The 72,089-nt window shown below is 41.8% G+C and overlaps 3 protein-coding genes across 6 annotated transcripts; all 3 read right to left on the reverse strand.

The window, feature by feature from the left end:
• Window positions 1-4,750: 4,750 nt before the first annotated feature.
• On the reverse strand, window positions 4,751-15,042 carry morf4l1 (mortality factor 4 like 1). The gene is made up of 12 exons (XM_079501602.1): window positions 14,840-15,042; window positions 13,338-13,384; window positions 12,732-12,799; window positions 12,527-12,613; window positions 11,135-11,212; window positions 10,983-11,008; window positions 10,526-10,617; window positions 9,373-9,474; window positions 9,182-9,270; window positions 8,509-8,681; window positions 5,500-5,584; window positions 4,751-5,399 (listed from the first exon to the last, which is right to left on the reverse strand). Exons 1-12 carry the CDS (start codon window positions 14,877-14,879, stop codon window positions 5,315-5,317), a joined length of 972 nt encoding a protein of 323 aa, XP_079357728.1. The 5' UTR covers window positions 14,880-15,042; the 3' UTR covers window positions 4,751-5,314.
• Window positions 15,043-16,583: 1,541 nt separating this feature from the next.
• On the reverse strand, window positions 16,584-31,739 carry pias1b (protein inhibitor of activated STAT, 1b). 4 transcript variants are annotated; one of them, XM_079501589.1, is made up of 15 exons: window positions 31,549-31,739; window positions 27,013-27,445; window positions 26,835-26,919; window positions 26,588-26,635; window positions 24,972-25,062; window positions 24,746-24,880; window positions 24,492-24,597; window positions 21,658-21,731; window positions 21,021-21,181; window positions 20,589-20,719; window positions 20,310-20,496; window positions 19,821-19,960; window positions 19,658-19,695; window positions 19,319-19,363; window positions 16,584-18,493 (listed from the first exon to the last, which is right to left on the reverse strand). In XM_079501589.1, exons 1-15 carry the CDS (start codon window positions 31,570-31,572, stop codon window positions 18,137-18,139), a joined length of 2,055 nt encoding a protein of 684 aa, XP_079357715.1. In that variant the 5' UTR covers window positions 31,573-31,739; the 3' UTR covers window positions 16,584-18,136. The 4 variants fall into 4 exon arrangements, with proteins under 4 accessions (XP_079357715.1, XP_079357714.1, XP_079357717.1 ...); XM_079501588.1 differs by having other exon boundaries at window positions 19,821-19,984; window positions 31,549-31,736; XM_079501591.1 differs by lacking the exon at window positions 19,319-19,363.
• Window positions 31,740-35,576: 3,837 nt separating this feature from the next.
• skor1b (SKI family transcriptional corepressor 1b) lies at window positions 35,577-46,034 on the reverse strand (the record flags this gene model as incomplete). The annotated part of the gene is made up of 8 exons (XM_079502323.1): window positions 35,577-35,581; window positions 39,742-39,819; window positions 40,984-41,058; window positions 43,017-43,091; window positions 43,670-43,729; window positions 43,827-43,928; window positions 44,015-44,108; window positions 44,310-46,034. 8 exons carry the CDS (start codon window positions 46,032-46,034, stop codon window positions 35,577-35,579), a joined length of 2,214 nt encoding a protein of 737 aa, XP_079358449.1.
• Between the last annotated feature and the right edge of the window lie 26,055 nt (window positions 46,035-72,089).

The following is a 72,089-nucleotide window of genomic DNA, read 5'->3' on the forward strand; positions in this document are numbered from 1 at the left end:
AGCTCTCAACATGTCATGCTGCAATGTGCTGTGGGCTTGTAGATCACCAATTTTGATAAACTAGAACGGTGCCCGTAGGGCCTCTACAGCCCATTGGGCACTGACCTACTTGGAACGATGCAAGTTGGAAATTAATGCCCCACCCAGATATTATGTCTGTCTCCCTTTTATGCCCATATATGGAGTTCTTTGTAAGGCATGCCCAAATAGGGAGTATATGCAGCCAGCTTGTGGAGTTCTGTCTTCTGTGTCAGGCATGCCCAAATATGGAGTGCTGTGAGGTCAGAACAGGCCAGCTCCATATATGGACGCTGGGAATGGGCCCGGTCCAGAGCCCGGGCAGAGGCCATTTTGGGGCGGTTCTGGACAATTACACACACACACATTTTTATGTTTGAAGCCTGTGCCTGCACTGCATACACCACTATGTTCCATATGCTGCTACAGTACATGTTTGCACTTGAATTAAAAAAAAGCTGCATTTGATGGAGGGGGGACGTGTTACTGAAACGATGTTGGTGCTTCTTGCACTTCCTTTTTATAAGCGATAAATATTCTACAATCATGTATTTAAAGGAATTCTTGTGTTTAATATCGGCTCATAATTTATCGGCTTTTTGATTGTCCACTAATCGGTGATCGGATATATCGGCCAAAAACCATATCGGTCGACCGACCCCAACTCCCCCAATAACTACCGGCCCATCTCAAAACCATTTCTGTAAAAACAAATCTGGAATGAGTTGTCGCAACCCAAATCACTGCATACATGATACATACCTGGAAATGAATGACCTCTATGAACAGTTTCAATCCGGCTTCCGTACCAAACACAGAGACTGCCCTCATCAGTCACAAATTACCTCCTGGCTGCTATCCTGACACCGGCTCACTCAACATCCTCATCCTCATTGACCTCAGTGCTGCCTTTGATACCATACACCACTCCATACTCATCTCGCCTCAAATCCACCCTTGGAATCACTGACTCCGCCCTCTCCTGGTTCAAATCATACCTAACTGACAGACATTTCATTTCCATTAACAAACACGACATCCCCCAAGGCTCAGTACATGGTCCCCTCCTACATGCTTCCCCTTGGTCACATACGGCCTCCGCTCCGTTTCCACCGGTTGACACACAACCTCCCCTCCACAACAACAATCATTACATCACCCACTCCACCCTCACCTCTTGCCTGACCGACGTCAAAACATGGATGCAAACTACATTTCTAAAACTCAACTGCAATAAATCCGAAATCCTCATCATTGGCCCAGACTCGCTCACAACTCTCCACTATCACCCCTCCACCCAAGTGGACCCCACCCTTTCCTTCCAGTCCCATGTCAACCAGATCACTAAAACTGCCTTCTTTCACCTCCGTAACATTGCCTGACTGCGGCTTCGTCCCAGCCTATCACAGTGCGTTTTAACAGCCAACATCCAACTCATCCCATCTCCTCCCGCTCCAGATTCCTCACCACACTCAATATCAATGCAATATCACAAAAGTCTGAGTAGACGTAAAATGGCCGCAAACATGTTTGAAAGGATACCGGAGAACTCACCGGTTTACAAACTCGCCGCAGCGAAGATTCTTCATCAATGTCTTACTTTTGATTGATTGATTGATTGACAGTTTGCAGAATTACAGTACATTTCAAGTACAACTCAATACAAAAACTGTTAATTGTGAGTGGACGACACCATAAAGCATTACACTTGTTTACAATAGGGCCCACCATTTTCAATTCATCCAAATATTTAGAGACGTACGAATAGATGTAGCCAGGCAAAGTTGAGCCTCAAGGGCCACCGTAGACTGGCTGCCCTGTCACTTCCTGTCAATCAATGTGGAGTATATAAAGGCCCTGCAGTCTAACAAACAGGTTGCTTGGTGTTGGCTGTGGGTCCTGAGACCTGGGTCTCCTGTTTTAATTGTTTTATCTTTTCCCTACTTTTGGTGAGTAACACAGTGAATTGATGTAATGTAGATCATTGTACTAAATAAGTATTTTAATTAATTTTGTTACTACCCTAACCAGGATGAGTTCATGTGCCTGGGAGTGATGAGCTCATGTGCCAGAGGGGAGAAAGATATGAATGAACACAAACACTCTAGGTATAAAACATCATATCAAATTGTTCTTGCAATGATTTCTTTGTTTATAGTGTACTAAATGTCTGTCGTTTCAACTTCCGTAGATGTCACCACTGCTGTTTTGTTTGATTGATTTTAGCATTTGATTTTATTATTTGAGCCATTTCTTTTGTATGTTTTTGTTTGGTTTGTTTTAGAAATTAATTCCATTGCATCTACATTAATATATATTAATAATAAATGAATGTGCTATTGCAACATTGTTCTGAGCTAACTTAAATAAACGTTTATATGCTTGGGGGGAAACTCATGTCTCAATCTCATTGGCGAACCAATTTACAGAGTCATTGTATTTCCTTGATATAAATATCAAGGTGGTGTAGTCATTTGGAATCAGTAGGAGTAAATTCCTCGCCACACCAGGTTACAATAGCCTATATACTTCTCATAGAGGAGGTAAAAAGGGAAAGGAAACATATACAGTGAGGGGGGAAAGGAGGTGGGTGGGGGATTCAGATTTTACAGGGGCCAGTTTCGAATTGCAGCCGTCCGTATGTGCCCTTTGAGAGCAGTTTTGAAGGAGTCAATGGATTAGCATGTCTTAATGACGTTCCACATGTTGGTGGCATAGGAGCGAAATTAATTTAGTCCCTTGTTTGTGCCGAATCTGGGTTGCACATGGTTTGTTTAACTGTGGGTGTGGACTTCGTTGACATTAAGGAAGTATCTACATGGTTATCTTGGTAGTGTAGCGAATCTTGTGGACCAGACCCATTGCAAGATGCTGTAGCCTACTCTGTCGTCAACCCTAAAGCCATTTATTTCAGCCTGTCAAAGTAGGGGACAGGGGACTCGGGTTCGGGGAGTGAGCCCAGTAGCCTGACCACTGTTATATATGCTAACATGCTGTCTTCAACATGTACTGTAGTAGGCTATGTCAAATCTTTCCAAAATTATCAAATTATTTTGTGCAATTAAATGGTCAGCTAGATGATGATAAAAAGGTGAGTAGGCCTATCTAGTGTAAACTAAACTCTAAACAACTATCATCTCTCTCTCTCTCTCAATTCAATGCAATTTAAATGAAGGTGAATTAAAACTAAAATGCACTAAACCGCAGCGAGAGAGAAATATCCCTTAAGATTTTTCTAAATGCAGTATGACCTGCACCAATAGATGGTGCTGCAGCTTCTTATGCTGCTAAAATAGCATTTTAATAACATTGTGGCATTCTCATACCTTCTTTGACAGTTACTTACTTTCAGGGTTTTTGTGAAAGTAACACTAGTGATTTAATGGTTATTGGTTAAAGGGACATTTCACTGCTGGAAGAAACTGCAGTCACATGTTAATAGTATTTCTAGTAGATAACAGTAGCACAATTTTATGTCCAGAAAAATAATGAAGTCTGTTTGACTGGATTGCTGAATTCCTACAATGACCATAATGCCTTGGTGCACTGCCCCTCCTTGTGGAGAGGGGGGAACTATGTGCGGAGGTGTGACCTTATAACTACAGTATAGCCAAATTCCACTACCCAAAATATTGGCCACTCGCTCACTCACACTTGGGTCACTCCAGCATGGCAAATTATGGTGAAATTGGTGACCTGCCGAAATATGTTACCATCATGTGGACTCCATACAACTTAGGCTACATGGTCTTTAAATGTGGCCTGAATACCGCTATTTTAACTCTGCTAATGAACAAACTGCAACGATTTACATTCAGACACTGACATGTGATTGTCTACACACGATTGTCACATATATTTCAGCAGGTCACCAATTTCACCATAACACCGCCATGCTGGAGTGACCGTGTGAGTGAGCGAGTGGCTGAGATTTTGGGTATTGGAATTTGGCTTATAGGTGTGACCCTATGGGTGTGACTTGTAGTCTAGAAAGTGGGACCACATATTCATGACAAAATTTGGCTAAAATATCTAAAAACACACATTACACACGTAAAAATCCCAGGTTGTATGCTTGCGTCCTAAACATCCTTCAAATAAGATCTGGTTGCAAATGGGGTGAAGTGACCCTTTAATGCTTACTTGGCACAGAAAGTAATGAAAATAAGAAAAAATATAAATAAAAGAATGATCCATGCACTCAAAACTTTGGAAGTAATTGCATTACTGAAATCATGGCTCAACATCTTTCCAACAGAATAACATTAGGCTACTTCTTAAAGAGCAACTTCCATGACAGATATCAAAAATAATGTGAGCTTAATTTACCATAATCGCAGTAATCCTAGTCATATTCAAGGGCTTTTTGAGAGAAATTAGACTCCAGTAACTTTACTGCAGAGGCGTGTTTGTCCACCTGATGCTTGTTTACGCTCGTTAATGCATCGAGGAAGGCAATTACCATATATTTCTGCAACTGTCAAATAGGTCTTCTACATCTATTTTATGATGAATTAAAAAAAAAAAACGTGACCCTCACTGCACTTCACCCTAGGCAAAATTTGACCCATGGAGAAAACTAATAGGGGAACCATGCCCTAGCTTGAGACTCAGCCTGAATTTCCACTTCATCGCAATTCAGGGTCTGGAACCAGGCAAAGTTTGCCCCTAAAAGTATATCAAATGTGGTTTGAATCCTCTTCATAACAGCACTACTGTATACACAGTAAACTGAGAATGAAAAACTTTTATTATAAAATGACAACAGCCAACAAGACTAACTTAGCCAGCGTTAGAACAGAAACAAAACATGATGATTTTTTCTTTTTTGAAAGATCTCAGTAAACACCAGAAGAGAACAAGCATCATAATTAGAAACTAAAAAGTGGTACTCAAGAACATACCAAAAACACACACGTTCTCAGCAGCTTTCCACATGAATTGAAAGTAATGAGTTTTAGTCCAGGGAGAAGTCTGAAGTCTTGGGACTGTTTTTTATAAACTCTCAACAACAATCAATAAAGATCTCAAGCGATCTGTTCTGAAAACTCTCTTGTGACATCTTTTCCCAAAAAGGTGGCAAGAACATTGTCTGCCATTCAACTGACAAGACCTCACATGGTAACCGTATCAACATTAAGCCTACTTTATGATTTGGTGACAAAGTGTTGTCGCTTGACATGTCGCTCGACATGTTTTCAAGAGATAAAAGAGAATGCATAAACACTTTCAGTTAAAAACAAGTTGTTTCTTCAAGCAACACATCGCACAACACTCGTCGACGCAAGTCAGGGTTTTAAACTGCTTTGCGGTGGTACTCTGGAGGGGCCACTTCATAGTCACTTGCATTGAAGAGGGATGCAGAATTCTTAACCAGGTACCTGGAAAAAGAGACGAAACAGTTACTTGCATACTGTACTACAGACTGAAAACGATATTACCTGGAGTGATTTTTTGTAAAACCTGGAATAGGCTACTCACTTGAGGAAATCCTGCAAATAACTGAGCAGCAGTGCAAGGCTCTTCTCATCCAGGGGTGTGTAAGCCAGCATGGCTCCAATTCTTACTGTCAGAACCAAGAGTGGGTTGGGGGTTATAAATCATAACATTTTCTTCAATACATTAAACCATAATGAATTGCATTTTTATAGCGCTTTTCCAAGTGCTCAAATCGCTTTACAATGGTTCATTCATTCATACATTGGGAGGTGAGAACAGTCGACGCCAGCGTCCTCACTTCCCACATTCACACACCAATGGTGGCGAGCTCACACCGGCCAACTCATTGGAGGCAATGTAGGGTTCAGGTCTTGCCCAAGGCCACTTCGACATGTGGACAGGAGCCGGGATTCGAACCGCCGACCCAGGGATCATTGGACGACCTGCTCTACCTCCTGAGCCACAGCCACCCTAAATCACCCTCACTGTTTGATAACCATTTTGTTATCCATAGTTAACCATCCAGGCTATGCGATCTGGTATAGATCACATTTTAAACTGGTAGTTTAAAATCATTACAAGTAAACTACAAAAAAAAACACTATGATTAACTAATTACAAAGGTTACATTTAGAAAGTAGTAAGTAAGGTTAAAAGTTGAACTACCGTTAAGTTGGAAACATTGGAAAGGTATGTGCAATGGTTCACTCTTTGCATATTCCAATTTGATTCTTTTTGACCCAAATCAAATGCTTTATGATTTTTATCATAGTTGAATGGCTTGTAAATGTATGGTACATTCTACCGAATACTTTTGTGAGAAAGCCTCAGATATGCAAGAAAGGTTTGTGCAACGTGGCTACCCGACCACTTGGGTGGATCAAGCTTATAATGCAGCGCTCCACAAGCCTCGTTCCGAATTACTAACTACCAGCAATAAGACCGAAAAGAAATTCTCAGTGACCTGTATCACAACATATTCGCCCCACTCGCAAGCCATTAAATCTGTTTTTAAAAAACACTGGCACATTCTACAGTCAGACCCTGAACTAACCACTGCCTTTCGTGATCCTCCTCTGTTTGTTTTTAAAACGTGACCGCAATCTGTGCAGTGTAATAACACTGCTAAATTGACGCACTTTAGGCACCCACACACACAGGGAAAAAGTTTCCCATACAAAGAGTCATCACCTGTGATAGCACTCATGTTATCTATTTAATTACATGCCCCTGCGGACTGGCATATGTCGGTAAAACCACCCGAAAATTAAAAGAACGCATGCGTGAGCACAAGAGCTCAATCCGCAGGAACAACAGAGAATATCCTGTCGCTGTTCATTTGAATGACTTAAAGCATGACATATCCTCTTTTAGATTTCAGGGGATAGAACAAGTCCAAATGCCACCCAGAGGTGGCGACCTTGACCTCATGCTTAAAAGAAGAGAAACATTCTGGATCTTTACATTGCAAACCCTGGCCCCTAAGGGTCTTAATGATGAATTCACACTTTATGCTGTGATTTATCATGCGTTGATTGGATGGACTGCCTTTATATATTTGTGCTTTTATCCTTTTGTACTTTTGTGGCTTCGCTATAATATTGTATTCTCACTGTGTTTTTAAACTTTTGGGTCCACTAATATGACTTTCCTTGTCTTTTAGATATTGAAGACCTGGATGACTTACACTGTCATATGATCCTTTGTTCTTTAGTGATGCCCTGACCTTGATAAATTGTTGTATTTTGTTTTGTGGGATTGCATACACCTTTTCTATATAAGGGTGGGTCTAATATGGTTTTGAAGGGAGTGTCTTAAGGGTTCTGGTTATCTGTGCAGCCAATGACCTGCATCTCCATGACCTTCTCACTGGGGGTGTGGCTATAAATGTTTGGTGGTTATTGTGCCCTGTATTGTCTGTCCTGATGAAGGTCGAATAGACCGAAACGTTGAATAAAGAGCAATTTTGTTTTCTGACAGTGTGCGGGACCCTTCTTTGTTTTTCAAAGTACCCTTTTTTGTAAATGTATGGTAAATTTACTTCAGGAAACAGCTGCTCAAAAAGTGGGATGGCAGTTATTCTCTATGGGATGTGATTTCAGCTTGGGCAACTCATCACAGATGTTGGGTTGAATTTGGCCCGCATTCCCCTCCAGAAGGCTCATCACTTAATTCCGGCAGAAACATTTGGACTTTGTTTGATTTACATAAACCAACAAATATTCCCACAGCCTTCATATTTACATTTAGTAAAGAAAGAATGCAATCTATCCACCAAGAAAAACAAAAATGTGGCAAACAGAGAAATAGATTAACACCAGTGTGTAAATAACTGAGCTTCTGGTGATAGGCAGACTGTGGCTGAAATAAATTAATGATGGGCATCTGCGCAGGATTCAAATTGGTTTAACCCACAATTCTGAGAGACATTTGAAGAAGTTTGATTGATTTAAGAACATACTAATGTTAGTTCTAGATAGATACCACTAGCATGGTCAAATGAACAGCACTGGAGAGCTTGTAACCTTTGAGTTTGATGGCAATTGTTTGGCAATTCTTGCCCAAACTATATTTATAATTTGTCATGAATATGCCTTCTTCATTAAATATTTGGGGTATTTTATGTATTATTTATTTTATTATTGTTGTTGTTTGACCCTTACATCAGTGGTTTTCAATAGTGGTCCTTGAGGGGGTTCCAGGTGGTCCCCAGCTAAATTTTGGAGTTTGGAGTAATCAAATGGACCCTTATAGAAGATTGTTAACTCTGGAGTGTAAAATGCAACAAAATGGACCCTTACTGGTCCATTTTATGCTCTCAAGAGTTACTTAATTTACAAGAAGTCTACAAAATGATAGAATGTAGAAGAATTGTACCGCATCAAACATCAATAGAATTGGACAAAATCGTAAGGAAGCTAAATCTCATGAAATGATGGTCTGTGGCTCAAATGCTGAATAAATAATGGACCTTGATGTGAAAAAGATTTAAAACTACTGCTTAACATAATAAAATCCCATCCCTGGCCTGTAATAACCAAGTAGACTAACCAAATAGTCTGAGTAAATGCGGAGCCCCGTAGATCTGAGACATAGCTGTATCTGGGTGGTTGGCAAGGATGTCTGCATACTGTGGCCTCTCAAATTTGTACAGAAGTTGTGTTCCCAGCATGACGTTGAAATACTCCCGTACACCAGCAACAACCTCATTCACAGCAAATTCCCTGCGCAATAAACAGATGAGTTATTGTCAGAGGGTATATCGAATTATTATTAGGACAAATGTTATTGTACTACAAGGTAAACCAACAAGAATGTCTCACAATATAGATGGAGCTGGGAAATATGTCTATATCAAATGGAAATCGTGATACGAGACTAGCTATCGTCTGAGATTTTGGAGTCTGTCTTTGTGTTTGTCTTTTCATGGTTTTAATTAATCATTTAAAATAAATCAAAATAAACAAAAATAGCCCAACTACAAATGTACAACGCAATATATCAGGACACGTTGTGAGCCTGTAGACCAACTATTTTTGCTATCTTTGAAATGTATTGAATTCTTTCAAAAAAGAAAATTACATTATCGTCACAATACAATATTATCACCACAATATCAATATATGTATTTCGTTTTTTTTTAATAGTTTGATTTTGTCCATATCGCCCAACCCAGCTATATAGGCAACAAGATCAAAACATAAATGTTAAGTGTGTTTATTACTTGCTGTCAGAGTTTCCTCTAGATTTCTTGTAGCTTGCATAATCTTCAAGAACAGAATCCACACTCTTTTTGGCAGGTAGGTGGAAAAGCTGAAGAAGATGAAGAAAGATCTTTAATGATTTGACAGAAGGCAGTTACTGGGGTGATGCGAGGGGAAGATATGCTGTGTAATTCTGATTCTGGTCATGAACCTGCTTCTGCCGCGTGATCAGATCCCAGTCATCCACAAGCCAGGGTTTTAACTCCTCTGGAATCTTTACTTTAACCTCCACTCGATTTATGAAGGTCTCCTCCTAAACACGCACAGGAACAATGAATGCAATTGAATTGAATGCACAACACAGGACCACAATGGAAATAAGGGATTTTTGTGCTATCCTTTTAGCACCATTGTATAATCGTACCACTATACTATTTGCAAACTGTTAAAAGTATTCAATCAATCAGTAACTACTAGATCAATACAGTATGCACCTCAGTGACAGAACACATAGCTTCTATTGTGTAGTTAAAAAACACATGGCACTTTGTTTTTGCACAATAGAGGTCCCCCTGTCAGTGCTCTTTTAGTACACTAGAGGTTCGGGACGATATGCGGAGATATTTGGAGATCTCTGTATATGCGAGTCCTTGTCCCATTTATGCCCATATGTGAAACTCCCTGATGTACAGTATATGCCCATACACTGTATGAGAATTCCCCCTTTTGTGCCCATATGGAGCTGACCGATTTGTTTATCTGGTTATGGTGTCATAGCCATATGAATGGGTCATGTTGACAAGAGCATGACGTCAGAGGACCACCAGCATAGAGTGGTGTAGACTAGGAGAGTGGCGTCATTGAGGGGGCAGAAAACAGCGCAGTGTCTTCAGTGTTCATGCAGCCCTGTGTGACAAGCTGGAGTTTTAAATACTGTTAAATACTAATATTGTTTTCAACGAGGGGCAGAGGGCGGCGCAAATATCAGTAATTTTAGGCATGTGTGCAACATGCCACCTGTTTTAAAGTATTGTACAGTAACAACTAAAGTCTCTGTAATGTTTATGTTGTAGTATTACTAAAAAAACCGATTTAAAATAAAGGGATTTAAGATCGTTACATACAATTATTTTCTTTTTCGGCTTTTTTTTATTATAGAGGGACAGATAGTACGCTGGGATTTAAGATCATTAAAGCCGGGCTGTTGCCTGAGTCCAGTGCATTGTTAACTTAAGGCTCCAGGACTTTGTCACTCTTGGCCATGCTCTTCGCCAATAGAAGTCTATGTAGAAGAGCCGCCATTGGACTGGCCCCATGAAGTGAACGGAGTTGTCACAACTCTCTCATGCGTTCCATGTACGTACACTTTCAACAGTCGGGTCAACACGTGCCCTCTTCTTCCGTGGTGGGTGGGCCGGGTCTCCCCCTGAACTAGTGCCCTCTCCTGCCCCTGGAGCTGGATGGACACAAGGGACACAGATCCGCACAAACACAATAAAACTAAAGACATTCATGATTATTGTGGTTCATCTTGACTGTGCATTTAAAACACACAGGACCCTTGATACTACCAATTTGAGTACTATGAACTTGAGAATTGTATGTTAATTTATTTTGGATTCGGAAAATTATTATTTTGAGTAGATGCCATTATATAATATATTTACCACCTACAGTTATAGGTCATATTCATATAAAAACGGCATCACTGTCTTTCATACTTAAAGAAATATACACTACATTGTTTGAATATTTCATGTGTCAATGATGTACAGTATAGTGTTTGTGAGGGAGATAATACACAGACATTATAATACTTACGCTTCTGTTTGTTCTTTTTGGTTTTCCTGAAAAGGGTAAAACAATAGAGATTTTAAAATTCCAGAAGGCAAAATCAATGAAGGTATCTAAAAGGATTTAACTCACTGGCTGTAGAAATAGAAGGTACATAAAACGTAACCATCTGTACTCACACATCATTTTTCTGCGGCACGGCAGGTATCTTCTTGTTCGGTGCTACACCCCTCATCCTTCCCTCAACATAATGGTCTCTGTAAAAATAAATATATAGTTAACTTGTGATTTATAATTATTGCTTAATGTGGCAATAGAAATAGCATTCATATAAAATAAATACAGTATTATACTAAGAACCTCATTTCAGAGATGAGCCTGCTTGCTCTCTGAGATTTTGATAATATAAAGCTTGAATAGTAGATTCTAGAAGAAAAGGGGAGTCCCACACAGTCTTCACTTACAAAAATGTATTGGTAAAGATGCAACGTTCCAGTCGCTTGGACCTTCACCAGGCATTAAAAGGCACCTGGCAACTCTCATAAAAAGGCGAGGGCCAATCAAAGCCCCCAGCTCATTTCTAACTTACATCAATATTTTCCTTGGTACTAATAACTAAAGATTTGACAGGTTGGCCATGCCTTTATTAAGTTTAAGACTAAAACAATAGTTACTATTGCTGCCCTCTAGTGGTCGAAAATAGCTTGTACTGCTTGTCTCCACGATGTGATGAATTTGTGATAGTTGAAAGAAATGTTTTAAACAATAAACCTTTGTACATATAAATGAGTTATGTGGGGCAGCAGTGGCTCAGGTCAGGTGGTAGAGCGTTCAGTTGGGAATTGGAAGTGTCAAAGTGTCCTTGAGCAAAGTCTAGCATGGCGAGACTGTTGCCTCTCGCAAATTTCAAAAGCTTCCGTCATACAGTCTGGAGAAATGCAAGCTCTGATCGTGTGTAAATACTTCTGTTTCGTCTTTACAGTCGTGCAAATTTATCCTAATATACAGTAAGTAGAAATCATCTAAACATAATATAGCTTGCTGCTTAGCAGAAATGTAAATAAAAAAAGATTTTAAAATATGTTTTTGTGAACGGAAATGACAAACAGATTACTCTGACTTCAGGAGGTCTAGTTCCAGACTCTATATACTAGCATTCAGAGATTGTGGAATAGTTGTCTGGCTACGAAAGACTACCTTGAGCAAGAGACTGAACGCCTAACTGCTCCCGTTGAGCAGGTTGGTGGCTAGCTGGCTCTGCCGTCAGTGTGCTTATGTGCATGAATGGGTGAATGTAATGCACAGTAAGGTGCTTTGGATAAAAGGCACAATATAAATGCACCATTTACCATTTGTCGCTAAACTACTGTAATGTATACTGACAAAATGCAACCCAATATTAATTTCAGTGCACATGCTTAAAGCAACTCCTGAAAGAAAGACAGTTTGAGGAGTAACTCTATGCTGCTGTCAGGGCTGAGGTCTACTGTACATCATAATAACAGGTCTATTTTCACTTTCGAAACACATGAAGAAAAGTCGGGCTAAAACATTTGAGAAGACCAACTCACTGATTAGCCCTCTGAAGCTCTTTTTGTTTCTGCAGGTTACTGTCCACATACTTAAGCACTCTGCTTTCAGGAACCCATTCGTCCCAGCTGGAAAAAAGAAAAACAACAGGAGGGGGTGAAAACAAATCAAGAAGCACCTGTACAATCTTTTACTGCTTTACGATATCATCATATCAAACATTTGAATTTTGACAGAAAAACTTACTTTTTATTCCATCCACTGTAATGAATGAAGTATTTGATTTGCTTTTCCTTGATATTTGTCTTAACACACTGTGAAGAGAGAATAGGACTGTCAAAACTATGAACTGGGTCATCGAGTCATAGATAAGATAATATGTAAATCAGTGGTTTTCAACCAGTGGTCCTTGACCTCTCAAGTTCCAGGTAGTCTCCAGTTAAATGATGTACAGTAAAGTAGGTAACCAAATGGACCCTTATAGATCTTTAAATCTTGAGTGTTAAATGAAACCAAATGGACCCAGAGTTAAATTATTGTTAAACATCTGCATTACTTCAATTGTTATTTTGATCAATGTGTGCCTGTTATCTCTCCGAATGGTAATTTTGTCCACAATTCCATGCTACGTTGATGTTGGTCAACACAGCATGGAATTGTGGACAAAATCTTATCCAACGATAACAACAATATTCTTTAGTTTTGGGTCTGAGAGGCTAAATGTCATCAAATGGTGGTCCGTGGCTCAATGCTGAATGAATAATGGGCCTTGATATGAAAAGGGTTGAAATTGAAAACCACTGATGTAAATGGTCACAGGAGATACACTGGGCAAACCGCCTAAAGGCCTACCTTAGCTTCGTAGAGCAATGGCCCATGAAAACACAGAACTCGTTCACCTAAATAAAGAACAGGTAAAACATGCAATGAGAACAGGGTAAAGGAAGACCTTTGCTGTGGCCCGCAGGGTAATTTCTTTGCACGTACTGTAGATAATGAGGATCATAAATCATGCTAATTTAAGTTTATGGTTTAGAATCACATCTCTCTCTTTCTTCATTAGAAATCTTGCATAAAAATATGAAGCCTGCAGTGCACTCAGATGTGGGTGTGAATTGATTGATTGAAAATTTGCCACAACTCTTAGATCCTATTTTTTATATTTGGAATCTATAGTTGCGATACCAACCCCTGACAGCCCATACATCCAAACAGAAAAGTCCTATCGGATTGTATTAAAACAACGTTAAACTCACCAACATTGTTAGAAATAACTCAAAGGTCCCGTTTCTAAATTGCACATAATGCAGGAGGCAGCAAGATGTATTGTGTGTGTGTGTGTGTGTGTGTGTGTGTATATATATATATTGTATATTGAAAACGATCGCTTCCTGCATGGAATTTGACAGAGTAACCCGTAACGTGTCTACGGTGGACTTTTATTAAACAAAAACTTGCATTTAGAAAGAGAATAATTCAGGCTTTCCGTACATCTGCAATGTTGGTGAGTTGGAATTGGAACTCAGTGCACAAAATTAACATAAACATATTACCGGATATAAAACACATCACCATAACAAGATAACATTGTACCTGAAATAATATACAGGGTATAACCATATATAGTACTTACATGACAGATGATTACACAACATATTATAGCCTTGGATCAAGACTCTCATAGATATATTTGATCGAGTCTGACATTTGCTCATCATAAATGTCAGACTTGATAGAAGAAATCTATGACAGTCTTGATCCAAGCCAAGGCTAATATAGATTAAGTATAGTAAACCCCTATTATGATAGGAAGGAATGATAACTATAATGTTAACTAACGTTCTGTAAACATGCTCAACGTGTTGAATGTAAACATTTAGCTGTATATTGGCTGTCAGTGTTTTTATCGACCATGATATAGCTCTTAAGTATTGTTCACGACCACTGCCGTTGCTATTGTAGTTGTGGAGGTACACATACTTTTAGTTATAGACAGTTGTGTGTGTAGACGGCCCTTAAAGATACAGACAAAGACGCACTTTGATCGGCACCGTCCTAGCTTGCCAGTGTATAATTTCGACACCTCCTATTCCCATTACCATTAATGCAACACAAGTGGGATAGCATGCATGTATAATTGTAAGTGTAGGCCAATTAAACCATTATATTGATTAGAATACAAATGCGAACTTGGTCAATCATTGTGATCCAGAGCCAAAGCAGGAAGATAACATTAACAGGAGCATTAGCTAGTGAGCTGCGGGTATGGTATGATGCTAACCATCATCGTCTCATCTCATCAACCATACGCCTTACCAAGCTACACTTCAGATATGCGATGAACAATTCCATACCTTCTTGAAATTTAGGCTTCGGGTCCTGTTTCGGCGCCATTCACAGATTAAACGATCAAAATATCTGAAAATCAAATCCAGGCATCGCCAGCTCCCATTCCATTCAGAAACGGCGCCGCTCTATTACGTATTCCTCACCCGTGACGTATAAACCGTGCGACCAGCCAGCCTGCGTTCTGCCCGTGTGAACAATTGTTTTTGTTGCGTTCACACAGGCAGATGAAACGACGATGCAGTCCACCATTCATTCATTGTCAATGGAAGCCAGCGACATGACGTTGCAATGATACATGTAGCTGCTCCAAATCAACTCACTCACAAAGTCACAACGGGTCTTTTCTTTGCGTCGCCCCTGCGCTTAATTATTTGGAGCAGCAAGCATGCATCACGACGCCTTTGCATCGTAATGTCGCTGGCTTCTATTGACAATGAATGGTAGACTGCATCTTTTACATCTGCCCGTGTAAACGCACCATTACTTTTTTTTCACCATTGCTGATTTTGTGATTTGGAAGTCGAAGAATCTCTCGGAAGACTAGAGACAGTGAGACACCCGTCAAACTGCTTCAATAACGTTAAAGACACAACACCAGACCAGAGGACTGGGCAGAGGAAGCAGCAATTTGCAACACCCTCCATTGACAGCGCATTCATCCAAATAGAAAAGTCAGATCATCTGCTTGTATTAAACGACTTAAACTCACCAACATTGCAGCTGTAAGGCAAGCTTGAATTATCCTCTCTCTTTCAATCTGCAAAGCGTTTGTTTCATAAAAATCCACCGTAGAAATGTTATGAGCTACTTTCTGTCAATAAATTCCGTGCAGGTGATAATTTGTGTTGGAGTTTGGTTTGGAAGCACTCGTCGGAAGTCACTCAATGGACCCGTACGAACTGTTTCGTATTTCCACATAATGCAGTAAGCAGCAGCACGTTAGGTTATTAAAAACGAGTGCTTCCAAACTCCAACACTTGGAAAAATGATACATAGGGGCTGGGCACACAGGACCACAATGGAAACAACCCCAGTACTTTTTGTGTTATCTCTTTAGCACAGTTGTATAATCGTACCACTCTATTGCAAACTGTTCAAGTATTCAATCAATCGAGTTGCACTAAGAGCTAAGACACCATCAACCAGTCTACTGTACAAGGTTCTTTTGTGGAAGTGGAACAATTAACCTCCAAAGAATTGATACAAAATTAAATATAGACTAACAGCTTCCCCAAGACCCCAAATCCAATATTAATATGCTGGCCTGCCTGGCCACAAGCTATTTTTGGACCTGCCACAGCAGGCTTACTGTCACTGTCCCCTGCATTAGCCCTGATTCAGTCCCCAAGGCAATATATATTTTGCTTTTTATTAAGAATTATCAATTGGAACCAATGGTTATCTTACTGGTTACAGCTAGGCCAAGTGAATTTGGTTATGGCTACTACATTGGAGTTCACAAAATTCAAAGTGGTTGTTAATTTGTGGTTATCTAATATTTCTGAAAGGAGCTATAGACCATGGTGTATTTATTAAGAACACATTTTAGTACATTAAAAAACATGGGGAGCTGCATCAGGACTAATCTGAGACCAACTACAAATATGTGCTTTCTTATATTTGTTTTAATTCATACAAATATCAAACTGAACAGTAGACCTTGGAGCCAGTCAAAACTATCAATCCATTGTGTTACTGACATCTCATAGTACGGACAGAGGGACATTGGAGAAAAAAAGTTACAATGCATGTCAAGCAACAGTATCTTTAAATAGCATTAATTATATAATTACAAAAGAAATATCACATACAATGACAGCAATGTATATCCACAGATCAAAATGCAAAAAAAGAAAAAAAAGAAATACATAATAAATAATCCTAATTATATGCACAAGTCAGGAGAAAAAGCAAAGGGAGCAACCGAGCAAAGTAACTTGAATGATTCTTTTCTCAACCATCACAAGATGAAATTTCAGTATTCGGCTGCAGCAAATTCACTGAACAGAGTAGGCTGTGCCTGTTATGGTTTCACGAAGTAATCATAGGAGAGTCCAACAAATTAACTTCCAGGTGTTTTGCAGAGAGTACATCAGGCATGCAAAGCCGGGAACTATGCCATAACTGTATTCTATAATTGTGAACCCTTCACTGGTCAAAATTGCCTTCATGTAAAAAGCAAGTACTAAAAATCTGACTGCACTCGACTATGCGTCGTTTTAAATAAAATAAAGAACTGAGTGGACCAGAGGCTAGCCTTGTCGCAGATTTTGAAGTCAGGTTTGGAGATAACGCCAACATCAAGTACCAGTGGTACTTTATTAATATAAGTGTAAAAGTCAATATCACATAGTGGTCTCATGTTTTTGTGAAAAAACAACTTGTCCTCATCCCTTATTTTACATTTAAATAGTCCAAATTAATAATTTGGTGACAAAAGCAGGCAGAAGCACAGACTCTTTGCTAAACAATACACTTCCTTCCCACAAATTAAAATGCCTGGTCCAACAATATTGACCAATTTCCAATTAATATGTATACATATTAATCACACTCCGACTATAAAACAATCATGTTATTTCACTATAGAAGAGCACGGATAAATTGAGCAAGCAAATACGAGTGCAGACTTATGACAACAGAAGGATCTAGTAGCATCTGTTTTTGCATTTCTAGTGGCAACAATTCCTAAAGGCGTTGGGAATGCTCTTAAAACACATATCCAACATAACTTACATCATAAATAATTAATGAAAAACAACAAAACAATAACAACCACAGCTTGAATGTCTGAAAGAAAAATAAACAAAAGAAAATCTACCGTTGTGGTAAAAATAAATCAGACCTTTCTGCTGTCGAAAAATCTATGAGTACGCAATTTAGAAAATGAAAACAATATTATGCATTCTGCATTTTCTATATATCCTAAGTATTATGTTCCATACGTTGTCACCTTGTACAGGTGTGTGTGCACTTTACATTATAATAGATAATGCCATTGACATGGAATAGTGAAACAAATAAAACGTAAAAACCAAGTACAAAAGGTACAATCTAATCAAAGGACCACGTGAAGAGGTGTGAAAAAGTCTTCAGTATTCACAGAAAAATATCAACTGAAGTTAACTCACTGGACAGGAAGCGTCCTAAGTCTTTATACATACGATAAGTAAAATTGAAAATAGATTTTTCTCTCTGTACATAGCATTGTATTCTTTCATCTTTTCCACTTCTTCTGTATTTACAAAAAGGAACTCCTGTTCTCAAGTTCTCCCACCAGTTGGTTCTCAGTTTGTGTGTGTCTAATCGAGCGAGATAACATCAGATATGGAGCCGTACATGGCCGCTGCCGCTGCAGCCATGGCTGCCGCCTCCGCCGAAGACCTCGACACGGCTGAGATGCCGTGGCTGTCCCTGTCTCTATCCCTCTCCCGATCCTTGTCACGGTCCCGCAGACTGCTGGAGGATACCAGGCTGCTGGTGCTGCCACTGTTGCTTCCCCCATTGGCAGCGGTCAGAGTGCTGCCACCGGGCGTGCCAGGCTGCTCCAGGAACATCTGGGATGAGCCGTAGGGCAGGAAGCGGTTGAGGAGCAAGTCGTGGTCCTCCGAGGCAGAGGCGGACGCGGCTGCTGCTGCCGCCATCACCATGTTGTAATGCTGAGGGATCAGACAAAGACACAAAGAAAAGAGTGAGGATAATGACATCGGCAGATACATTTATGTCGTCGTTCAATGGTGTGTACTAGTGATGTCAACAGTTACATGTTCTGCATTTCTATACTCTGTGTCCGGGCAGCTTAGTTGGTACAGCCTTTGTCTTTGAACCGCAAGTTTCTGGGTTCGATACTGCGCACAGCTCAATTTATCAGCGTATGTGTAACATAGCATGGCTTAAGAAACTAAGATGTGCAGTAAAATACTGGAAGCTGACAGCAGGGGTGACACTCTACCTCAGCAATCCCTGATCTAGCGCCTTACAAGGGGGATAGATTCCATTGTTGATCGACTGATAGACAATTAGCTATTTTACTTACTTATTTCTATAGCACCTTTATCGAAAGCAATTTGCAAGTGTGTTAAATTCACACAATGTCTTGCTCAAGGACACAAAATATATGCTTAACAGCGTATTGTTTCATTTTCATAATACATGATAACTAGAAAGATGCAATTCTTGAAAAATTGCAAAACATTCTGGAAGGTCTATATACTCTGCCAGCTGATCAGACAAAGTGAGATTGCACCTAGAGCGAACCAAAAAAGAATAGTCAAAGTGCGGCTCAATTTAGGATCATTTGAGGAAAGACGATGACAAAGTTGAGTGTAAAGTTCTGATCGCATTCACTCCAGTCCTCTGTCTTTTTTTCTCAGACTCAAACCCAATCCCTTTCTCAGTCTCTCTCGGTCAACAGATTATGCACTAAATTGACACCAGAACACATTGAGGCGTAAATTGTCCTTAAAAAAAATATGTAGGCCAACCTCAAGCAGCCAGTAGCCTGGGTCGGTGTTGATCTGTTGACTCCACTGGAAATGTGATTTTGTTTAGTTAGTGTCAATGTCGTATTTCTTTGCCCTGATATCCAGCAATTTAGGCAATTATTATGCCTAAAAAAAATTATTGTCATGTTTAAGGTTTCATTTTGAATAAATTAATACCATTTATCATACCATGATAAACATTAATTCTATGTACACATTATGTGTGGGTCATAACTGTATTTAAACCTTATTAACCTTTAAACTACATAATGATGTTGGCTAAATGTTTGTAAAACAATTTGTATTTGTTAATCTCATGCCTAGTTCAAGTATGTTTACCTGATTATCGCCTTGGAGGAAGGAGAAGAAATTAAGATCTGCAAGAAATGAAAGAAGGTGCGTTTAGTCCATTTGCGGCTTGGTCCATTCTTTGTTAACATGTATTAGGCGTGTTTACAAGATAGTGCCCGGATAATTAACATCTGTTAAGTGCTGCTCTAACCTGGCAGGTCGCTGGGTGTGTGATAGTAGTGGCGGTAGTCCTGGATGAGAGGTGGAGGCGGTGGAATGTAACCTGTATCCACAGGAGGCATACTGGGAGCTCTGCTCACAGGGGAGGACTGACCATGTAGATTCAACACCCTATGTGGAGAAAATTTCACATCACTACAGTAACACAGAAAGAAGAGGGGAGGGGGGAGAGACAAACAAACAATCAGCTGTGGTTGTATAACACAGTATTAAACCCAAGAATATAACGCCTAGAAAACGTAGACTACGGTTCTGGCGGGCTGCTAGACTAAAGTTAATCTACGGTTACTACGTTTCTGGCGGGCTTCGTGTTAATGCTTTGGTGACATCATTGACATGCAGAGTGCAAGAAACTATTAGAAGTGCTGGTATAGATCAATGGCATGACATCAGACAAAGGCTTAGTGATTTTAGATGTGGGCTAAAATCATGTTTCTTAACAGCTGTTTGGGAGACTCACCCCTTGTTTACAGGTGGAGAGGAGGGTGACATGGAATTGGAGAGACAGGCGCGTTTAGGAGGAGGCTCGTCATCATCCACCTCCTCGTCCGAGGAGCTGTCCAGTGTGAGGTCGATGACGGCCACATTCTTGCCGTTGTCATTTGACGAGCTGTATTTCTGCTCATATCCCATCGTCCGACATGAATCTACAAAAATGAAAGTAAATATATATATGATCACTATGGAACAGACTCGGGGCACATTAAGGGTGTGAAAGATTTGCTGGCCCGCTACTTACCGGAGTCTACGCCATTGTACGAAGACACATCCTGCACTTCCTTCTTTGACCTCATAGGTGACCAGTTCCCATCCTCTTTGAACTGGATCTCATCTGAATCTGTACAGCTGTTCAAGATCTCCATGAACAACCTGAAAAAAACAAACAAAAAAACTAATCTAATTTATTTGGGCAACCTGAAGTACACAGGTATTTTTCTGCCTTCTTTTTCAAAGATTCCGGTCTACACAAGCACATCTATAAACAAATCTCAGCCCATACAGCTCGGTCGGTGCTTTTTAGATACCTCAAATTATACAATGTGCACATCAAAAAACGAGATCTTACGAGGTACGAGATGACGTCACAAGCAAAATACAGCGGCGCATGTGGCAGCAGAAAACGGTTTTCTGCTGATCCATGCCTGTGAAGCACGATGTAATATTAGCTCACCCGTCAATGATGAGGTGTTCATAGGGTGCCTTCTTGTCACACACCGGACAAACCCAGGTTGGCTTCTTCTCATTCATTTGGAGGTAAAGTGTGGCGTCAAAGCACTGAAGGTGCGAGCACGTCATTGCTCTACTGGGGATTGTCAGTCTCATCTTCCCAAGCTGAAAAAAACACAAATAAAATAAACTCAAAAGTAGTTAATGACAGCATGTTATAGAACTAGTCCTCATGATTGATATGGTTTTATTGCTGTAGGGTTAGGGTTATAAGATAAGACAAGATACATCTTTCAGGTATCATAACAGCATATGAATCATAGGAGAGGTTTATACAGTATATATAAGATATATATAGGGTTATATTATTTACTGGCACTGCTGGGTGAACAGGCACTTTTATGTAATGTAATTACCCTTCTGTAATCTTATTACTACTAACTTTGCTAATGTAGTGTAGTTATACTGTATGTATTGTTGAGACCCATATCTAACTTGCATTGCCCTGGCCTAGAAGACAAATCGTTGCCCAAAAGTAGTTTGAGGCATACAAGTCCAACTTTGACCACATACACTAAACACAAGTACTGTATATCTATCTATTCTAGATAGTTAACTTGAGTTCAGTGAGCAGTACTTACTGGACAAAGGAGAGAGACTCGTAGACTGGTTGTGGCGATCTCACTCTCTGGATCAGCTGTTAGCTTCTCTTTGACTGTGAGATTAAACACAAGGAAAACAGACATATTAGTATGTACAAGAAATCAAATATTTTCTATATTACATGGCTATGTCATTTTTGAGGGGCGATAGCCCCTATGTCCAGCTTTTGGTGTGTGTAACCCACATTTTGTCAACACAAACATTAAATGCCATTGACAATTTGAGTGTTTGTGTAAACACTAAACACAAACATTGCTTAACACACAAACATTGATGACGAAGGTGAGGCCACAAATTGTGATTGGCCGGAATGAGATGATGTATGATGATGTACGATGATAAGAGCGCACCTCACTTCACACAGGTGTGATTTTTATTTAGACATTTTATCACGTCTCTTCTGCTACATAAATAGTTTGATTTGAATATATGTCAAAACCCACGTGTGTGGGGAGGAAGGGGAGAATGTTTAGGCCTGCCGCAAAATTATATTATATACAACAGGTCGTATTGAGGAAGCAATCTGTTTGTTTGAAACAGCTTTCTAGCTGTGCTTAAACCACAATATTTCAACGGCAAATCAAAACAAACAATTCAGCCGTGCATTTCTCTCAGAGCGCAGCAGACTTGGTCGATAGGCTAGCTAGTTTCTTGGGACATTTGTGGTCATAGTGACTACATCTGTCATTGAACTTTTTTTATTTTCAGCGATTCTCTTAGTTTTAAGGGTAACTATTGAATAATTGCAATATTACACTCGAGTGTTCTTTATCGTCATTAATGCACTTCTGCAATACCTTTCGGAACTTGCCCTGCGGGCGAGTTCCTACGGCACCACAGGCGTGCATTAATGACGATAAAGAACACCCTCTCGTGTAATATTGCTTAATTATACCATATATCTGATATACCTTTTTACCACTTAAATGGTATAAAAGATCGAGTCATTTGAAGTGAAAATTGTCCAATCACCGATCGGTGGCAGGTCGACCGGAGCACTTCTGCAATCTGAATATTTTATGAACATGCCTCGTGTCGTTTAATTACATTCACAAGTTATCGGGTTGGAACCATCTACAAACACACCGGCACCAATTCAAGTAGTTCCGATGATCTGATTTATTATACTCAATACTGGCAGAGACAGCGCTATTTTGAATTCACTGTTGTTAGTAGGGATGTCACGATTCGCCTAATCCACGATTCGATTCAACTTTCGATGTTAAGGTCACGATTCGATACGATTTTCGACACGATTCGATACGATTTTCGATACAATGGATATTTTTTTAAAACCTCTTATTTTCAGCACAGAGCGCTGTATGATCATTCATTTAGGCTAATGTTTTGATTTGTAAAGAAAAACACTTGTTTCTCTGCAATAAGTCACTTTTATTTGACTAATAACAACTGAGAATGAGAATAGCATCAACAATATAAACTTTGGGTTTTATGTCCTAACATCATTTTGAGATGTTTCTTTAACCCATTTTGGGGCAGGAACCCCTTTTGGTGTTTTAAACATTGTTATAATTTAGCTATTGAAAAATAGCAGATCTACAAGCTCATAGTACGGCACGCTACGAGCTTGTAGGCCTGCTATTCTTCAAAAGTTGTGAAAATGTGGTGCAAATTTGGAATATATATTATTTCAGAACGAATGTTTTTAACTCAAATCTTTGCTTCTGGGGGGTTCCTGGAACAACATATTTTCAGATGGGGTCTGAAATTACATATCATTTTTGGGGTCCTTGACATGAAATATTGAGCACCACTGATACAGAAACATGAGGTATTTCAGAAAACCGTGAGATAGATGACAACATTATTATTAAGCTCTACTCTAAGTAACTAAATACAATAAAAATAATAATAATAGGGCTGGGACTCGATTAAAAATGTTAATCTAATTAATTAGAGGCCTTATAATGAATTAATCTCAATTAATCACATATCAATATTCAATATAACAGTGAGAAACATTTTTTTCAAAGGTATGCCAGTGAATCAATGAATAGTGACTACAAAAGATTAAGCAATTGTTTTTGCCTCTAGTTGTTTTTGAGGGGTGCTAGCTGGTAACTCCTATACTAGCCATGGTTCACATGGCTTGTTCACAGTCATGTTTCAGGGCTACTCCTATACTTGGAGTCGGAACTCGGGACTAACATTAGCCCCACTAAAGGAGCTCACTCCGGCGCTCTAATGTAGCAGCTTCAGGGAGAGGTTCCATGGGCTGGACTGGCGTCAACCTTTCACTCCGCTAATGTACACAACCATACTATATAAACAGCGATATAAACGGCTTCTTCTTTTGGGTGAATTTGGGTGTGTTGTTGTCTGCTCTGATGACGGCACCGCAATGAGCTACAGGCTGGGTTGTGCACCGGCATATAAAGGTCCGACAGGCTGAAACTCATCCTGTGAGAAACGTTCCGGGGTGAAGAAACGGACGGCCGTGCGCATACAATGAAATATCGCGAGTCGGCTGGTGATTTCGATACACTGTATCGAACGTCAATTTCGATTTGATTTCAATACGAATCGAGAATCGTGACAGCCTTATAGTTGTTAGTGCCCGTTAGTGGCAGGAAATAGCTGTTTTTGATGTCTCTGCAACTACAATATATCACCATGTGGACAATCCGTGGTGCCTTCGATTTTATGCCTTTGCAATAAGGGACTTAATGTGAATTAAAATGAAAATGAACTTGAAAAGAAGGAAATACAGTATGTGAATGTGAGACTGTGCAAGCAATGCTATGACATCATCAGCTGGATGGTATTACATAAAAATCAAGTAACCACATACTCAGAGCCCTGGAGTGGTCAGGGTTCCGAATTCCTTTGGCCCGTAGCCTTTGCAGCAACACTGTAGATGACTGCTGTCTGACCAGATACACAGCCATGGAAAAACTCTGACAAAAGACCAAAAAGGAAAACAATGAGGTCAGTGGTTACGGTCATGCTTAATTAAGCATTTATGACACTTCACAACCTTACATTATCCTTCAAAGTGGATTAATAGAGACTAGAATACAAACACAGTGGCATGCATCTCTTTACCCTGCCAATCTCTGAGGTCCACGACACCACAATCGTGTTGGGTACTGTGGTGGATAACCGCACCAGAGAGGTTATGTTGATGGGGCGACTTGGCCTTTTTGGTTCAACTCCATTTTTGGTTGGAGGAAGATATCCCTGCGGGGGTAAAGGCATAAATTGCTGATTAGTGCCAATCATTTGCAATTGGGACGCAAAATTGGACGCAAAACACGCTGTGAGAACTCACCGGTAGGTTACAGGGTTTGCCGTTCACCTTAACACACAGATTTGGGGGGAAATGATCCTCCTGGGGACAGCTGGTCTCTGATAAACAAAATCTGGAACAAAAGAACAGTGACTGTGAGAGAAATCAACTCAGATAGCTGTGAGAAACATTTCTATGTGTGGATAATCTCACTATAACACTGGACTTTCTATTTTTTTATTTTCTCCCAATCCCAGTTATGACAATTCCTGACACTGCCCCGCACCCCCCCCCCCCCCCCCCCCCTTTTACTTTCTTGCCGTTAACCCAACAGTTGTGGAAGGGTGTAGATGAGCATGTGTCGAGATATCTACATGTTTGCGACCGGTATCTTACTTAGGATTATTTCAGCTAGTGCCACAAGTTCCTGCAGGACTAAGTATAAACAAAAAAGTAACAAAATTCCAAAATCTGGAACTCGTGCCTGTCAATTGGATGAGCAGTTCTTGAGATATGCAAGGCATACAGACAGAGATTCCTGGCATTTATAGATGGATGCCTTGAGAAATCCAGCCTCTCTGGAGACTGCCATGCTGCTGCTGCACTTGGATGCATTGGAAGTGTGATTTTCATACGATACTGAGAAAATAATGGCCATTAATTTGGCTTTTAACACTCCTTACAACTGTGATCATAGACCACCCATCGACACAATATCAATACAATTCATCAACATCATGATACAGCGCTAACAATTCATTGTGGGATCTTGTGTAAAAAATGCTAAAATAAATATATATATAGCATAAACTCCTTTGAATTCTACGGACCAGAGCTACAGTACACTGAAAATACACTTGCATGTTTGTTTTGCAACAACTACACGCTCATTACACTTGCAACACACTCCACCTTTCCGTTCTCCGCGCGTCATTTGAACAGGAGGGTACGAGGTATCCTTAACCGTGTGCACCCATACATTATGTAGAATTTGAATCCCTTGCCTGCTGCAAATTACATCAATGGAGTGCATGGTTGGGTCATGAACAATAAATCAAACTCACTTTTACATATATACACGCACACACACACACCAGAAGTAAGGATGTTGTTGGAATACAACTGCATCTTATATGAAATCAATAATTGAATATCATCTTATACAGTGCTTATACGGTCTTTTTTTTTTATGGTAAATCTTTTGGTGTACCAGTCATTTTGGTTAATCACACACTCGGCATGTAATTCATCAATTAAGAATTGATTCAACATAATCGAGAATTAAGTTGGTATATACTATAATTCATTTATAGTATATACCAACTTAATTCTCGATTATGTTTTATATTTTATATATTATATGTACAATGTTAGTGAAGCCATTTCCTTTACACCGATCATGAGGATATTTTTACATCTGTGTATAATTACATGTATCTGACACATTGGAGAATTGAATATACGCAATGAACAAAGTGGAAAGAACTGCCCCAAAATCAGTGGGTAGAAAGGCAGTACACTGCTGAGGTGCCATGTTTGGAGAGGTACTACTACTAATATAATCCAGGGATACATGAATGAGCAGTGTGAGCACTTCCATCACCACAAGAAAACCATTTCTGGAGATCAGCATAAGAATAAGAACATGTTTATCTTACCTTAACTGTACTTGAACAGCAAAGTCACATTTGGTCCCAGAAATGTCCCTATAGGATCAACATAAACGTCAGATGAATGTGATTATTATGTGTGTATGTGACCAAGTGTTGATGTTCAAACATCTAAGCAACATCTCTGAAGAATACTAAAAATATATTTTTTGTGGTACCTATTTTGTGGTACCTATTAACAGCTCTTTGCTTCACGTAATAAATCCTGATCATGATTATGCAATTCCACACTTACATTGAACTGCTGATCTGTTGAACTTGCTGTGGTGTTAATGCAAAAGCATAACATGTTTCCTGGAACCGTTGACTGTTGTCTGAGGCTACAAATGACAGAAAGAAGATTTAAAAAAAACAATAACAATTTTCCCATTATCAATATTGCTGAACAAGTAGTGGTGGTAGTCTGGACTCACCCAGGCTGGTGGGCTTGATGAGCTCATCTAGCATGTCATAGAAGGGCAATCTCTGGAGCTTGACGTCTGGGTGTACAGGATGCAGGGCGGAGGGGAGGTGAGGCAAACCCAACTCATGCTTAACACCAAGTAAAGACACAGGCAGCAGGGGTGAGGCGGCACCGTGGCTGTCGAAGCCCAACTGAGTAAGTCCTGCAGGTAGGCTGGAGGTGGAATGGACGTTGGGCAGCGCTAGGTCCACCGGAGACACCATCTTGGTGGGAAAGCGCCGTCTATATAGTTCCTTGATCTTCATCTGCACGGCAGGGCTGCAGCCAGCCTTCAACAGGTGTAGTGCTTTGGTCAAAAGTTCGTGTTTCCGTCCGTGCTTGTTGCGGCCTGCGTATCCCAGCAAAACTTGGAGTTCCGAAACTCGAAGGCTCATAACCATTTGCTAGAAAATATTAAAAAAAGAACAAAGTAAACATCCTATAACAATACCATGGAAGTTTAGTTTCCCTTGTTGACATGTGTTGAAAAACGCAGCCTAGTTCCTTCCTTTATTATGTGGATGGAAGGAACAAGGCTGTGTTCTTTGACTTCTGTCTTTTCGACGTCAGCAAGGGACGCAACAGGTTCAAATGGGTTCAGATCTGAGCAAAGTCTCCTGACTCCTGAGGAGGCGCGACTGAAACCTGTCCTGTCCTAGGCTTTAACATTTTAGTTAGTTTGGTTGTTTAAAGCCGCAGTGGAAAACTAGGGCTGCAACTATCGATTTGATTACCATTTTGATTAATCGAATAATCAAGAAGCATGTTTTATATCAAATTATATATTTTTTGACATATCAATTAACCACTTCAGCCCTTTTTTATACTTCGCTACACAAAACAAACTCAACTAGTAAATGAACTGTTGCAAAATATGATTATAAAATATTACTCAAGCTATTGCTGGTTATCTGGGTTAGAGCCCGCCGCAGTGGTGTCCGATGAGAACCGGGATGCGACAATCTCTGCACAATAATATCTGGGTTGCAAAGCTAGAGTATTCTGGAATCTGGAGCTGTTGTAGTTCTTAGTAAGAAGCGTAATAATTACTTCTGCACACATGCTCTCTGTAAGGCCACTGCTTTATACTATTCGACTATGCGTGTCACGATGACTAGGCCAATTGTATATATCCATATATGGGTTTGCTACATCAATCTGATGTCTGCACTAAATGTCTCTGTCGTTCCATATATGAGGATGACAGAGACAACTCTATCGTTTGCAGCTAGCCAGCTACAGTCTACAATGTCTTTGAAACAAGTGTTATCAAGTAGTATGATAACAGTGTTTGGCTAATCACATTTTTGTGTCTTGAATTCTTTTAGCCAAGGTGACATGATATGCAAACCATTCAGCTTTCTTTGCACTGGACCCTTAGTAGGCTTTAGGCAATATGGTAAAGCAAGTTATATCAATACCAAGGATGGAAACATGTTAGAGTATGTTGAACTCTCGTCTTTATACAGTGGAAAGCATAGAAATAACCCACTCCTTTTTAAATACATTTTGTAATAACATAATTGATTTGACTTGTAATTGAAATGAAAATTCCACATCTAATAACCACTTGTTATGGCAACATAGTTTTAATTCTCTAATATCATCCCAATGATATTGCAAATTTGCCATCGATAGTGAAAATAATGTAATTTTCAAAATGGTATTATTGCACACATCCCAAATCCCAAGCTGGTGGTGAGCTGAACAGTGCCTCTCAATTATACTGACAATGTAATGTATATTCCAAAGATGGGGCTCATTAAGAGACAATTACATATCACTACACTGACAGTACACAGTATACACCACACTCCCACACTCCCAGAGGTTACGAGGTGTGGTTGGTTGGTGCATGTTTATATAATCAGAAAAATACCTCTGTTATCAAGTTTCTAGACTAAGGAAGATGCAGACAGCATCAAAAGTTGTGTTTTCACACCAGAAAGACTAATACTCCAGTGGAGCTTTCCCTGTCCTGCTGCACCTGTCCTGCTCCTGAGAGGAACTGGACTGTCAGATATATAGAAGACAGGTGTGGAAATGCAACAGGTTACATTTGTCACACAATCATTGATCATTCTCATAGCAGATAGCACTAGTTGAAATGTAGTTGTATTCATAAAAGATAAGAATCATTGAAAATACATCATTGGATGATTATTGGCCAATCAACTTGATCCTTTCAGTAGCCGCGATTTGCAACACTATATGATGTGATAAGATAAGATGATAAGAGCGCCCCTCATTTCACATTTTCGAGTGGCGCTAGCCCCTCCTATGTCCAGCTTTCAGAGGGTATGTGTAAATACAAACATTGAAGACTGCAAAAGTGAGGACGCAAATTGTGATTGGCCAGAATTAGATGATGTTTGATGACATATGATGATTGGAGCGCCCCTCGCTTCACATGGGTGTGATTTTTTCAAAAGCCAAATTCCAATACAATACCCCAAATCTCGGCCACTCGCTCATTCACACTCGGTCACTTCAGCATGGTGGTGTTACGGTGAAATTGGTGACATGCTGAAATATGTGACAATCGTGTAGACATCACATGTGTCTGGATGTAAATCGTTGCATTTTGTTTCTTAGCAGAGTTCAACCTAGCGGTATTTAGGCCACGTATTTAAAGACCTCCATGTAAGTTGTGTGAAGTCCACAATGATGGTCACATATTTCGGTAGGTCACCAATTTCACCATAATGCTGGAGTGATCGAGTGTGAGTGAGTGAGTGGCCGAGATTTGGGGTATTGGAATTTGGCTCAAGTGTTGGAGTTTGGAAGCACTTGTTTTCATTAACACATTCAGACCGTACGACGTGTGGAAACTGGAAACGTCAAAGCTACGTTTCCAGAGAGGAACCTTCCCTGGTGATTGCGACTACTAGCGCTTTTTCATTGATATCAAACGAAAAATATATATTCGGATTTTTCTCTTTTTTTTTTACTCCTTGCTTTTCGCGCATGCGCGCTGCCATTCACTTCCCTGTTTAGCGCTCAGAAAGAAAGGCTCGCCACACGTAATCTAGGGAGCTCTCCGTGGTTTTGACCAGATGGCTATTCTTCTGTCTTCATTTCTGACTTCAACATGCCTCTCGCCAGGAATATTAACGCTTCTAGAGAGACTCGATTGTAATCAATAGCGAGGTAAGCAAGCAACATTATGCCTCCCGTTTTTTGTACGGAACGGAAGCCCCCAGCTTTCAGAGTAAAAGCTGCCATATCTGCCCGGCACTCCGAGTCCGAGCTTCTATTTTGAAAGAAATCCCGGTGCTGATTGTGTTAACGCACCTTGCTGCTGCTTCCTGCAGCATTATGTGCAAATTCGAAACAGGTGGTACCGTCAACCGTGGTACGCAACCACGCAGGGCCGTTCAGTGACTTCCGACGAGCACTTCCAAAAAAATCATCATTATTTTTATGAAACAAAGCTTTGCAGATTGAAAGATTTATCGTCGTTTAATACAAGCAGATCGGAAATTTCTATTTGGAACAATGGGCTGTCAATGGAGGGTATTGCAACTCTAGATTTAACCAATTATAAAAAAACACTTGTGTGAAGTGAGGGGTGCTCTTATCATCATACATCACATTCCGTGTTCAGCCAATCAAATAATCACTATGTGGCGACATCACATCACAATGTTTTGATCATATTGACCATGTAAATCCCAAACAAAACAGAACTATAACTATGAAGTGCAGGAGCTGAGAGAAACAAGAGTGTGACAGGTGTGAGTTTATGACAGGTGTTCCTGAGATCAGAATAAATAAATAAAAATACTTCATTAGCATTACCCACTTATCAAGACTTACAAAACCGTTTGTTCTAAATTTGGTTCAGACTCTAAACCAAATTCAGCACAGTTCAGATGATGGGGGAGGGGCAATCTGGAATTGAATGAATTAACTGACTGGTGCTGTTATACATCTTACATACTAAATGAAAGATTAGCACAAATCTGCAATTTTAACTCAATCGTCATAACAATGTTGATCACCTCTATGAATCGCATTAAACAGGAATGAACAGTAACGTTTTGATTATATTCAGTGGACTCCGACTACTACGAGCTAATGTAGCTAATGTTCATAAACTGCGTTGATTTACCAGGGAATAGACAGATCCCGTTATAGCATACATGGCAGCACAGCTTACAATGTCATACTTAGGTTTATAGGCTGATTTTGCTAATAACCGAAGTGGGACGGACAACAATAATGTAACTTTTATCTCGTTAAATGCAGGCTTGTCTGTGAGGCCTTGTCTGCAGGAGACCTTCCCTTACCTAACGGAACCTCGGCAACAATAACAAAGCTAATGCTAACTAGGCAGATAGATAGCTAACAGTCCAGGTAATCTGCGATTATTGCTGTGTTGCCGTGAACTGTAGAACAACGTGTGTACTGTGTATAACCAATAAAACGTGTTTATGTGATCGGTAACACACGTTTTGAGCGTGAACCGTTGATTTGTAAAATGTAATGCTGGGTTTCGCTTTACCTTCAGTTCCGCACTCTCCGCCATCTTGTTACTCTGGGTGCGCACGCGCAATATCCATCCTCGGGGGACAGGGAGGACAGAGCAGAGAGGGGGTCTCGGTCCTGTCGTTGGATGTCATGACCACTGCATTTTTCATTTTCCCCTTTCTTTTGAAAGGAAAACACAGATTGTATCTGAACTACCTTTGATTGTAGTTTTAACTACTTTTAAAACGATTGTGCTAGTGGAAATTGCTGGCAAAAACACCACAACTGCAATGAGGGGAGCTAGGCCACAGCAAAGGAGAAACACATCTACAATCATTTCAGGATCAGGACTCTGTCTGTTCTTGATTTTATTTTATTTTATTTTGGTCAAAGAAATACAAGTAATAACAATATAACTTAAACCCAGTATGTAAAGCGTATGAAACACATATTCCCAATGTGGTCCACAGTCCTGCGGGCCTAGTAGGCCTACAGATGTATAGGCTTTATGTCCAAATATGGAAATACTTGGGCATAAGATATACCTGCCGCTATGTAGACCTAGGGGCTCAAATTTCGCCAACGTCGCTGCCGTTGATTGATTGATTGATTGATGAATTTATTAACAGATTGGAGAATTACAGTACATTTCAAGCACAACTCAAAACAAACTGTGGACGACACCATAAAGCATTACACTTGGCCTGGGCCGTGGCTCAGCGGTCCAGGCACCTTGGTAACCTTGGTAATCCAGTCTGGCAGTGTGCCGCGGGTTCGACTCCCGATCCTGACGGCCTTTACTGCATGTCACTCCCCCATCTTTCTCCCCATTTCCTGTCAGCCTACTGTCTGTCCGCGACCTGCCCTTAGGCATCTTACTGGTTTATTTGTTCTCTTTGACATGCTTATAATTATGCTTATTTAGAGAAACAGAAAAGAAGAGGTGAGGGACAGGGAGTGCAAAGCGAGAAAGATATCTTATACTATATATAGATGTATTTTCATTACACACAACATAATCCATCTGGTACAGTACATTAGGTTAGACATAAGGGCATGAATAGCAGGTATATTGATGGTTCTAATTAGACCATTATGAGGAGAATGTTTTTAGTTTTATATTTTATAAGTCTGAACCAGGACCTTAAGTTATAATGTCCAGACCACCAGGTACATGTATTGTAAACCCAAAGAAAGGATACTACCATAAGAAGCTTTTCAGAAAACCCAGTGTTGAAACCAAATGTCACTTTAAGACAGGGCACCATGAAGGCAACCCTTTAGAGAGGGTTTGAATGTACCCAAATGAACGAAGTAATATCTTTATTTTATTTATTTATTTATTTGACAGGGACAATGCTCATTAATCAACATTTCAGTTTTCACTTCCATGTAAATGTGCCAGAATTAGCCATAAGCTAATTTACATCTGTAGTCCCTGAGAAGGCTCTTAAAATGGTAGTAAAACTAATACAATGACAAATACAGTACAATACAATGCAATACAATACAGATAAAAGAGTGTATAGTGTGCCAGCACACAACAGTAACACCATGCGTTGATGCCATGTGTGCATATGTGCCAGCACCCAACACTATGTCCATAGAAAAACACAATACAATACAGATAAAAGAAAGACAGAGTGTGTAGTGTGCCAGCACACAACACCATGCGTTGATGCCATGTGTGCATATGTGCCAGCACCCAACACTATGTCCATACAAAAACACAATACAATACAGATAAAAGAAAGACAGAGTGTGTAGTGTGCCAGCACACAACATCATGCATTGATGCCATGTGTGCATATGTGCCAGCACCCAACACTATGTCCATACAAAAACACAATACAATACTGTACAATACAGGAACAGATCAACATGGTACAGGGGACAGAACAACTGCAAAGTGAAGTGAAAAGTGACACCGGTGATGAATACTAAATAGTGCTGATAGTTACTCATGATTACAGATTTGATTTGTTTTTAGTCACCTCTTCAGGTTAAATTTGAAGGTCAAATAGTTGGAGGTCTCTCTTACTTCTGTAGGGAGACTGTTCCAGTGATGGGAGGCTCTAACAGAGAAGACTGTTTTACCAAACACACTACGTCTGATTGGCACTTCACAGTCCCCTCTGGTAGTTGCCCTTGTTGCTCTGTCACCACTGTCCCTTCGATCTATGTACTGTTTCAGTGGTGGAGGTGCAAGTCCATTTAAGATTTTAAAAATGAGACGAGCATCTGCAACCTTTTACCTTTAAATGAGAGAAATGCTTTTAGTAAAATATCCTTTTTTTTTAAACAATATATTTATTGACATTCTTTTTCAATTATATAAAACATTACAGTTATAGCTCTCTTGTTAATAAAATGTCTAAAAGATCCTTTTTAAACCATAGTAGCAAAACCCAAATATAGCAATTGGAAGACAGATGCAAAAAAACGAGACCTAATTTAAAGTTTAAAGTTTAGTAAAGATTGTTTTCTCAAAGAATGTGTTGCAATTCGGATGTACAATTACATAATAATACAAATTGACAGAAATAATCCAATTGTCCGAGGGGTTCCGAATAGTCTTCTCAAGCAATAGAGAGTATGCGCATGCTTAAAGTGAATGGCACATCGAGTGGCAAATCGAGTGGCAAAGCAACAGGCAAAGTGAGTTTAACATTGTTTAATGTTGTTTAATGCAATCAGATAAGACTTTTCTGTGTGGATGTATGGGCTGTCAAGGCCAGAAAGTAGTTTTTTGCCACTCAGTAGGCGTTCCTTCATAACTTCCTGGTTTGATGATGATGTCACACGCATACCCTCTATATCCATGATTTTAAAGAGAAGATGACGTCAGTTCGTTGGATGAGAAGCCTCCACATGTTGACGATGAGCTGGCGGGGACCCACGTGGAGAGAACCATGGCCATCTCGGATTGGCCCAACTAAGTAAAGATGGTGGTGGTGTAGTGACGTAGATGTGGTCCCGTAGACTCCCATGAAGTTGAATGTGTTGCCATGATAACCTGCAAATAAAGCCCTGACTCCTGTGAACTTGCCACTAACAGTCAGAGGTGTTTTAGCGGTCTCCTGTTCAGTAACAAGGTCACGCTGATAAAGGGGCAGCAGCCTGGCCGACTGAATTAAAACATTGTCCTGTAATATTACGCCTAACTGGGGAAAGGACAGTAATAAGCGCTGTATAGACAGAGACAGGGGGTGAATCTGGCGACAGAGATATATCTTATAAATGAATAAGGCCATGCCATGAAATACGAACAACAGGATGGGACAATGTGACATGACATTAAGTAGGGATGGAATATAAACATACGGTAGTCACAAACAAGAAATACCGGACAAAATATGATAGGATATGGAAAAACATGGAATTGTGTGTATAATCATATATGCATGGTAGGCTATTAGTCTTACAGCAAACAAGTAGTTTATTGCTGTTTCTGTCTAAACGACCGTCATACTACTCAGACATAACCATAAACAAGCCCATAGAGATTTGGTTGTCCAGAGTGTATGGAACATCAGGGATATCATATATGAGCAAATAAGGGACACCAACAGATGTTTACAACGGGTACTCAAAGCCCCTGACACTGATTCAGACAGTATTGGTCAGATTGGAGGTGTGAGTGTCGAAAAACAGGGGCGGAATAATAGGCCTGAAGATAACATTAGTGTGATCCACAATTTGTGTGATCACCGTAGCGATCTCACAATAAAATAAACATTAAAAATCACACCTGTGTGAAGTGAGGGGCGCTCTTATCATACATCATCATACATCATCATCTTCAGTGTTAGTGTTAGTGTACAAATACTCAAAACTGGCCATTCATTGTCAATGGCATTCAATGTTAGTGTTTGCACAAATACTCAAAACTGGCCATTCATTGTCAATGGCATTCAATGTTTATGTTTACACAAATAAAAAACCTCATAGGAGCGGCTATAGCGCCTCTCAAAAATAATAGTTGCTTTGGTGTGGACTGGCCTTAAAACTGTTTTGTTGCAAGGTGTTGCAACTAGTTGCTTTTTTCATATGTATATCCTTCTACCCTAATGGAAAGGGGGTACACAAGCACATGGCCGTTTATCCGTTCTCCTTCTCCTACCAATTTACAATTACAATTACCAAACCACTCCGTTAGCACACATCTCTCCATGCACAAATAATCCTGCATGCCACCCAAATCCATATGCACTACATCGCTTCCCCACAACTGCCATATTTACTGTACAAATGGACAGATGAGTACAGCACAGAACAGTACAGTACAGAGGAGTGCAGTACAGTACAGCACAGGGAAGTACAGCACAATACAGAGGAATACAGTACAGTACAGCACAGGGAAGTACAGTACAGTACAGTACAGTACAGTACAGTACAGTACAGTACAGTACAGTACAGTACAGTACAGTACAGTACGGTACGGTACGGTACAGTACAGTACAGTACAGTACAGGATGAGCGGGCCAAAGGCCCACGAAATTCTAGTATATATATATATATATATATAGTTTAAATATCGGCAGTGCGACGTAGGTGTGAGGGCCGAGTAGCGGCCCCAACTCTAGATACCCGAATCTAGCCTATCTATAAATGCACAGACTCTCTGTCTGTCTTTTGTCCCCACACATCTCAAGATTTGCCATTGACCACGGTAAGAAAATTCCGGTCAAATGTCCGCTAAAGTTTGTCTCCACCCGTCTCAAGTTTTGCTATTGACGATGAACGGAGAAATGACGTCAGCATTCTGCTAAATATGACGTAAATTAAACATCAAAACATTAAACGCCATTGACATTGAAGGGAAAATTTACGTCATATGTAAATGAGCAAATCAGCAAACAGGCAACAGGCATTCTGATTGGCCAATGGCCAGTATGAGATGATGCATGATGATGTCTGATGATAAGAGCGCCCCTCATTTCACACGGGTGTGATTTTTCTTTCCTAGTTTGGATTTTTGAGGCCCTCCTATACACAGGTTTAATGTTTGTCTTTAGTTCATTGTTTGTTTTGTAAACGCCATTGACAATGAAGGGAAAATTTACGTCCATTTTCCAAAAGGTTAGCTTCAATATGAATGGAAATGGGTTACATGGATACCCACAGGCCTCCCCTGTACAGATATGCCAAATGTATTGTCTCCACCAGGCCGAAGGCATGGGGAGAGAGTATGTTTTGCACTCCGTCCGTCCGCTCGTGTGTCCGTCCGTCCGTGTGTCCATCCGTCCGTCTGTGAACAGCTAATCTCCGGCACCATTAACCCGGTCAATGCCAAATTTTGCACACACACTCCCTGGATGCCAACGATGAACCTCTGCCCCAAGACTTCCAGAACGGCCTGTTATAGCGCCACCAGGAGGCCGACTTTTGAAAAACATTTTCTTTTATATTACTCCTCCAGATTCTGTCCAAAAATCCCACAAATCGTTTCACACTATCTCTATAATCATATGTTCAAGATGGAGCTGTCCGATATTTCATATTCCATCCTAATTGGCTAACATTGGCTTTCAAAGTTTGCAGGATTGGCCCTTTTGAAACAAAAAGCCTCAAATCATGAGCGCAGCATGCAATTTACGTGAAATCTTTCACAGACCGTCCTACGCTTCCAATGGTGTAAGAACAAATGGCACCCTTTTCACATTGGCCTATTATAACGCCACCAGGAGGCCACAACCTGACCTGGCCTGGTGGAGACCAGTGGCCCGAGGGGCACTTTTTTGAGTTCCAATCTCATGCAGTTTGGGGAAAGAACCATGCAGTTTTATACATGCAGTACAAATGTGTAATTTCTGCCTATTGTAAAAATGAGACCACTGTACTGTATCCCACTACTGCATCTATATCTGTATGAGACCGCTACACTGCATCTAGACTACTGTGCTGCATCTATAGACCTCTGTACTGTATATATGTCACTGTACTTCATCTCAACTCAAATCATCACAAAATGTATTTATTAAGCACATGACGAACGAGGTCACCCAAAGTGCCATACAGGTTCAAATACAATTGAAATAGAAACAAAAACAAGACATTAGCATCTGTAAAGGAAGATCGTGGACTGCCAGGCTCAGCTGTTGCTAAAGACCAGGCAGAAGGAATTTGTCTTTAATACAGATTGACAAATATCCATTGACTGGGCAGCTCTGGTGTGTAGGGGGCTAGGGGCAAGATATTTCTGGGGGGTTGTTGACTTTGTGCCGAGCATTGCCGACGATGCGTTCACGGATCACAACAAACTAAACGGTGGCAATATTTTGACCAGCAGCAGCTGCACGTAAATACTGCAGCGGTGGACGTCTCGGAGTCAGACTGACCTACAGTACTATTGCTCCAGTGAAATGAGTTGACATCCAGGCCGGTGTTGAGATCCCAGCACAAATTAGTGCAGTTCAAATCTCCTCCTGTGTGAATATGGTGGGATAGGTTAGGACGTTAGGTGTACGCTACTGTATTTGTTTGACGGATTTTAACGTCATAATGGTGGTACCTGGGAGAGCCAAATATTTTCTGAGACGGTTTAGAAACACTGCTCTAGACTGTACCAGTTGCAAACTGCTATAAAATATTAAATCAATCAAATAGGCAATCTGTTCAATGATGTAGTAGCCTACTCATAAACATAATTGATATTACCAAACAACCTAATTTAAGGGGGCTAGCCCCTCCTATGCCCAGCTTTGTCTGATTGTGTGAACACAATCACGAGCAAAGTACATATTTAAGAAGGCCAGAAAAGTGAAGACGCCAAAAGTGATTGGCCGGAATGACATTTGTGCAGTGGTGAAAGTAAGTAACTATACATTTACTTACCGGTAAGTACTGTACTTAAGTACAAATTTGAGGTATTTGTAGGCTACTTTATAGTATTTGAAAACCTTAGTTATTAGTTACTTTGTAGATTTTGATTATTACAAAACATACGTCAACCCACTTCAGCCCTATTTCGGCCATTTGATGCATTGTGAGCTTGTATCTGCTATTTTCAAATGATTTTTTTTAATACATTTTGATATCAATGCTTTACTTTTACTAAAGTACATTTTGATTACCATACTTGTAACTGAGTACTTTTTCCATCACTGCATTTGTGATGATTTGATTGTCTCAGCACGGAATGTGATGTATGATGATGTATGATTATTTATGATTTTTTTGTTTTTACACAGAGCTCAGCTATATCAAACCCTCTCTGACTGTGTCGCTATAGCCAACCACCGTCCATTGCCTGACACTTCCAGTGGCCTAACAGTAGATGGCGATGTCGCGCTACAAAACGTAGCCTGGCTAAATGAACGTGTGGTCACTTTTTTAACAGGGACTCTATGAACAGCAATGAAACGTGCGTGCGTGCGTGCGTGCGCGCGTGGGCGTGCGTGTGTGTGTGTAGTGATGTTCTAATAATATTAAGTTAACAATCATAATATAGGCCAATAGAATAATTGAAACTCTATTTGCCTATTACTGTATAGGCCTATCAGATTTTAGTTATTTTATTGAACACACATGGGAGGATTTTATATTTCATTTAATAAAATTATTCATTCATTAGCTGTCAAAACAGACTACATGGACAGATAGGCTACTCTTAGTAGGATATGTTGCTACTTACAAGTTAGCAGAAGTAATTTAGCCTACTAACTTAAGTGTTTGTAAACCTTCAAAGCAAATAAGTCCCTTATTGGTGCATGTTGTGATAAAAATCAGTCCCCAAACAAATATTATATTTCAATACACACAGGGCAAGTAATTTCCATCACTAGTTTAAAGTGCATAACATCAAAAAATACGTAGGCCTAAGCTAAAGCCTACAAAGTTGAACACAGCAAAAGTAGTAGGCTAATTCACAAGATGAATAAAGAGCAATGAGTTGGCTACTTGCATCTTCTAATGACAAAAGAATACTGAAATAACAATCTAACTATTACAATATACATACATTGTCATTGCACTTTGCCACTAAATAAATATTGATGGTATATTTTCAGTGAAACAAATGTCACCTACTCACCTTATATGCGAAATGATAGGCTACATTGAGTGTGGAGATACATAGTCCAGTATGTTACAGTTAATTACAAGAGAGGGCCAGTATAACAACTACAGGCTATACAAGCTTGTATTCTCAAAACATCTTTTGTGTGGCCTTTCAGTCGTTCGTTCTGTCCTTGACAATGTCCTTTCCTGTGAGGAGTTTTCCTACGAGGAGTTGCAGGGTTTAAGGTGGCAGCAGAGGAGACTTGAAGGTACAGCTTCCAGTGCAGTGGCGCGGAGTTAACATCTTACACGAGAAATGGTGTAATGCGTCGTGAGCTTCTAGGAAGAAACACAAAACACAATGAATAGACATCATGTGTGTGTGTGTGTGTGTGTGTGTGTGTGTGTGTGTGTGTGTGTGTGTGTGTGTGTGTGTGTGTGTGTGTGCGTGCGTGCGTGCGCGCGCGCGCGTGTTTTTTGGAAGGGGACTTGCAGGCGTTGGATATCCGCATCGATCATTCCCTTACAAACATGCAATTTATGCTAACCCTAATTTTTCCTCGTGAGACACTTCACGCCAAGTTAGCGGTCATATTTGGGTCTCAAAGAAAACATCCATAGCCTACTAGCCTAGCTATCATCAGTTATAGGCTATAAGTTGATTCAAGGGCCAGGCCATGCTAAAAATATGCAATGAAACAAGATTGACCGACGATAGGCTGCTATGTGTAAAAGGGAAAAAGAGTGAGAGAAGCGAATAGGCCTAGCTATTAAAATAGAACCATGCAGTGTTTGTCAAGACAGACCCAACCCAAGGGCAGAACAGTTTGTATAGCCTGTATGTCTTCGCCGGGATTCCAACGCAACTTCTACTGAATTGGCCTAGCGTTCGTTTTTCTTTTCTTTTCTGGTTCAACCAAACTCGCTGCATAATGTGTCCATGATCCATTGCAAGACAGAAATAATCGATTCATAACGTTTATTGATGCGCACTGAGACGGATTAATTCCGACAAATAAAGACGCATTTGGCTTGAATGAATTATATTAATATTATTATATATTAAAATAAATACATTTAAAAATAGACAAAAACGGTATTACAAGCCGATGACAATCATGACCTGTCCTGACCACTCAAAATAACATTTGAACAACGTCTTTATTTCATTTGAGTCACTGTTCTCAATTAAAGGTATAGCTGCAGTTTAAATATATATTTACTCGTCTCATATAGTCTAAACATATAAGACACAACCGACAACTGACTATACTGTAAATAACAGTAAAATCATTTGAGCAGGGCAGGCCTATGCAATAGGCCTACTATGTCATTTTATAAAGATAGTTGCAGATTTGTTTGTGCATAATATTAGACTATACAGCGCTTCATGTCGCTATATCTCTTTTGTTGGTTTGTTTGTTGGTTTGTTTTTACTTTTTGTTTTTAGTTTTGTTATTGTTCTCACCTCTGACAATATGAAGCTGTTGGACCATCTCTTCCCTGTAGGAAAGCTCCCTTTTCATTTGATCTTGAAAATTATCTATAAGACGCAAAGGGAAAATACACATTTTAGTCAACAAACAGACTAATTAGGGCGGATGCCCCAGTCTATGTTTGTTATGTTCAATTATAGGCCATACAGTGTATGTAGCCCTGCTATACTGGCGTCGCCGTCGCGTGCATGGAGACAGGTGGATGCCCAAACAGAACAGGCTAGTACACATCTCTGACTGCACTCAACCAAGCAAGCTCCCGGGTCCTTATTCGCCCATAGATGGCGCTGTTTTAAAGCTATAGCGGCAAAACGAGGTACCGAATTAAAGTTGAGATTTCAAGGATTCCGATGGTGCCATAGTCCAATGCCATGGCATGATGGATAAAATATTTCCGTTTTATTTGTATAATATTTTGTCAGAGTTCGAGGGTTAAAACAAATCAAAATGTTATATTTTATTAAATATAGGCCTACTATATCTGATATTTGGTAACAAAAATAGATCCCTTCAAAAAGTAGGATGGCAATTTGCACTGTGGCATATGAGGTATGAGGTATGAATGTCATTTGAGTTATGAAGCTTCAAAGAGCCAGAAAAACAACATAAACACAGTATCTTTAACTGATAACATTGAGATTTGTCTTGAATGAAAAGCAAAATGTGAATGAATGCAAGGGGACAATATCAAAACATCCAAATGCAACAGATGATGTCTAAAGGAAATGTTGAAAAACAATTATCTTCTGGCGGGAAGAAAGTAATTTTCATTAATTTCAGACCATTTTTTTGTGATAATAACATCTCATACTGAGTTTATTTTTTAGTATTTTTGGATGGATGGAGAATTCAAACACCCCTTACACAATTTACATTTTACAACATTTCCTGAAATTCAACTTCCAGATTTTAGGCACCCATAGCCCTACTAACCATTTTGACCTCAGTCTCTATTCCCATATTATATTTCTTCCTTAAATGTGCTGTAAGTGCTAATATAAAGGCTATAGCTTGCGTGTATGTGTTTAAGTATGTACTTGTGTTTATAGGCCTATAGATATAGGTATATGTGTATAGGTCTTTATGGATGTGTAATTGTTACTAATAACGTATTGTTTATGCCAGTAATGGGGGGTTGGGGAACAAAAACCTGATATGTTGAAATTATGTGCTTATTTGGTATTACATTGTTCCTGTTCTGAAAATAAAATAATAATAATAATAATAATAATACAACAATAATAATAATAATAATATTAATAGTAATAATATTCTGATAGTAGCCTAATCATGGAGTTTGTTCAGATTCTCCCCATCTCTCCGCTTCAGTTATAGTACAACAGAAGATTCATTTTCAGGAGACTTATTTCGTCCAATAAGAGCATGTCAAATTGATAGTGTTCCAGTTCCAAATTTGTCTGCTTATTATTATTATTATTATTATTATTATTATTATTATTATTATTATTATTAATAATAATAATACTAATCATACTACTAATTATTATTATTATTATTATTTTAATCACTTAAAATGTCACTTGCTTATCACATAAGGGTTCTCTCTCCTAATTCGATCAAATTGGTACTAAAGAGCTGGAGAGGCGGGTGCAGTGGAACCCTGTCAAATACTCTGATTACGGAATATAGAGTTTAACACTTGTGTGTGTGTGTGTGTGTGTGTGTGTGTGTGTGTGTGTGTGTGTGTGTGTGTGTGTGTGTGTGTGTGTGTGTGTGTGTGTGTGTGTGTGTGTGTGTGTGTGAGTGAGAGAGACTGCATGTTATCCATAAAATCCACATATATGTTAAAATGCTAATCATTTCAAATGTATAGTTTATCCCTTTATTTATTTATTTTATTTTTTCAGAATATGTTGACCCTGCAAGGTCTATGTGCACATAATCTGGGATGTCCCAAACATGAGCTACAAAAGTGTTCAACAATAATCAACAAACAAGTGACATAAACGACATGACAATAAAACAATGTGGGAAAAAAGCCTACCTTTTAAATGTTGAAACTCACGTTCCAACTTCTTCCTCAGCTCAACTTGCTCCAACAGTTGTTTCTGTAGCTCTTCTATTGATAATTGGAAAGAAAGAGTTGAGGCAAGAATTTGTTATTTAGGTATAACTCAAGTTGACCTTTAATAATGTCATTTTTTATTGGCGTTGGGAAGGGGTCCTGCAGGGGGGTAGGCATCATCACTTGTCATATTGTGTTTGGATTGAAGGCCTATATCCTACTCTTTGGACCTCCAGCAATGGCATGAAAGCAGGGCCTTGCTAAAAAATATTATGTACCCCCATGGGATTCTGGTCAGTAAGCACAAGGATTCGTGCTTAAATGAGTGGCCCTTTTGCTATTGGCACAATGCAGTGTGTGTGTGTGTGTGTGTGTGTGTGTGTGTGTGTGTGTGTGTGTGTGTGTGTGTGTGTGTGTGTGTGTGTGTGTGTGTGTGTGTGTGTGTGTGTGTGTGTGTGTGTGTGTGTGTGTGTGTATATACAATTATCCATGTTCAACAAAGAAGTGTAGGCCTAAATACTGTATTTATATCTCAAATAGTCATATTAACATTAATATAAGTAGTATAGGCTTTAGTATTTAATTATCTTGCAGTTAATATCACGTTTAGCAAGCGGATGCGATCATCTCACCTTTTGCAAGAGTTTCGATATCTTTTTGTGTTGGTGGAGTTCTGACTGCTGTTTCCTCGCCTATATAGGTATACAGAGAAAACGTACCTCTATAGGCTTTTCCAAAATCATTTAATCGAAGGCAAAATGACACTCTTGACAAGTCCTATTAACTTACCGTCGTCCGGTTCTCGCTGGGCATCATCGCTTTGTTCGTTAAACGATTTCGTTTCTATCTCTTCTACGGTGGAGGATGGTTCTTCTTTGCTTGCACTTTCATCTTAAGAGAACATAAATAAATGCACGTAAGTTTCCTCTCGATTTCAAATCTCAAATAATTTTGCAAATTACAGCAAAATCGCTAACCGTTTGATGTGATCAGTCCACTCTGGTAATTTGTAGGTCTGAAGTGATAAGGACTATTTCTTTGTTGCAGCTCTGCCCTTTCCGGTGTATATACCTAAAGGAATGAATAATTAACTATTTGAGTTCTTAGAAATGATCATAGGCAAGGAATGAATAATGGATTCAATCAACGTCAATATATTATATAAAATATGCCAAGACACAAACCCACTTGCAGAAAACTTCTGAAATTAAACCCTCCGTACATGTCACTGTATCTCAGTTTTGATGGGTCAAATCTGTACAGGTCACTCACTTCAGCAAATAAAGATGTGGTTGCGTGGTTTTCTGCAGGCAACTGCTTGCTTTGTATTTCTCTTTCTGTTGACTGTGTCACATGCAAGCCCATTCTCTGAGAGTCGACACGTGCAGCTTCCTGCACAGTTTTGGACTCTGTTTGGTTTGGCGAGACACTGTGAGCCATGTCCTGTGCAGGAGGAGTCCGAGGACTCGGAGACACTGATTCATCGTCCCTTGGTGATTTATTGGTCTCCACGTCCACATCTGGCTCACCCTCGCTGTCCACGCAAGGGGACATTGAGCGGTAGCTCGAGCTCTCACTTAAGAAATCGGGCGATAAATAGCCCGTGCGCGAGCCGGTGTAAACGCCCCTGTTGCTGTATAGTTTGGCAATACTATCAGCGTCTTTAATGACAGGCCTGAATGCAGATATGTAGCTAATTTTTCGGGGCACAAGGGTCATCCCTTCCATCGGCCTCGCCTCGTCCCCTGACTTATCCTCCTCGTTGCGCGTCGACTGGGTGCTGGAGCATCGCTCACTGTCAACCAAGCTGTCTTTTGGAGTGTTCGTGTTACGGTCGCTGAGCTCGGATATGTCCAGTTCACTCTGTCTAGGAGGGCAGAGCAGATCGGAAGGTGGTTTGTGTGGAGACTGGGCGTACGGGGGCATGAGGCCGCCTGCTGTGGGCCAGAACATCGGGAAAGAGTGGTAGGCGCTGTCCTTGGTACCTGGCCAAAGGACACCCGATAAACTAGGCTTAGTTTGCTCTCCCATCAGACTGTCCTCTTTCTTTTGACACAGCCCAAAGGCTGGAAATCCGTATGGATGCGGGAAGAGCGGCGGTGGGATCTTTTGTAGCATACCAAAGCCCTTACTGGGGACGGGGATGACAGGGTAGCTTCGCGCACTCGTTATGTTCAGTGCCCGGTTGTCCTCGCAGCGCAAGATTTTGTTCGGGATCTCGGGTAACGAGTGGCGGGGATGGCTGGACCCATGTGATTTTAGCGAAGAGCTGGACTCTGGCCCGTTCATTGGTAGAATCCTCTTGCGACTGCCACCGTTGAACATGGCCTTCACGTCTTCCCATGCGTGTGCCACGTCGTCTGCTGAGTTTTTGTCCGTCAGTTTGAGATGTCGTCTCCACGAATTAAAATTCGCTGCGTCTGGCTGCGTGTACTTTGATTCTGGCGTGCGGTGCGAATGAAATATGAATTTATTAGGAGAGAAATACATGTTACAGTAGGAGCACTTGATGCATTTGGCCCTGGAACTGTTGTATCTAGCCGGGATGAAGCTTCCTCGACTGCCCCAGGCGCACTCGTGGGAGACGTCAAATGCGAAATTTTCCGGTAGTTTCGGGGGCGCGTGAGCACCAAGGAACGACTTGCAGAGTCTCTCGGCCTCGCGTTTGGTTATCATCCCACAGCGCCTGGAGGAGATGGGCATCGCTCCGGCGCGCCTCAGGATCTCCAGCTGAACCGGAGTGCACTGCACGCAGGTGATTCCGAGCGCCACGCGCCGGTTGTGGATCTCATTGTAGCTATAGTTCTTCAGCAGGGTGTTGGAAATCTGCGCTAGGCAAAGTCTCTCCTGGCCATCTATGACTAGGGATACGATGGGTATTCCGTACAGAATGGTCTCACTGACTTGGTTGGGTTTGAGGTTGGTGCTGGGGTATGAAAGTTCTTGTTTGGAGCTGGGCGAAGAGCTTGCGTCCCGTCCTGCAGGCAACGACTCCATCCCTTGAAAACCTGTGTGTCACCAAGACAACGAACGTGTAATATTAACAACTGAGTTTTGGGGGTTTTTTTGCCCAAAGGAATGTTGACATCAGGAGCATTTAAATATAGCCTCGTCTGCAATTGCAGTGTCACCCACACACTGCATGTGCTATTTAGATCAGAGAGGGCCAGAAACAAAATTGTCTACAGAATCTAGTCACTATAGGAAAGACAAAGAAATTACATATTCGTATTAAGAAAACAAATAAACAAAATGGCCATTTAAAAAGAAATCTATTTTGACCAGGATTACATTTGGGCTATATATTCCGTCCTATGTTAAGGATAAAGGCTGACCTTTATCGACGCATCATTAAGAACCTTAATGATGGCAGAAGTCGAAAAGCTATTACATAACTACATATTCGAAATAGTTTCAAGTATAGCTATAGCCTAATATAAGCCAGAGAGGGATTTCATTTAACTGTGCAGGTGCTTTGGAGCTCTCGTCATTAAAAATACCGGTAACATGTAGGTCACAGAGAGTCTGTGTGTTTTTCGTTTATAGGCTAATTATTTCAGCAGCCTTTTAAAAGAAACGACATAGCTGCATCGGAAGCATAGCCTACATTTCTTCACACTTAATAAATTTAAGCTCCAGAAGCATTGTCGTTAAACAGTTCCCATAAACTCACCTTGAACGCGCAGTATTAATAGCTTGATCTCATCTGTTCCTTTGCGAAATAAGCAGTGACCAAGTTCACGGCGAAGCCCAGTTTGTGCAAAAAATGTTTTTCGCTATAATATATTATAACCCTGACGCAATGCTTGTCCAAAAGCAGCTCCCTCTCCTCTCGTGAAACGTGTGTCCTCTGCGTTGCGCTGAGCTCTATGTGCGCCTGGTGTGTGTGGTGCGCCTGCCAGTACTGTCCACATGGCAGTCTGGTACAGCCCCCTCTTCTATGACATCCACAAGGCTTTCCACAGCGATCAAGTGACAGCCAAACTTATGGCAAGGCACTGGCACTCCCTCCCACTCACACAGGCAGGCAGCCCACAGTGCATGGCGATATGAGCACGAGGATCGCGTCCGTATTTATTAACAATATTTAGTTGTGCTGCATGTGCTTGATTTTAATTAAATTATTTATGTGGCTATGTGACTAAATATTATAGCAAGTAAACATTTAAAAAAATATATATTTATTTAATTTACTTATATTCAATTGTCACATATATAGACTATAAATAAACGAATTCTCAATAGTGTAAATACAAGTTTTAATTCAAGTTTAGTTTTATAACCTGGACTTATTGTGTGGCTGTTTCCGTGCATTTGCTTTTAATTACTTACGAAGTAATTACTAACACTTGCTAAAAAAAAATCTTCCTGCTGTTTCTTATTTAAAAATCAGTATTGTTGATATTGTTGCATGAGCCTGTAGTTAGTATAGTGTCTGGCTGAGAAAACCAAAACAAAGAAACATTAGTGGCCCATGCAGTGATGAATGCGTGGGCAGGCCTTGGTCATGTGTTGGGTTCCCACGGACTCACAGTTTACAACGCATCATACAATAGCCAATAGGTTTTGACAGTGACCAGCTGCTCAAGAGTGATTTGATTTTCCAGCATTGGCCGGAAGAAAAAGGAAAAAAAGGAAAAAGAAAGAAAGAAATTAAGTTGTTGGTCAATGTGGGTCGTCGACTAAATACGCCTGGAACTTCTAAAAGGCAAAAAATGTCTTGGGATAATCATTTTCATTTTGCATTGCGCAAAGCCAGGCCCAATGCAATATTGATGAAGGTAACCGGAACCTGTCCCTTTGGTCTTATTGACTTCAGTGGGCGGAAAACCTTTTCTACACTCCAAGAATAATTACAATTTATCAGCTTCCTTTAAACTTTTAGGCATGATGATATAGAGTACCCTATAGCCTATATTATGGCCTTTGCTATTAATATGAATTAACGAAATCATCCTTCATGCTGCATCTTCGCTTGTTTTACTCTCATTAATATATAGGCCTACTCTCATGAACCAACATGAAACGGAATATGCGTGTGTCAGTGTGTGTGTGTGTGTGTGTGTGTGTGTGTGTGTGTGTGTGTGTGTGTGTGTGTGTGTGTGTGTGACTGTGTGTGTGTGTGTGTGTGTGTGTGTGTGTGTGTGTGTGTGTGTGTGTGTGTGTGTGTGTGTGTGTGTGTGTGTGTGTGTGTGTGTGTGCGCGCGCGCGCTATCTGTCGCAGTCGCAGCATTGACTAATGATGTACAAAGTAAAAATAAAAACGTCCCACATTATTATAACACAAGGCTATAAGAAAGGACGTTTCAAACAGCAGAACGTATACCTGAAATGTATACAGCTTAGAAAGACAAATTGACATAAAGGAAGGTGGGCATAAAATCTGTCAACATTATATGGTGACATTTTTAAGAGAGAGAGAGAGAGAGAGAGAGAGAGAGAGAGAGAGAGAGAGAGAGAGAGAGAGAGAGAGAGAGAGAGAGAGAGAGAGAGAGAGAGCGAGAGAGAGCATATCTGTCTCCTGGTTTCCAAAAAACGTATTTCACCAGATATTTTAAGCAGGCTGCAATCAATCATAAACTAACTGCTTGGCATCATTAGATAGATATTAATTCATCAGATTATAAATAATAATAAAAAATAAAGAAAAAAAGGCAACAAATGGCACTGTATAACTGCATTTCATATTGTCTTTTCAATCTATAAAAGCTATAGGTAATTGTTTCAGAGGTTGTATGCTATATTACAATTTTTCATATTTTCACATTTTAAAATGTGATTATAAATAAACAATTACATTATGAAATCCATACATTAACACTATACTTTATATTTTAACACAATGAGAGATGAAGAGAGCGAGAGGGATTATGCTGTGTGTATGCGTGCTTGCGTGCGTGTGCGTGTGTGCGTGTGCGTGTGTGTGTGCGTGTGTGTGCGTGTGTGTGCGTGTGTGTGTGTGTGTATGTGTGTTACAATAGTTCAGTGTAGTTGGACCAGAACCTGGCAGGGGAATGGGGAACGGGGAAAGGAAGAGATGCAGAAGCCAGCCAGTGGGGTCATTATCTGGCTCATGCATACCGCACACTACCTTTTTTGTGTGCTAAAGAAAAAGCTAATTTAAAAGTGTGTCTGCATTAATCACAGTGCTGCATCAAAGTATGATAATCACCTGAACACTCTATTAAAATAAAAGTGCCAGCCCAGGGGAAATCTCACCTTACTCTTTAATTGTTTTGAGGCTTTGATAGGCTTTTTAATCTAAGATTAATTTATGCATTCTTAAATAACTCTACATATGATTAATAAGCTTGAAAATTAAAAGGAGACTGAAGCAATTATAACAAGTGGTTGGTCATCACCTCATTAGATGGCACTGAAAAGATGCAGTTTGCGTCTGTCTGTGTGTGTGTGTACGTGTGTATGTGTGTGTGTGTGTGTGTGTGTGTGTGTGTGTGTGTGTGTGTGTGTGTGTGTGTGACGGTGTGTGTGTGTGTGTGTGTGTGTGTGTGTGTGTGTGTGTGTGTGTGTGTGTGTGTGTGTGTGTGTGTGAGCGTGCGTGCGTGCGTGCGTGCGTGCGTGCGTGCGTGCGTGCGTGCGTGTGCGTGGTTGTGTGTATATGTGCACATGGATATACATGGATGTACAGAACATGTAAATTGCATGTGTTTGTTTGTGTGAATATTTGAGAGAGAGAGAGAGAGAGAGAGAGAGAGAGAGAGAGAGAGAGAGTGGAGTGAGGGGGACTCTAGGATTTGATGAGACAAACAAGGGATAGTCCGAGTGAGTGTCATTGGCCAATTATTTAAAATCGTAGCGTATGATCCTTGACCAAGTGAGTCAGCATTACCTGACTGGGGCCTGAGAAAGACAAGCAACATATACTGCTGCCTGTCACCATCCAGTCCAAATGGCTGAGCCCAATCTTAAAGATTTGTTTTCTTTGGCTTTTCTGCTTTTTATTGATAGTATCAAGTGAAGATAGACAGGAAAGAGGAAAACAGAGAAGGGGAGAGACATGCAGCAAAGGTCGTCATGAACGGGACTCGAACACGCAACGCACTGTCAGGCCAAAGCCTATATGTGGCATACGCCTGGACCACTTGGCCAGCGGGTGCCCCGGCTGAGCCCAATCTTGATAGATTCTGCAAAAACTCGAGCTGTGAGGACAACAAAAGAGGGAAGATCAGCAAGGCCACCGGAGAACCATGGTGAAAGCAGTATAAGAGTGGCTAAAGGCTTGCTAATGTGTAAACAAGACATCAGTCCTCTCCCGGCCTGATGTTTATTTGCCTCCTAAAAGCCCACCCCTGGGCCCTGACCCCCCCATTCTCCCCCGCTAAACGGAACATTTCATCTCACAGGGGGAGTGGATGGAGGAGCGAACTCTGTTTGTGTGTGTGTGTGTGTGTGTGTGTGTGTGTGTGTGTGTGTGTGTGTGTGTGTGTGTGTGTGTGTGTGTGTGTGTGTGTGTGTGTGTGTGCACAAGTGCTGTGCATGTGTATAGCGAGGGGGTTCGTCACTGCATCAAATGAGGCTGGGCTCAGGGACCCTTTTGTCACAGACAGGGACTCATCTGCCAGTGCCGAGTGGCAGGGTCCTGAGGGAAGAGACGAACAAAGGTGCTAAAAGGCTGTGTGACAATGAGGGGTGCTCTGAGGAGAACCTACATGAGTGGGGGATGTAGGCTGCACAGGACGGCCCGTGCCAATCACTCCACAATTACTATTGCATACAATCCGGAGGGTCGGGTGTACTGTGGGCATTCTTGTGTTCAACACAAGGACAAATCTTTCCCAACTTCCCCTTCCACGCAACAACAGGCCAGACATCTGCAGGGACTTGCTTGCCATCCTGGCTTATGGAAATATTGATAAAAGAAGGTCTAAGAATCATCTCCCCTTGAAGAACATATCCAAGTGAAAGTGACCATCTATTTTGCTTAACCATAGGAGTTCAAGATGTCAGTCTTGCTAAAACTTTAGTTGAGAACTATATAGATTTCACAAATGATCAAGATTTTGCTTTATATAAATGACATATTTTTACCCACAACCAATTAAGCCTTTTCTCCAACATCTCACAATACAGCGTTCTTTGTTGTTTATTCATCATGACGGCACTGTTTTAATCTTCAACCTTACACACACTGCCACTGCATTTAGCGATTGTCTTTTTACGTTTTGTGCATTAGCATCATCTAGGCTATAACAGAATAAAGTGGGACGCAAGAGGTTGTTTATATCCAACCAGCGAGCAGTTTCAATAGTGTAATGAGGAGTCGAGAGAGAATGGGAATTATAGTAATGATAACAAAGGTCTATGCGCCATAGCTTGAGGCGGTATCGGGGGGCATTACCATAAAGATGCGATGGGCTTGTATCGCGGGTTTTGCTGCGGGAGAAGGCCAAAGAGATAATAACTATTAGTAGATGACAGTGCTTTGTGGGATTCCAGCTGTGGAGCCTGAATTTCCATACAGATCGAATGGCTCTGGGAGGATGATATGTGAAGCCTATGTGTGGGGGGAGGGGAAGGGCTCGGCGACACCATGGACAATCGTAGTCTGTGAATACCAAAATCACTGTGTTGGACTCACTCTTACATCGCCCCCAGCCAGAGTTTTTTGGGTGAAATTTCAGTTTGAACACTCCTCCGTATAGGTCTCTGTGGAGGAGCTGTCCAGGGTACTGAAATGGCCCCGCTGTTGCTCTGTAAACAGCTCTCTGGAAGTCAGGAGGTGCAAACAGCTGGGGTGTGTGTGTGTGTGTGTGTGTGTGTGTGTGTGTGTGTGTGTGTGTGTGTGTGTGTGTGTGTGTGTGTGTGTGTGTGTGTGTGTGTGTGTGTGTGTGTGTGTGTGTGTGTGCAACAGCGTAGCAGAGATTTCCATCTAGACCACAGGCAAGTGGGAATGTGTGCACCAACCCTGTCAGCACCAGGGAGTGGGGAAACCTTTTCCTAATAAACCAGTATCAGGCCCAAAACTTTCCTTTCAAGGTCACATGACAAAACTTTCAAAATCGTGCACCTGACAGACCAGGGTCCATGAAAAAAGTATAACACTGAACTGCTTCACACATGTACCACGGTTATATCTCATAATTAATTCAGCTGCCATCACTTCAATGTGAGATTCTTTCAACGGCAGCTAGTGAGAGTGTCATTCTGACCCAGAAAAAGACATGCAAGAGAGAGACGCAGGGTTGAGAAGGGGGTGGAAGAGAGAGAGAGAGAGAGAGAGAGAGAGAGAGAGAGATTGGAAGGTAACTGTGATGAATTATATATGGGAGGAGGTTAGGCTAATAATAGCTATTAAGGTGGTGATACAGTACTGAACTCTGCACTCGCTTGTGTTCCAGCCAATCTGCTGATGTAAATAAGTCCACAAACATCTGTAAACAGTGGTGTTAACATGCTCTAACGAACAAACACAGCTGGCAAAGAGGGGGCTCCAGAGATCCGGCGGCCAGGAGCCGGGGTCCTGGGGACTATGGAGCCTTTGGTCGATGTCCAGCGAACAGACAAGCTGCAGGTGTTTGTGTGTGTGTGTGTTTACGTAAGGGCAGGGCTAAGAGTGAGGGGACAAAGACAGTGAAAGCAATGAGCACGAGGATACCAATCACCCCATAATTATCCCCCCGGTGTCTAAGCTGCCCAACTCTCCGTCCTTGATAGATTCACCTGACCCAATAACACTGCGTGCTGCACACACACACTCACCGCCACAATGGACTGGAGGCGGGATAAAGACAACACCATAGATCAGCCGAGGATCAGCAATGAGACAAAGACCTAACGTCTGGGAGGCTGCTGTGAAATTAAAGAACCGAAAGACCGAACCAATCCCACTCCCGTGCTCTATTAATAGCCTGGGAGCTGAGAAACGGCAAGAGGTGAGGTAATGCAGGATTCAATTCCATCTGATATTAAAGAGAAACACCCCGTGGCATCACTCTCTCTGTGTGTCGTCCCCCTCCCTCCCTTCCCCTCTGTCTTTCTTTCTCTCTCTCTCTCTCTCGCTCTCTCTCTCTCTCTTTCCCCGCTGCTCACATGATTCTGATACCTGAGAGGGATGTATTAAGCCATTTAAATTAACAATGGAACGACTTATTCTAATAGGCCTGCTCTGGAGTGTCTCAAACACTTACTTCATCATCATCATCGTCGTCATCATCATCATCATCATCTCTCACACTCAAACACGCACGCACGCACGCACGCACACACGCACGCACGCACGCACGCACGCACGCACGCACGCACGCACGCACGCACGCACGCACGCACACACACACACACACACACACACACACACACAACATTATGTACATACACACACACACACACACACACACAACGTCTTGTCCTCAGGCGGGTCAGTGTTGCGTGTCCCTCCTCCAAATAATCTGGCCAACACTCCATCCTATGGCAGACATTCGTGTAGTCATGATGGCAGCTCAGGGGGAAGTGGGTAAGCCCATCATTAAAATACAGCACTAAGCACAGATATACATGTTGTATCCATGCTCCAATTGATGACGCGAAGGAGATTCTAAACAGTAACTACTCAGCCAGAGAGGATGACTCTATTTTTTTTTGGTTTGTTGTTGTTCTTGTAAACTCTAAATGAGAGGCAGTGAGACTTTTATGCAGTTCAAGCAGCAGCTTATATAAATCCCATATTTCTCTCTCTCTCTCTCAGTCTCATTCAGTGTCTGTAAAACACAACTCTAAATCACTCTTGCCGAGGCCTTGGCCAGTCGCATACAAATGAGGATACAGTGGGTGCTCAGTCGGTCCATCCCTGAGGGGCTGTACAGAAATAGAGTTGGGGAAAAGAACACTTTGATTGATGCCTCTTACACTCTGAATAATGATCGGTTCAAGGGTCAACCTACTTCAGTGGCACGCATTATATCATTAATTACAGACATCAATAAACAATGGGACATCCTCCATATGTCTCAAGTGTGGCTACCCTAAAACCTCTCACCCCTACTGGATCATTTCACAATTAGCAATTGTCACACAGTTTAACTTAAAACACACACATATATGCACACGTACGCATGTGCGCACGCGCACACATACGCGCGCACGCGCACGCACACGCGCACGCGCACACGCACACACACACACACACACGCGCACACACACACACACACACACACACACACACACACACACACACACACACACACACACACACACACACACACACACACACACACACACACACACAGAAAAAGACATTCTGCAGCTATTGATCACATCCTCAGAATACCATGCCAGGTCTTGGAGAATGGCATGGTAATTACAATGTGATGAGAGAAGCACATTTCGATCGCACAGTTACATATGCAATTAAAATATTATTCATTACCTCTTAAATAAAAGCCCGGTGCTGAAATCCCATTAAATTTGGGATAATTGTGCGTGTTTAATTATAAGCCATGCAGGAAGGAAGTTTCGGAGAAAGTAGCAGTAGAGTGTGCCGTGACCTAGATAGCAGCGGAGACATTTTGTTTTAAAAGTGACCTTGCTCTGAAACCCTCCGCTCAGAATAGCTCTGATGGTTTTCCGTGGACTCTCGGTGCACAGACCTATCACTGCCGCTTCTGATTAAACAGTGACTCAAACAGTGAACAGGGCCATCACACAGAGACAGAGAGAGAGTTTGGGCAGAATAAATACGTACAGTTTCATCAAGGTAAAAAGACTGGGAGGTGACATGGTGCTATAGTTGCTCAAAGTGGCCTTTACTGGCCTACCTTCACAGTCAAATCAGTGTTAATAATACAGGTCCATATTTATACTATCAGAGATACATTAACACTCCAGATGTGGCTGTGTTCTTCAGCCACAGTATAAGCTTGGTACAATCTGAAGTGGAAAGTATATGCCGGATGCACAGTGAGCAATTGCTTCCTGACAGCGCACCCTACCTTTGGCTTTACCCTGATTATTATTATCTAAATGACCTGTCCATATTAGTTCATGTGTGAGCTGTGTGGGCTGCCCTTCCCCTCTCTCTAACCTCTGGGCTCCAGCCCAGGGGGCCCCATGCTGGCTCCCTCGGAGCAGCTTGGCTCAGGGCACTGGCTCCCGCCTGCAGGCAGCCACAGGACAACCCGAGCGGAGCTGTCTGCCACTCCTGTGCTTCATTAGGAAACAAAATATAAGGTTTCCACTCCATTAGGAATGACTTTAGGAGTGAAAGCACATAAGACGCCGACTCACCTCATCAACAATGCATTGCAATAACGGCGAGGATGAATGAGAGCGAGAAGAGAGGGAGGGGGGAGGAGGAGGGGGACTGCAGCATTAGCTTGTATGCAATGTCTTTACAGCAGAGTGGAGAGGAAAAAAATCATTAATGCAATAAAATGTGGTCAGATTAATCAAACGCCTCAAACTCTTATGAAAATATTACAGGGGGAAAATGTTCTATTACATCTAATGGTATCTAATCTAATACTGGCAGTTAAAGGCTTGGGCATCTATTTATTGTGAAACACAATTTAGGAAGTTTAAAGGGAGGCACTGAAGCATGGGACCAACATCGCCGTCAGGAACGCAGGCGGAGATGTTTTCCCCCCTCTTCGTGCCTTCAACTCATAAAAGCTCACCATTAAAGATTCTAGGTTGCTCTGAGTTTGCAGCGCGGAATATAGGGGAGGCAATACGTAATTAGCGTGTCATAATCAAAATGACCCACTCGGACACTTTATGATCACCAAGAGAAAATTACAGCACCGCTGGTGGCAATCTGTGGGCATGTGTTAACACCATTAACATAATGAAAATACACAAATGTTAATAGCCCGCCTCTTGATACGGCCGAGGAGAAGGAAACCCACCGTTAATTTCACAGTGCATTTTCACTAACCTCCAGGTTATGGAGGGGAGATGTAGGGGCTGCAAAAAGGCAAAGATACAATCTTTCTGTAAATGGCTCAGGGGAAAAGGGAGATAGAAAAAGTCTGCCTTTTCTCTTAAAACAATGTGTGAGAAGTACTGTTCCCCTGCCACACGTCCTCCACTGAGAGTCTCTGCAGAAAATCTCATTTTCAATTAAAATCTCATTTACCAGGATGTTGAAATGAAATCACATGTTGTGAATTAGCAAATGAATTTGCATATGGGGATGCGTGCCAATATGCATAGAATAATTTACCTTAAAGATTGATTTTTTTAAGGATCCCATTGATGGCGTAGAGAGCAATGATGCATGAGTTCGCCTAGAAATACATTTAACGACATTTGTCAGAAAACTTGGCAAACTGGGGATACAAGATAAGAAGAACATTGAAATCTTGTCGTCTATATTGTCACAGGTTGTTATGGAAATAAAAAATGTTCGAATATAAAAAAATAAACATCTTGAAGAACTTGTCCTACATGTTCAATTCCTCTCCAAGGAGCTGTGTTGTATGTCACACATGGCCTCTCAACCTCACTACTTTTCTCTTTTCATTGTTCACTAGTCTGAAGTGCTTAAATAACCTACTGTATATAGTGTACAAACCTTTAGGCCACCAGATCACTTGCTTCATTCCAAGGCTGGCATGATGAAAACAACCTTTGCTTTTACATCTTATTATATAGGCTGCTAATTAGAGTACAAGCATAGAATAAGTCAATCATTTAATAGTAAAACCTAACATAGAATGAGACAATACTTTAATATGAACAATATTAGTAAGATATATTCTGACTAAGTTGTATATGCACTTCAAACAATAATGATCAATAATCGTTATTTTTGCTCAACTCAATTGATCACCTCATTAGCCCATTCTGATCACCTGGTAGATTAAACAGATGTGGTTGCCCACCCCTGAAGTAGATAATGGTTGTTTGTTTCTTCTATTTGTTCATATACTTGCTTCAAGAATCCTTTCAATTAAATCAATCTGAAAGGGAAAAAAGGCTTTAATCACAAATTAAAAATATCAGTGGAACCATTGCAGGCACAACAGTTAATCTAATTGAGCGATTAGTTTGATTAAAAATAATCAAGAATTGATCATTTAATAAAATATTCCCTATTTTTGGCATATAGGCAATGCCAAACCATCTACCAGTGACGCACTGTAAACTTGTACATCTCTGATTTTCAATATTCTTGCGAGCCACTATTGTGTGACAAAGAAAAATAACGATTAAGTGGTTGACTTGTAAAAAAAAAAGTAGTATATTAAAAAACATGCTTCTCGATTGATCAAAAAGTAATCAATAGAATAATCTCTAATAAAATAATAGTTGTAATTGTAACCCTAAACTAGACTCTGGCAAGAAGTCCAACATATCCACAACCCAGGCAGGTTTTGACAAATCACCTCTAAAACTTTTATTGCCAGAATACTGACTATTATGATAAGAGGCTCTGGTCATTTGTCGTTTTTAAGGTTTCCTTCTGAATCCAGTTATCTCTGATGATCCTACACTCAGGATATTCTTATTCAATCAGGTCTTCTATGAGCTTCGAATTGTCCACAGTAAATTACTTGCTCATTTCGGGCGGCCTTTTCTGACAAAGCGCCGCTGCTATTATTGATTCATTCTCTCAATTAAATAAGGCTTTGCTCTCTCCACTCCTTGTAAATACCTAGAGACCCTCCATCCAACACAATATCCATTCCTCTTACACAGAAAACATTATCAGTCTCCACGCAAAATTAATTCCCCCACTATTGTTGAAATAACTATAATTGCAAACTACACAGAGAGAAATTGGAAAGGGGTTTTAATGTACATCTCTAGGTGTATTCTCCATTTGTTCAAGTCAATAACATTTTTCATTAACACTTGTAATAAAAAAGCTACTTCTGTTCCGTGCTCATTTCCTTTTTAATTCAGAGATGAATTCAACACTCTTTTACAAACTGCTACGTGCTACACTTTCTCATTTAATTTGGTTTAAGACATCCAAATGAGATTAATGCAAGCTATCAACTATAAAACATTTTAATTTACATCATTTATCAGTTGAATGAGCCATGACTCACAATAGGTAAGCAGTATTAACATGATTGCATGTTATTGTTGATACAACATTTTAATACAGGGCTAAGGTGTGAGTGCAGGTGATAAAGCAACTGTTAGATTGCAATTCCCTTATCAGCTCACTGCCGAGCTGTTTCTTTGATAACCTAACTTTTTTGTAAATGTAAAATTCCTATAAAACTATTGTCACTTCTTAAAAAGGAAAGCCTCAGCCTGAGGATGATGTGAACATTTGTACCCTTTTGGGGCGGCAAGAAATGAAGCGATGGCAGCAAATGACACAATAAAATCCTCTTTGTCAATTTATCTCTAAGAATATACTGTATATAAATGGACCTGCATAGACACATCAGAGTCAAGTTGACACTGAGGAATTGACTTTGTAGCAAAAGAGCCATGGAGCAGACAGATGTGGCAGTGAGATGAGAGCAGATAGTGTACAAGGACACACAGACCCCAGTCAGTCAGACAGGCCACGAGGAGGAGGAAGAGACCCCAGTCAGTCAGACAGGCCACGAGGAGGAGGAAGAGTGAGACCTGCCGCCTCTTCGTTGTTATCCCATTGACAATCCTGCGGGTGAGCAGAAATCGGTGTGGCTTGGCCTCAGCTCCGCTCAGGTCAGCTCTCTGCTCGTCTGTACTGGAATTATGGGCTAGCCTCCTGCCCGCGGCACACAGATTTAGCCGTGACCCTGGACATGGCCTCCCCCAGTGGTTGACAAATTTTATCACCACATTTTCCCAACTTTCCTCGGGAAACCGCAGCCACCCGCCCAGCCAGCACCCCCCCACCCGCCCCCCACCCCATCTCGATACAGGCCCATCACCAGCAGCCACCCCACACAAAAGCCCCCACCCTCACATCTCATCTCAGACTTAACGAGAAAATCAGACCTCTGTGAACAGAAATCTTTTAAGATTCATGGAAAATAGGAGCAGGTGGTGGCGATGTTAAGGAACAGGTAGCACACTAATACACCCACAGCCTTTTTGGGCAGAGAGCATATTAGTGTGTACTGTATTATAGACTGATAATTATAGAATTGCCAGCAATAAAGCACTTATACACTTTTACTGTTCAGCTTGCTGCATTTGAGTTGACCAAAGTGATGTACAATACAACTAAATACAATATACAATTAAACATTAAACAACATCAATCTGTGTTAAATGAGTTATAAAAGCAATTTGGGAGCTACAGCTGAAAAGGCTCACCACCCTCTTTTGTATAGTCACTGTTGCAAAAGTGTCACCTATATATCTACACAGATGGGGAATTTGCGGAGCATTTTCACATATTGAATGTGAGGTGTACAGTCTATAAATGACTAAATCAAATACATTTCTCGGCACTGGTGTAAACACCAATAGGAAATGTAGAATGAATGCACAGTAGACTGTATGTAGACTGTACGTAGGAACGTAGAATAAGCCTGTTCTTCATGTTTCTCTAAACCGTTTGGAAGACACATGGCCTATGTGTCTTCCAAACATTGAGAGAGAAGGAAAAAGAGGGGAAAAATGAGCAAGCAGCCAGAGAAACAATAAATCAGGGAGCTCTTTGCTGGCGGCCGCATGCACATTAGACCACGTCTTTGAGGTTTTCAGAGCAAACCGTCGAGCAAAACTTCATTACCTCCTGACACAGAATGCAAATGAATCACAACATGGGGTGAGATGGAATTAAAGACCCTTCTCTAATCAATGACAAGTCAGGATGAAAGCTTCTCTTCCATGGCTCTGCCATGGGCAAACTGAAACCGTCTCAACACGCACACGCTCGTTCGCGCACGCTCGCGCGCACACACACATGCACACACGTACATAGACACACATGCATGTATGCACACATACGCATGCATGTATGCACACATACGCACACCACAGACATCTCACACACATGCATGCAAATGCGCACACACAATGCACACACACACACACGCACACACAAATAGATAGAAAAAGGTCTCTCTCCCTCTCTCTCTCTCTCTCTCTTTCTCTCTCACAAGCACACATCTAGAAACTTGGCAAGAGCTCACTGGCTTTGTTCCAGTGTGACTTCAGCAGGCTGGTAGAGAGGGTAGAGACCACTGTCACTCTCTAGCCCACACACTCTCCCTCCGTGTTTCAGCATCACAGATAAATGCAAGTGACTCTGTACAGTGGATGGTGCTACAGGCCCGGGCTGTGGGAGGTGAAGGGAAGAGCTGCACGTCTCCTTCTCTGTGGCGCTCCGCTCCGTGCAGACAGATGCACGGGCCTGTGTAAATGACAGCCTGAGCCCGAGGATGTCTGCTGGCTGCCGCGCGGCCTGCTACAGCCTGCAGGTGAAGTGTCTGTGGCGCCATATGGAGCGGGGAAAATTAACAACGAGAGGAAATTCTCCACAGCAGCGGGAGGTCTCGCCGCTCTCTCCTCCAAACAAAATTTAAAGACGTAGGGAAACAAGAGAGGGGGAGTGATAAAATTAATGGGGTTCAACATTCTAACGCAACACCGACGGCAATGTTTGCACAGAAAAAAACAAGAATTCCCTTTACAGTTTAGTCACATTGCGCTGCCGCATTATAAATCAGCGGCCTGGCTTAAGTAGTTTGACCTACTCTATAAATGTACATTAACCCTGCCGGTGCTCTCTCTACCAGGTTCCAACCCACCCCACAAGCCCAGCACACAGTGGCTGTTAGTGCAGGTGAGCTGCCTTTGTCCCCCGTGGCTCCTCCTGCTTTGCTTCCATCATAGAGGAGGGAGGGGGGGGCGTTGTGTCCCCCATGGAGTATCTCTTGGTTTGGGTCATTGATTACAAAGAGCCTCCTGGTTTTGTCTGACAGATGTGAATCCATGCTATTTAATTTGGAGAGTTACCCTCAAAGGGGCAACCATTAGCTTTCCAATCTGACCACAAATAGTGTTCCATTAAGCAAAGAGTTTGAGAAGCTGTGCTGGCGGTGTCTCCTGATGGCATGGAAGAAGACTGTGCGTATCACATTGAATGTTACAGTAAAATGCATGGTTGTTTAAACAAAGGGGAGATCTTACTTTAAAGCATGTCTTTGTTTTAGAGAGATACATAAAGGTTCCCCTCAGCGGGATTCTTCGGGCATATTAGAGCAGAAACTGTCCTTGTTTAGTGTCTAAAGAGGGTGGGGTTGGTAGTTAAAATGTTAATAAGTGCAATTCAGTTTTAATTTAACAGCCCTCTGCATTCCTAATTACTTCACTAGCTGTGAATAAATGAGGAAGAGAGCTCATCTCTTGCCCCTCCGCTTCCGACACAATACACATTCTCTCCATTTCCCTCTGCTATGTGCAGCTTAAGAGGACTTTGAGGAAAGTACACAACGTGATCTCAACTCATAATCTCTTTGTGAACAACAAAGCAACATGGTTGGCTGAGCCATTTCAGCTATTATTTCCTCGGAGGGAGGGAGGGCTTCAGTTCTTTACAGGGGCTGTTATAGAATATGTTGGCAAAAGAAGAATGGTTTGTGGAAATTGCAACAAAGCGAAAGCATATTTGACACATTTCATGATGCGTAAAGGAACACAGAGATGGCGAGATATTCTTAAAACAATTCAACAATGGGAGCATGCATCCCCGTGAAGCCAATGGAATAGAAGTGTGCATAAATTACTTTATGTAATCATACAATGTAGATTAGCATGATAATGGTGGGTGTTAATAGATGCCAGGAAGCAGGGAGTGACAGCACTTTGAAATGAGACATGCTCGGGGCAGTGGGCTCGCTCCACACACACACACACACAGTCACACACACACACACACACACACACACACACACACACACACACACACACACACACACACACACACACACACACACACACACACACACACACACACACACACACACACACACACACACACACAGCAGCAGCAGCAGCAGCAGCATTGGGGAATAGCCACTGAGGCTCTTGTGCCATTACGACAAATGTGAGTGACGGGGGGAAAGCCACCTCTACTCGGCTGCCTGAAGGCTGCTACAGAATTTCCACAAGTCTATAGGCTCCTGGTCTCCCGGGGAACTCTATTAATTGTGAGCAAAATGGTCCACCATTACCACTAATGCTTTTAGAAACCAGAGGAGATCCTGCCTTGCCACTAGCCAAAATTTCACCTGGCGTGGAGACAGTGGAGGGGAACAAAAAACAAGGCAAGACAAGGAGACAAAGGGAATGTAATGTAACATTTTCTTTAGAAATAGGGTACATGATATAAGAGCAAATAAATCACCAACCACAGTGGTTTGTGTTGTGGGCTGACTATATGTGGGGTGTGTTAGTTCAATCTCCTACTAGGAGATTGGACTGGTCCAGGAAGTGCTCAGTGCTGGGCTTTGATGGGTGCTCCACAGTCACCCACCCCGAAACCATTGCAGTAATTAGTTTATCAGTCCAAAATCAACCCCCTGTCGAGATGAAGGAGAGGAGACATGAAGACTACAGGGATGAACAAGGGATGAGCATAGGTCAAATGGCACTTATTTAAAAAGTCCCTTGAACGCAGTTGGCACATTCATGTAGCCCCCCAGCACCCCCCACACGCACACACACCTTTCATCCTCCAAAGCTTTCGCAGATCACAAAGCCCAGTGGGGTGGCATGATGGAAACAGAAGGACCAATACATTTACACACCAACAGGGCGCCACCACTTCCGCAGATTAATCCAAATCAGAATGGCTTTAAGACAAATGCAATTTGATTAAACTCCAATCCTGTTTCCCCCCCCCCCCCCCCCCCCCCCCGCACACTCACTCACTCACTCACTCACTCACTCACTCACTCACTCACACACATATACACACAAGCAATGCTACACTGAGCTTGTAGTGTATACTGGCTATTTTCAATGTGTAATATCATTGTGCAAAGAAGAAATAGGGCTTGAGTGGATAAGCACATCAGCGACGATACTTAATGCAGTGGGGCTGTGGAAATACATTCATGTCTTTGCAGGCCAAAGAAAAGGAAATGCACTTTGAATCTTTTGTCAATAACTGATACAGCTGCGATAACGACAATTACCATAACAAGTGCTAAAATGAGGGTCATGGCACTATTGAATGCCGTTACCTGCAACCCTGAAATCAACAGATTCCCAATCAATGCTGTTTATCATTGGGACATGTTCCTCATACAAGTCAAATTGAATTCTAATGTTTCTTTTTCTTCTTCCTAACCGACCTCTAACACACATACACGCTTGCGCAGACAGACATTCGCACACACGCGCACACACACACACACACACACACACACACACACACACACACACACACACACACACACACACACACACACACACACACACACACACACACACGCACCCTCTCGGCTAGGACAATGGTCACAGTCTCCCGAGTCCAGCGCCGTGGAGAAGGGGGGCTCCCGCCCACCACTGACCTTCTGACAGCCAGAGCTCGGGAGATGGCAACATTCAACAAGCAGAGCTATGAGGTCAACATCAGCACACAAGCACTCCAAGGAGAACCGAGTGAAAATTAATTAAAAACGCTAGTGTGCGGTGAATGACGGGCAGCTTTTGTTGGTCCCTTGCATTGACGAAGGGGGAGGCAGGACGGTCCCGTGTCCCTGGTGCTGGCAAACCCCCCGGTGGCCTTATAGCCATTGTCTTGCTGCCAGGCTTCCTGCCTTATCAGCAGCAGCATATCAATGAAGCCTCCTTCATGTTAGCTCAAAATTGTAATTACAACATCCACATCTTTTTTTTTCCTGTACGTGTTAAAACAATGACGTCTTAGTCTTGAGTGCTGAGTGAGGAGGGTTAAGCGAGAACGGTAGACCTTTCGCAGAGACTTGTGGGACATGTGCCATGAGATGAAGACAAAGGGATATGAGCTTTGTTTCGTTTTTTGCACCCCTTGCATTTGTTAATTAAATAAATAAATAAATTGTCACAGTGTTAGGTACAGTAGAGTAGACAGCTAACCTACATGTCAACCAACGGCTAGTTGAGGTGACATTGCAGCAATCTTCTGGATCAATCTTCTACAGCCCGTGGCCAACCCCTGGTGATATACAGGGTGAAAGATTTGGAGTCTGAAGGCATTTAAACAGGATGTTTAGCTGAGAGTTTAATGTGGGCCATCAATTGCATCCACGCAGGACCACAGCTGCTACATGTGTCCTGTGAGACCATCAGAGCAGTTTAGTGGCATGTTGCAGTTTAAAGGTGCAACCGTAGAGTCAGGTACCAGGGGACCAAATAGTCTCGCCAACTCTCAGTTTTAACTACCCACATTCCCTTTGGCCCACACTCATTAAAAGCAGAATGCATCTGTCCTTGTAGCTTTTCACAGAGACCGCGAGCGCATGCGCACACACGCACGCACGCACGCACACACGCACGCACGCACGCACGCACGCACGCACGCACGCACGCACGCACGCACGCACGCACGCACGCACGCACACACACACACACACACACACACACACACCTCTGTTTACAACTCACCACATCCAAAGGTAATGGTCATCAGAGCATCCATCTGATAACATACAGTACTGCGTGTACTGCAGGCCTCTGCTCTGCCCTGACATCAGCTATAGTCATAATACTCCCATAGACTTCATGACTGCATTATGACCTAGTCCCTTGCGCCAGTTGTGCTTTATAAAGTACAACTGTATGCTGTGCAGTTGTGCACAACAGAATAAGGCATCTTTGTATTTACAGCAGAAAACCTTTTCTTCAATTGTGTCACTTGTTGACAGGTTTACTAGACAGACAGACAGAATGAAGAGGTAGTAATAGAGCTGGCACCATTAATTATTGAGCAGGACACTAAATAGGACCATCATGTCCCTCCCAGCGCCAAGTTACAAAGAACTGTCGTGATGAACCTTAAGCAATTCAGTTGCATCACCCGGGTGCATATCTTTGGTCCGACGTCCTAACAGTCCGATACACGCAATAGTCAGACACACCCTACCCCAAACCCTAACCCTAAACGCATGCGAAAGCCACGGTTGAGTCTTAACCGGACACGTATGTCGGAGCAGTGGGTGAGTCTTAACCGGCCATGTATGGACTATTGGTACGATGGACTAACGTATGCCCCCGCATCACCCAACATTCATTAAGTAGCCCAACCAAACCTGAACAGACTCTCCACATAACATCACAATATCATCAATCAACACTGAGAATTTTACTGCACAAGTAGTCAGTGGTTTACGGTAAATGTTAAATGGACTGCATTTATTATTACTTGACATTTCAAGTCACCTAACCACTCAAATGCACTTTACGATGTACTTCACTTTCACCCTTAATTCACACATATACTGTATTCACTCACCAATGGCAGAGGCAAAAATACAAGGCATCAACCTGCTGATGGGGAGCAGTTATGAGTGGGAGGCATACTTTGGTTAGACATAGCATTGGTTAGACATAGCATTGGTCCGACTGGATTAAGGTTGGTGAGGGGTCAAGGACACTTCAACAGGAGGAGCTGAGGATCTAACTGAGAACCTTGGGCTTCCCAGGCGGCCGCTCTACCCCTGGAGGGGCCGCTCTACCCCCGGAGGGGCTGAGTACAAGTGTCCATGTTACTTGTCTGCTCACATGTTACTTGCAGCTGTTTAATATAAGCTGACCGCAATTGTGAAAAGCCCAGATCCCAGGCTGCTTGCTAAAAGAACGGTTAAAGTGATGAAAGAGAGCAGCACACAGTGTTCAATACACACTGGGTGACACATCTGAGAGGCGAACGAAAGAAATGAGTGAACAATAGAACAAACACAGACATGAAAAGAGAGTGTTCTGTTCTAAACTCTGGGGCAGTTCAGGGTCAAAAGAGTTGTATTAAGCTCAATAGCCACAGTCAAGTGACTCAATTACCACATTTGCTCCTTGTGTTGACCCCTCAATTAGTGTGAAACTGTAACAATCTGCCCACCAAATACAGTCATTCATCACCGGCTGCCCAAACCACCAGCCTGCTTCTCAGAGCCACTGCGCTGGAGTAGAGGGCAGGCAGGGGTCAAATTAAAGCCTGGCCACTGTAACTACCCTCCTTAATATCCTCAGCTCAAACGGGATAAGCTCTGCTAGGTCCACAGTCATTAAACATGCAGTATCACCAGCCACCAAGCATTAAGGCAATTTATTGTACAGGTCTGATAACAAAATAGACAAGACAATGTGACTCTGGCTACAACATGGATGGACATTCCCATGCCATGACTTATATCTTCTGGCAATACATAGCAGCCGCTCCATAGCAGCCGCTCCAGAGTTTAGACAATACATAGCAGCCGCTCCATAGCAGCCGCTCCAGAGTTTAGACAATACATAGCAGCCGCTCCAGAGTTTAGACGTCCTTATTTGCTGCAGATGAACGGTAGGGTTCTATGCTTTATGGGGACTCAGGGAGAGAAGCCTGCTGTAAGTAAAAGTAAAGCAGGAGTAACTAAGCGCCGGAGAGCACAGATATCCAGATAAGGGCTAAGAGGGTGTTAAGTTGGTATAGCCGTAGCTCTTCCACCAACTTCTGCCCACAGTTAGCCATTCAGAGCGGCTCTCAGCCCTCCTGTCAGCGCCGGCCCGGCAGAGTCACGCTCCCCTTACCCCTCTCCCACTGCGGTTTGTGTTGCAGCGCAGTAAAAGCGAAGCTGTGATGATTTAATTATGATACCGGTTCATTCAGTCACCGAGGTTAGGTTTCCAGTCGAGGGTGAGCCGATATGAGCTTAGTTTAGGTTTTCGTTTACACAGATGCACGTCGCCTCCTGAACGGCTCACATTTAATCTCCCTGGACGGGCAGCCGGAGGGTGGGGTCCCCGGAGGGGTATAGTGGCCCCATCCGGCCCACCGTCCTGCCATGGCGCTGCACAGCCAGGCCTGTCTGCCTGCTCTCAGAGGCCTAGTTTATTCATGACAGATAACTATGGCTCTCTCTCTCTCTCCACTGTCTCGCTACCTGCACCAGTTCATCTGCCGCAAAAGTGAGTAATACACATCACTCTGGGGGATTGGGTTACCCAGACAAACGATTCAGAAGTGTCGTACTGGCTGCTTTGATTAATGGGCAATGCCTTCTATGGAGTGGCAAGCGCTATCATAACTGATACTCAACTCAACCTTGCTTAATTAACCTCTTGATCTCCTGTACTGTAAACAGTGAAGGAAGCAGCCAGCTTCGAGTGGCGATTATATTCCTGTTATTTCTCACAGAACACCATCTCTCCATGCAAATGTTCACTCCAGAGTCCTCTCCCTTTACTTTTGAGTTTGATGGCTCACAGTACTTCCTTATAGCTGCAATCAATACCTTTTAAGCAAGATCTGCATCCCTTAATTAAGGCAAGTGGGAGATATTAATTTAGAGCCATTATGCATCTAGGCCTTATGGTGTCTGACATTTAGTTGTGATTACACCATTGCCTGTATACTGTCACGGAAGTCATTAGACTGCTGTCATCCCAACATGTTTTTTCTGGCCTGATTAACAGAAGCTTTCATTAACACATAATACACAGTGACGGCTGTGCTTCTATGCACTAAACCTGGGAGGGTCAGATGGGATTAATTGCTTTGCCATTAACGTTTGGCTTTTCGTTCCTTAATAAGACGTGTTTCTCCATCAGTCTGGGAGTGGAGAACCAAGACGGGTGAGCCAACGCCCCAGTTCGTCTGACCCTTGAAACTGTGTCCCAGTCACCTGCTTCTTATTTACACTGTCACATCTGAGGCCATGGTGAACACTCTGACATCAACTATTCATGCCGCTTTCTAAAGCATCCATCCATCCATCCATCCCCGATGAGAACGAGGGGCTGTGTTACACCTATCAAGGCCCCTCGCCTCACTGGGTTAAAGGAAAGCAATACAGTGGCAACCCTTAGAGGGTCTTCAACACGGCACATGCAGTCCCTGAATGCTGCTTCTTAATATACATCTAAAAGGATAGTAAATAAGTTCCAGGCTTTGACAAATGGATTGAATTTACCCAAAATGATTCAGTCTAACATTGAGATATTGTTCATATGAAACTGGTGTGTAAAATCTTGCCTTGTTCTTGTCTTCTGTGTAGGGTGTCTACAAACACAGGTGCTGTTCACCACTAGCACTACTCAGCATTCATTATGTTTTTTGGTGTTGTGTTTAATTAAAAAGACAGATGGGTGATTAAAAAAGCAGTTTGTATTTGAGTGTGGACAGACAATTCTCTCACTTGCAAGTGCTTGCTATTTCAGTTGACAGATACAAGGAGAAAAGCCCTGCAGACCACCTGGCTGAATTATTTCCTTGGAAAGCAATCTAATGCATATCCCCAATGACCTGCTCCAACACAAATAACACAGGCCTAGCGGTCAGCCTGACTGCATTTTTAAAGGAGATGTTGCATGTACATGCGGTGGGGCAAAAAACAAATTATAAAGCAGGTAAATAACCATAAGGCGCTCCTGGTTGGCTAACACTAAACGCAATGTCGCAACACTGTCTGTACACAGATCATACATCCCACATCTCCACTTGTGTTCAGTGGAAACTGCTGTATGCAGACATGCTAAATGATATGGTTGGTACTTGGTATTCTTAATCAATTCCGAGGGATTAGTTAAAAGTGGGGGACAAAACATTAACAAATCAGGCAGGTCTTTGTGAAACGGCACCATAAAGACATGGAGCTGCAGAGTATATGGATTTTCTGCAGGGCTCAATTGCGTGAGAAGTTGTTTGGCTCGCATTATTGACTTTCCCAGTATGGCGGAACCGGTTAGGTGCCTTTTCCTCAACTCTAATTATGTTGTCATAAACAGGAGAAGCCATTAATGAAGCCCACTCATGGCTTTAAGAACCACAGATAGGATTCAAGCGGATACAGCAGAGGAGCGGCGACAAGAGGTCTTATGAGTCATGGTATAAATCACAGCAAACTGCCCCCTGTTGAGAGTTGGTCAATAAGTCAGCTGGCAGTAGCAACAGAGTGTAATGGAGACACCGCGAAGAATGGGAGACATATATGACCTGGGAGCGCTTGTCATGTTCTGGGGGCCGTGGTCGTGCATCAGCCCAGAGATAGAGCCAGCCTGCCAGGCAGCTGCCTGCAAAATCGATATCACGCATTCACATAACATGTTATGTGTGTCTGGATATATTGTGAGTGTGGAGACTGGGGGGGTTTTATTCCTGCAGCTCTGCCTTCAGATGTGTCAGTTAGTTGCTGGCTCTATGCATACACGCCATTTTGGAAAGAACCTGGGCCACTTCCCTAGTTCATTCACAGGTGTTACCGCTGATACTACTGAAGGCTCTGTTCCATTCTGGTCAAACAGAGTCAATTTGCTGCTACTGTGCATGTTGGCTCACTGGAAACACTCTGCTACACCAGTGGGTCTCAAAGTGTCCTTGAGTGGGTTCCAAATGTGTAACTCTGAGAGTGTACGAATGGAACCAAATGGACCCGTAAGTGTCCACTATGAGAGTTATGGGGGTCCTTGAAATGAAAAAGGTTTGATAACCACTGCACACTATGATCGGTAACACCTGTGAAGGAAGTAGGGAAGCGTCCTGGAAGTAGGAGGAGTTATTCTGTGTGCATATATAGCCCATTGGCTGTGTTGGGTAGGAAGACGGCAGAGGACAGCGATCCCCATCGCTACAATAGCAACTCCAACAGGTTGGCTGGGGGCCACCTGTTCAACAGAGAGTAGAAGTGGGTATCGCAGGAGACATGTGGTTGTCTACAACCTCCCCAAGGTAAACAACAGGCCAGGGGTTAAATTGAGGAGAACAATGTTTTAATATACTGCAACACTTTAGTTAATTTTTTACGTTTCCTTGACCGAAAGCCTATAACATCAAGTAAACTTTGAATAAAGTGTGCACTGTGCATTCATTTGGATATATCCAATAAAACAATGTTTTTTCCAAAGTATAGTAAAACGAGGCCATCTCTTATGACTGACATGTCAAGGACATGTCTACCCATCTATAAACAATAGGTCCAAAAAAGCAGGTCACCTCAAGTTCAGCCGCAGCGAGAGGGGGAAAGATCAATAGAACATTTGCTGTACAATGAAAGCATAATACCAAAGAGACGAAAGTGATGGAAGATCTAATGACAAATTTGTTTGGCTGGAATTGTTTCATTTGATTTTGATAAAAGCTGTCGAACGGCATTGGGAAAACAAAGTCCCTGTTGGCTCGAGGAGACCAGAAGAGAGTTTGAAATAGCCGAGGGATAGAGTCTTTCCCATTTTCGTTATGTCAAAGGCACTACAAACTGGTCTGTTGCCTGAAGGAGTTGTCTGTGCCGGGTTTCAGCCAATCTGGGCACCATACATACCTGATACAATACAATTTCAATACCGTTCTGAAGGTACAGTGAAAAGGAAAAGGACAAAAATATCTGTATGTAGTTCTGTCATATTTCCCCTAAAAGTCTTTGAAGAAGCATTTCTGAGTAAGCAGTGAACAGGTCTTGTATCAAGAAACAAATGTGTTGCTTAGTTAATAGAGTGCTTCTGCTTCGTTGCATTCACATGGGAAGTTTCTCCCTTGAATCTTGATGAGTTACGTTACAGCATTATGCATTAATGCATTCACTTGCAAATAATGTGCTAGTCCAGGCATGAAGAGCAAATATACATTGGGTAGTGGGTACTAATGATAAACATGCATTTTACATTAGCTGCCCATACCCATGTATGCATGACTTATGAAATTATGAGAATGTGTCTGTAGTGTAACTGATAATATGCGCTATCCACAACTGGGATCAGCAGTAGTCATCTTGTTCTGATTCTACATGCATTTTTATATCATGGTGGCCACTCTATAGCTATTTGGATACTGCGTGGTGAGAGGCAATAAAATGTAATTACAACATGTTTTTTACTGCTAACTTCAAGACGGAATCACAACCACCGTTTGATAGAAACACCAAAGCAATTTCATGTCGCCTCTGAAAAAGTGTATCCAGCAAGAGGGAAAAGGCAGAGTCACGGTTGAGTAGTGGAGGAGAGAGAGGGAGGGAGGTGTTGATGGTCCTCCATGGGCTAACACCAGACCACACACTCACACACACCCAACACCTAAACGAGAAGAATCCATTTCAGGCAGACACATATTAGATAAATATTTATATGCCATAAACTGTATCAATAAATCTCTCGGGGAGGGGAGGCTATTCTGTAACATGTCAATAGCTGATTTCACCAGCAGATAATCATTTTTCTCTCCATGGTAGGGCTTGATATGAAGTCGATACAGGTTGTCAGAGTTCATTTTGAAGCGAGTGCATCTGGAAGGATATGGCACCTTACTATTCAGGTCTATTGATTAGATGGCGGTGTGTCGGGGGGGGACTGGCTGTCATGTCTCTATGTAGTATGTATGCTGGAGGGAGAATGGGGGGGTTACGAGTGGGGAGACGCAGGGGAGTCAGGCCTTTTAATTGTCTCTTTGACACTCGGCTGCATACAAGTAGCCATGATATGCCGCCGAGTTGGGTGGGGTCTGGGGGGAGGAGGTGGTTAGGCAGCGGTCTGAAATGGCAATCGCACAACAGTGCTCAGAGACGATGAACATATACAATCAGTCAGGATAAAGATCTCACCCTTGGCGGCATGAAAGGGGAAGTGAGCAGCGCTCGGGAAGAATCAATACGGAACCACTCATTTTGGAGGGACATGTGTGTCACAGTCAATAGGAGTTAATAGGCTGGGCTGTTCTGCGAAGACAAGCGGCTGGGGAGAGCAGCCCTCTCTGACAGCTTAATACATACTGAATGGCAAGCTGGTAACGTGTAACAGTCACTATGGACACATCAAGGTTGGAATGGAACCTGATGGGCGCCGGCAAAAGTTAATTATAGAAAGGAGTTGAAGGTCTTCCACACAGAAGTGCCAAATTACGCATCCAGTGATCACAACAAACCCATGCAGCTGAGCTGACCAACACAACTCCACTGAACCAGCATAGTGAGGCTAGGTACAGTGCCGTGTAAAAAGCCAGGAACACATACTTGTGATCTCTCAAAG

The sequence above is a fragment of the Electrona antarctica genome (assembly GCF_951216825.1).
Source record: "Electrona antarctica genome assembly, chromosome: 5".
In the NCBI taxonomy this organism is placed as follows: domain Eukaryota; kingdom Metazoa; phylum Chordata; class Actinopteri; order Myctophiformes; family Myctophidae; genus Electrona; species Electrona antarctica.

Coding starts and splice junctions, on each gene's coding strand:
- morf4l1 (XM_079501602.1), bottom strand. CDS start 14,879: ATGGCGCCGAAACAGGACCCGAAGCCTAAATTTCAAGAAG. Junction 11,213..12,526: donor GAGCTTCAGAGGGCTAATCA/GTGAGTTGGTCT, acceptor TTATTTTTACAG/AGACCATTATGTTGAGGGAA. Junction 10,618..10,982: donor CAAAAAGAACAAACAGAAGC/GTAAGTATTATA, acceptor GTGTCCATCCAG/CTCCAGGGGCAGGAGAGGGC.
- pias1b (XM_079501588.1), bottom strand. CDS start 31,572: ATGGCGGAGAGTGCGGAACTGAAG. Junction 27,446..31,548: donor CGGAGAGTGCGGAACTGAAG/GTAAAGCGAAAC, acceptor AATATTTTCTAG/CAAATGGTTATGAGCCTTCG. Junction 24,598..24,745: donor GGACCTCAGAGATTGGCAGG/GTAAAGAGATGC, acceptor GTCTTTTGTCAG/AGTTTTTCCATGGCTGTGTA.